We start from the raw sequence: 69,460 nt of genomic DNA on the forward strand, positions 1-69,460 counted from the left end.
AATCCCCTCAGACCATCTCCGTTTCTCTTCAACTCTTCCTGTCAGCTGAGAGTTTTCAAGAGTATATTAATTATATCATCAGATTCTCAAGAAATGCATCACAAAAGAAAAAAAAAATTGTTAGGCTATTTATGAAAGTGATGCACTGCTATGGGAAAATAAAATCTGCATAATATTGAAAACAAAATGAAATCTCAAAATATTACCTCATTGATAATTAAAGCCTTCCCATCTCGGACTATGTACTCTACATCTCGTCGATAGAACTCTTTAGCTTTTAAAGCGTTCATCACAAACCTGGGGTAACTCAGCACTCATTACTCGTGTAAGGAACAATCCAATTCCAATTTGTTAGTCAGAATTATCCCAGAATCCAGTTAATATTCAATTAGTATGGCAATTATGATGGTAATGGTGATGATCGGTTTAAATTATCATCAAAAGATGAAACATGGATCTCACACCTAAACCCTAAACACTCCCCACCTTTGTTTTACTACAGGGATTTCATAAAAAGTTAGTACAACCAAAGTGAAATGAATATATTTCAAATTCAATATTAAAGCATGTGAATATTACCTAGCCCAGGGATCATTTTCATCCCAAAGGTCATTGGTTTCAAGAGCCATTTCAGCAAGAGCAATTCCTTCCTCAGTCAACTCCACTGACTCATTTTTAAGCTCCACGTTATAATGCTGTTAAGAAAATAAAATCTCTTTATAGAACTATTTTGTTGAATAGTCCAACTTAATTCCTTAGAATGGCGAAAAAGAGAAAAACTAAGATAAGGATTAATGATACAATAAATTACATAATGAACTCACAGTGCCCTGCACAAGCAGTTCAGCTACTTTTGCAGCAACAGGATATCGTGCAGCATCCTTACTAGCCTGCAATATAGGAGGAGGACCAAGTGATCTGTCATTGAGCTCGTTCAGTTTAAATGATCATTCAACCTGGATAACGAAGGAGATCATGACAAGGAATAATAAAAATGGAAGATTAAGCTTACCTCACCGCTTATTAACAAAGGATTTCTTCCTTCATCTATCAGGACAGAATCCACTTCATCAACAATTGCAAAATGAAATGGTTTTGGCCTGATTTCATTTAGAATAGTAACTAGTAACAATCCCATCATATTCCCACAAAAATAAATAAACAAATAAACTTTTAAGTTCTGTTTAAGTAATATATTCTACCATCTCATCACAAGGTCTTCCCTATTTCCAGCAAGATTATCTCGTAAATAATCAAAGCCAAGTTCCTAAGGCAAGAAGGTGATAGAAGGAACAGATTAAGCAAGCACTGTAAATAAATGTAAGTATAAAAACAAAAAGAATAAATAATAACAATTTGAATAACTTAGAAGTGTAGTTACAGAGTTATTGGTATATGTTATATCACATCTATAGTTGGATCTCCGCTCTGCAGCATTCATCCCCTTCTGCACATGCAGAAAAACCAGAAAATAAATTCAACATAATCATGCTATGATTTTATGAGTTGATAAAATAAAATACCCAAATACAATCAGCATCATAAAATTAGTAACGAATCAGGCCAATTTTCTCTGGTCTAGCCTACCCCCAAGACACACATAGTACATACACAAAAAAACTTCACTACCAGCACAGGAAACTTACCTGAATAAGGCCTACAGAAAGACCTAAGAAGCGATGAACACTCCCCATCCATTCAGAATCATGCTGAGCTAAATAATCATTGACGGTTACCACTGAAAATAAATCAAAAGACCATATCAACTATTTTTCTTTTATTTTATGCAGAGCCAAATGCTAGCCTAGCCCCTGGAGAAATTGCTCAACCCATCAAAGCTTATCAATAATACATACCATGAACACCCTCACCAGTGAGGGCATTAAGATACGCTGCTAACGTGGAAACCAATGTTTTCCCCTCCCCTGTTTTCATCTCGGCAATTGACCCATCATGCAGCACTGCCCCACCAATAATCTAGCCATACAAAAACATCATAAGGAACAATTCAATCAACTACATTGAATTGATCGTGCCTGAACATCAAAATGTTCATAAATACACAATGCAATGCATGTACAAAAGAAATGACAGAGTGATCTTACCTGAACATCAAAATGGCGCATCCCAAGCTTCCTCCATGCAGCTTCACGAACAACAGCAAACGCCTCTGAAAAAAGAAAAACCGATACAATCACATCAAAGGACACATTTTAAAGACCAATAAACAATGGGAACATATTTTAAAAAAAGAGATTGAACCAGCTTGAATATCTCCAAGGGTCTCGCCACGTCCGAGCCTCCTGCGAAACTCCTCCGTCTTGGCCGTTAACTGTTCGTCGGAGAGTTTCTGAATGTGGGCCTCGAAGGAGTTAACAGAGCTAACAAGGCGGTAGTAATCACGAACAACCCAGTAGTTCAAGCTCATGAAATCGTTGAGACTCTTTCTAATACTACCTAGCGTCCCCTAGAAACCAAACAAGTCACACACACAAAAAGGAAGAGTTAGTTAATTGTTTTCACTTTACACAGGCATTTCGTCGAACAGGTAACGAGCACAGAGCGAGTGGACCTTGGAAGGGGCAAGGGCGGCAACAACGGGGGCGCGTGTGAAACGACGTCGTCTGAGGGGAGAGAAGGAGGAAGGATGAGAAAGAGAAGAGGGTGGAATAAAGGAGGAGGCATTGGCGTCGGTGTGTGGAGGTTTGATAGCGAAGGAAGGCGCATATGAGAACGCCGGCACGGTGGTGGCCATAACCGATATGCAGCTGACCGGCTTAGACTGTCATAAACCGAATAATGAAAAGGAAATTAACTGAAAATAAATAATCGAAGTTATCTTTCACCTATGAAACATGCACACTTCCTTCAATTCAAGATATTGAACACATTTTGACACGACACTCTCGTTAACATTATGTGTGTTTAAACTTTAAATTATGTCTTAAAAAAAATAAAAAAAATTTTATCAGATATTTGGACATATTTAAATCCTATCATATAATTTTATTTTTAATATATATTTTTAAAATAAATTTAGATATAATATATATTATTATTTATTAAAACAAAAAATATTTTAAATATTTGATATAATTAAAATAAGATATTAAAAATAATTAAAAAATTAATTTATATTTTAATATTAATAAAATATTAAAATATTATTATAATTTATCTAAAAATACTTTATATTTTATATATACACGTGTATTCATATCTTATAAAATTTTAAAATTTATCTATGAATATATTCTATATCTTAGACTGTCATCGTAATCTTTCACTTTTGTTGGTGGATAAGTGGATTTTTTTTCCTTATAAAAAATCTACTAATCAACTGCTCAAAAGAATATCTTAAAATTTAAAAATATTAGTTAAGAAATTAAGAGAACTTTGGCTCGAATCAAGCTTCAAGAATTTTTAGTTGAGTATTTTAATCTTTTAATCAACAAATCTGTTTTTAACATTTTTATTTTATTGGAATAATCAATAATTATGTTAAATTTTAATAAATATTAATTTTTATCGTTATTTAAAAAATACATAATATTTTTTAAAAATTCTTAGATAAAGCATAAAAATAACAATTTAATATAAGAATTGATTTAGTAATTAAAATTTGTTAAAAACTATGAAGTATAGATATTTTACTGCGTTGTCGTATCCGCGTGTCGGATACATTTTGTATACGACACTCACCAACACTCGTCTGGCACGCGTGTCTTTATATCCAACTGTGTATTGATAAAAAATAAATAATTTTTCTTCGAATACACTTGGACACACCTAAATACCATCACATGTCAGCGTGTCCAGTCTTATTCTTAACATATATTCTTGAAATAAATTTAGATATAATATATATTATTATTTATTAAAACAAAAAATATTTTAAATACTTAATATAATTAAAAAAATTAATTTATATTTTAATATCAAAAAAAATATCAAAATATAATTATGATTTATCTAAAAAATATTTTATATTTTATATGTATGTATGTTATCGTATCTTATAAGATTTTAAAATTCGCGTGACAATCTAATAAATAAGAAGCCCAAGACTCCTGCAGTAGCTGCAATGATAAGTGGAGATAAGTCTTACTTTTATAAAGTTTGGTTCTTTGAGTTGCAAGACATTTTATGAGACAATAAAAAAAAGACATTAATACAAGTTTTGTACCATTTAAAGTGCCTGTTACTTGATATTTATTCCATTAATTAGAATTTGTTAATATAAACTATTATTTCTCTTTGTATAGAAAGTTGTTAGTAGTAGGTTTGATTGCACATGCTGAGTTGTATAGTTAGTTAGAGCAGCTATAACATTCTGTTAGAAGTAGTGTTTGTATAAATAGCAAATTATAGTTTTGTATTCTTTGACTCTCATCATTATACAAGTTCAATTCTCAATTCCTTCTTGACTTCTCTGTTCTTGTTCTTCTCCATGCTCACATGCAAATTTTACATGGTGCAGTGAGCGTGGATGGAGGAACGTTTAGATCCTGATTGAAAGATGAGAAACTTGCTCTCTAATTCACAATTCGTTGACGTGATTAGAGAAGGATGATGAGTCCAGCTTCACAGTTGAAGCGCTCGTTCACTGTTCTTGGCTCGTGAATTTTTCCCCCTTTTCCTTCGTTTGATTTGAACTCATGCAATTTCTTCTCCCTTTTATTCATACCTATTTGAAATCTCAGCATCCGCTCTTCTTCTTCATCTATTTCTTTTCTTCTTCTTTCTTGAACTCACACCGTAGAGTTTGATGAGAGCTTTGTTATCTAACTGTCTTTCCGTTAAGGAGAGATAACAAGTTTCCGATCAACGAGATCAAGAGAGAAAGATTACAACCACTTCTGGTATCTTCGCAGCAATGGAAGGAAAATCAAATTCAAGTGATGGATCCACAGGAGGTGGTCCTACGATGGACATGCAGCAATTCGCAGCCTTCTTCAGTCACGTGGCACAGATCTAGAGCCATATCAACAAGACAAATTCGAATCAAGATCTCTCAAGCCCATATTACATACTTCCTTCTGAAAATTCAGGTATACCTATTATTAATAGCACTATTCTAAAACCTGAGAAAATTGATCCTAATTTCAAGGCATGGCAACGATGCAATACCTATGTAGTTGCTTGGATTAACCTTTTCCTTAGTCCAGAAATCTATCAGAGTGTTCTTTGGAATAACATAGGTTACGAATTATGGAATGACCTTAAGCATCGCTACTATCAGGGTGATAGGTTTCGAGTAGCTGAATTGAATGAGGAGATTTATGCATTAAAATAAGGAGATTTGTCTGTTACAGCTTATTTTGCCAAACTGAAAAATCTTTGGGAAGAGATTGATAATTTTAGAAGTATACCTAGTTGCGATTGTGTTAAATGTGAATGTGGCTTAGACAGAGAGTGGATCCTCTCCAGTGGAAAAAAACCTGGATGGTATCCAGTGAAAAATCTCACCCTTTATTGCTCTCTCTCTCTCATTTATTTCTAGTCCCACTTGTAGAATTAAAGGTGAAAGATTACACTTTATTCTCTACAGTGACAAAAAAATGGAGAGGATCCATTTCCGGCTTAGACATTGTTAGGCAACACAGGAAAGAGGACAGAGTCACCAAGTTTTTGCGTGGTCTTGGAGAGCAATATTCCACTGTTAAGTCACAGGTTGTGTTAATGGATGATTTGCCTAGTGTGAATAGAATTCTGTCAATGATCACTCAGCAAGAAAGGCAGCTGTTCAACTTTGATAATGCCTTGGATGCTAAGATTCTGGCAGCCTTTTCTCAGCCTGACAATAAAGGTAGAAATTCATCTAAAAAAGGGCAAAGTCGCATCAAATTGCAGTGCACTCATTGTGAAAAATCAAGACACATTGTGGATAACTGCTATAAGAAGCATGGTTATTCACCTAACTTCAAACCCCGATTTGAGAAAAAGTCTCCTGTCCTCAATTGTATAACTGCAGCAGACAATCCTGAAAATGAAAATGATAACTTTAGTGTTCCACAATTGGTTAGAGGTGAAACAACCATTAATGAATTCATTCCAGAGCAACGAGAAGCTCTTTTAGCCCTGCTCAGCAAACAAGATGTGCCTCATTCTCATAGTGTCAACCAGATTTCAGCCAAAGCAAATCCTTCTCCTTATAAAGGTAGAATGGTAAATATTTTACAATTTGATTCTCATGTCAAAGCTCTAAATATTTCAATCAATAAACACAAGCCATGTGTAATTGATACTGGAGCTACTAACCATGTATCATATACCCTGGTAGATTTTCAAAATTACTTTAAAGTTGATCCAATTATTGTCAAATTACCTAATGGAGCACTCACTACTAGCTTCATCATGGGTACCGTTATGTTCTCTGACAATCTTTTTCTCACTAATGCATTGTTTATTCCCACTTTTAACTTCAAACTCATATCAGTTTCAAAACTTACTGCATCTTTACACTGCAAAATGAGATTTATTGACAAGGCTTGTGAGATACAGGATCTGCACACTTTGAAGATAATTGGTGCAGCTAGCAATGTTGATGGTTTGTACATTCTGCACAAAGAAGTCAAAGTTCTCCCTCACATCACAGCAACTTCCCGCAGCCAATTTTCTCAGTCTTTATGGCATGTTAGATTAGGGCATCCATCTCATGATAGGCTTGTTGCATTGCAAAAGAATTTTGAGTTTATTTATTGTACAAAACGTACAAATCGTGTCATTCTTGCTATCTTGGCAAACAAAAGCGATTACCCTTTTCTGTTAGTTCTAATACTGCAACTAATGTACTTGACCTCATTCATGTTGATATTTGGGGACCTGTTTCTGTTCCCTCTTTTACTGGGAAGCGTTATTTTTTTACTATAGTGGATGATTGTTCTTGAATTACTTGGATTTTGTTCATGAAAACTAAAACTGAGGCTTCTTCATTGGTTAAAGATTTTGTCATTTTTGCTAAAACCCAATTTGATGCAGTGGTTAAAACAATTCACACAGATAATGGGCCTGAGTTTTTAATGCCTGCTTTCTACAGCTCTAATGGCATATCTCACCAAAGAACTTGTGTGGAAACTCCACAGTAGAATGGCATTGTTGAGGGCAAGCATCAACACATTCTTGCTATTGCTAGAACTCTCTTGTTTCATGCTCATTTACCAAAATCTTTTTGGAATTACAGTGTTGGACATGCGGTTTATTTAATTAATCGACTGCCAACACCCTTTTTGCAAAACAAGTCTCCATATCAAGTTCTTTATAAGACTTTTCAAATCTTTCCCTTCTCAGAGTCTTTGGTTGTTTAGCATATGCTGGCATCCTTGCACGACAACGAGCAAGCTGGATCCAAGAGCAAGAAAGTGTTTACATCTTGGATTCAGGGAGGGCACAAAGGGATACTTGCTCTTTGATTTGCAAACTCGAGAGATTTTTTTATCTCGGGATGTCCAATTTTATGAGAATTGTTTTCTTTACTGTCACTCCAATAATGCCAATAATGACAATTTTTTCAGCTTCCTCTCATTCATCTCATGTTGCATCTCATCCCTTTGATTATAAATTTTTGGAAGGGAGTCAGATACAAGTTTTAAATACTGATGATGCAGCCACTCAACCAAGCTTGCATCACCTAAATCTCAGCTAGCAAGAAGATAATGCTTCCTCTGAATTAAATGAAACTGATGAAATTCTCCCCTATCCTGAAATTCATGATCATTTGGAAATCACATCTGCATCACATGAAGGATTTTCAACTCATAATTCTGCTGCTCTGCTTGAATCCTCTATTATTCCTGAAGTTACTGATTTAAGGAGATCAACTAGGCACACTAAACCACCTACATACTTGCAGGACTATGAGTGTCAAACCATCAACACTGTTTCACCCTCATCGCAGCTTACTGCTCAAAGGTATCCTCTCGCTAATGTCTTGTCTTATACTAGGCTTTCCCCCATGCATTTTGCATTTTCTGTTGCTATTCAAAATTTAGAGCTTAAAATCTATGAGGATGCAATCACTCAAACTTGTTGGCAAGAGGCAATAAGAGCTGACTGCCTTGGAAGAAAACAAAACATGGAAGCTAACTTCTTTACCAATTGGAAAGAGAGCAATTGGATGTAAATGGGTCTTTCGTACTAAATACCACCCAAATGGTACAGTGGAGAGGCACAAGGCAAGACTTGTTGCCAAAGGATTCACACAAGTGGCTGGTGTTGACTATCGAGATATCTTCAGTCATGTAGCAAAGCTAGGGACTTTGAGAGTGGTACTTGCTGTTGCAGCAGTAAAAGGGTGGCACCTTAAACAAATTGATGTCAACACAGCATTTTTACATGGTGAACTTGATGAGGAGGTATATATGAAGGTGCCTCCAGATTTAGAAGCCTCGCCTGGTCAAGTTTGCAAGCTTGAAAATTCCTTATATGGATTGAAACAAGCGAGTAGGTAGTAGAATTGAAAGCTCAAATCTGTTTTACTCCATCTAAAATTCACTCAGCGTAAATCAGATTACAGCCTCTTCACCAAGACTACTTCACTTGGATTCATAGCAATTCTCGTGTATGTCGATGATTTAGTATTGACAGGTGATGATCTAAATGAAATTAACTCAGTTAAAGACGTTCTTCATGAGAGATTTCGGATCAAAGACATGGGAGACTTGAAGTACTTCTTTGGTCTAGAAGGGGCAAGATCCAAGGCAGGAATTGCTTTGTACCAGAGAAAATATATTCTTGATTTACTCAAGGAAACAGGATTTGAAGGGTGTAAACCTGCCACCACTCCCATCAATTATGGAGCAAAGCTCAATAAAACTGCTGGAAAATTGCTCACTGATTCTAGTTAGTATAGAAGAATTGTGGGCAAGCTCTTATATCTAGCAAATACCAGGCCTGATATAAGCTATACCATTGGGAAGCTAAGCCAGTTTTTGGACTGTGCCACTACTGAGCATTTGAAGGCGGCACATAGAGTGCTGCGTTATGTAAAAGGTTTCCCTGCTGCAGGCCTTTTCCTCTCTGCAGAATCTGATTTACAACTTACTGGTTTCTCTGACTTTGACTGGGCTGGTTGTATTGACTCTCGCAGATCCATCTCGGCATATTGTTTTTATTTGGGACCATCATTGGTTACTTGGAAGCGTAAGAAACAACTTACAGTTGCAGCCTCCTCCTCAGAAGTAGAGTATAGAGCTTTAGCTCTGGCCACCAGAGAAGCCCAATGGCTGAGCTATGTTCTTCAAGATCTTGGTGTTCCAATCACAAAGCCTATTAATTTATACTGTGATAGCAATTCAGCTATTTACATTGCAACTAATCCTGTGTTTCATGAACGTACCAAGCATATCGAAGTTGATTGCCATATAGTCCGTGACAAATTGCAAGAAAAGTTTATTCATCTTCTTCCCATTTCCACCAATAATCAAGCTGCCGATATCCTCACTAAACCTCTTGCTCTTGGGCCTTTCAATGCAGATTATTCTAAACTTGGATTGTTGGAACTCTTTTCTCCCAATGCTCCAAGCTTACGGGAGGGTGTTACTTGATATTTATTCTATTAGTTAGAATTTGTTAATATAAGCTATTATTTCTCTTTGTATAGAAAGTTGTTAGTAGTAGGTTTGATTGCACAGAAGCAGAGTATAGAACTTTAGCTCTGGCCACTAGAGAAGCCCAATGGCTGAGCTATGTTCTTCAAGATCTTGGTGTTCCAATCACAAAGCCTATTAATTTATACTGTGATAGCAATTCATCTATTTACATTGCAACTAATCCTGTGTTTCATGAATGTATCAAGCATATCGAAGCTGATTGCCATATAGTCCGTGACAAATTGCAAGAAAAGTTGATTCATCTTCTTCCCATTTCCACCAATAATCAAGCTGCCGATATCCTCACTAAACCTCTTGCTCCTGGGCCTTTCAATGCAGGTTATTCTAAGTTTGGATTGTTGGATCTCTTTTCTCCCAAATGCTCCAAGCTTACGGGAGGGTGTTACTTAATATTTATTCTATTAGTTAGAATTTGTTAATATAAGCTATTATTTCTCTTTGGATAGAAAGTTGTTAGTAGTAGGTTTGATTGCATATGCTGAGCTATATAGTTAGTTAGAGCAGCTATAGTATTTTGTTAGAAGTAGTATTTGTATAAATAGCAAATTATAGCTTTGTATTCTTTGAGTCTCATCATTATACAAGTTCAATTCTCAATTCCTTCTTGACTTCTCTGTTCTTGTTCTTCTCTATTCTCACATGCAAATTTTACAGTGCCTTTGATTTTATTTTTGGTGCTTGTTTGAGAGGTGTAGTATAAATATGATTGGAAAGACATTAGAAAAAGGAGTTTGTATGATACATAACAGCACAAGGGAGAACAAATTCAAATGATTCAAATGAATTTGTGTTCAAGAATTTAATATGGCGTGTCCCGTGTCGTGTCATCCTGTATTCATGTATTATAGATTATAAATGAAGCATCTTACTAAAAAATTTTTTGAAAACTTATTTGGAATATTACTCTTAATTTTCATTATATGTTTCAAGAATTTGAATTTTTTTTCGATTAATTAACACTTTTCACCGTGAGAAACTTGAATTAAGGTCATGTGATTATGTGCTTTTTATGGGAAAAGATTAAAACAGCAGATTCCTTCATTCCTTCTTTTACTGTGAGCAACTATACTCTCAACAAAAATAAAGAAAAAAAGAAAAAGAAGAAAACCAAAACTACAGTGGGGTGAGTCAGTAGCATATACAATGCAAAGCTATTTTTTTTCTCCCCCACATCTCCCAATTTCAGTCCAGCAGACCAAAAATTAATATGTCACAAATCAGAATTCTATTTAAAAATTTATTATTGGATAATAGATTGCTACATATACATAACGGGATTCAAACCCCAACACTTTAGTAGTTTTTCAAATCATGTTCCTTTGAAAAACCTCTTGAAACTAAGATAATATCATGTAAATTACATGGTAGCCTACTTGGTCACAAAAAATGATAACATACTAAAAAAGTAAAATTACCAATACTCTCCACTTTGCGTTCGTGACACACATGTTCGTAATATAACTCCACACTTGCAGGGTAATAATTTCCAATCAAATTTATGTACAAACCTATAAGCTGTACAGTAAGTATACAACAGCGTTCAAGAATTACTCAGATCCTGAGCATCACATCATTGATGATGCATCATTTGTGAAAATAAAAGATATTCGGCTGAAACTTGAGCTCTCCAACTTGAATAGATGCACGTGGTGGATATATTACCATTTACCACGATAAACCTGAAGGAAAGAAAACTAATGTCAAATTAAATTATCTCACTTGTTGAGAAACAAAAATGAATCTTCTCGTGTATGATTTTAACCAGAAAAATTATAATAATAATAAGTGCTACCTTGATAGACTTGTCAGCATATCCAACAAAAAGTTTTCCTTGACAGCTTAAAATAGCCGTTACAACAGAACTGCAAGAAATGGTACCGAATGCTCTGACTTCCAATTCGTCGTCTCCAGCTAATTCCTAAATTCAACAACTTTATCAATGAATTCATGTGTTCATTAAAAACAAAATAAAATATCATACTTAAATTTTGGCAAATTTAAAGCAACTAACAGTGCAAACTAGCATTACTAAGTTCATTTTTTCTCTGTGATTCCCAAAACACAGCACATTTTGCACTCTACCTGTATATTTATATTTTTGTCCCAGCCACCTGTATAAAGGCATTGCCCTTGCATGCTCATAGCAAAAATGGCACCATTATGTAATGATTTGGAACTCATGAACACATCATTTCTCCATACCTAAACAAACAAAGAGATGTTACCCAATGATGTTGGTAGCTAATATGTTGATCAAGTCCATATTTCATATCAAGTGGACTATATTTCATTATTAATCTTCAAGAAACCTTTATGCAGCCGTTCTCATACGCCGCAACAAGCAAATGTCTATCAACAGTAATAGCTAGGATAGACTTCATTTCTCCAGGCATACCTTCCCCTAGCACTGTCAATGGGCTGTGATCGCTAAGACTCCACAACCGAATGGTTCCATCCCAACTACCACTGTAAAGAACCTCATCACACACTACAAGAGTGGAAACTACAGACCTATGACCAGTCATTGTGCACATCAAAGTTCCATCCTGGTAAGAGTACAGAAAACCAAAGAATGAATTTCTCAATGACTACTTTGTTTTAGGGTTGATATAAGTAGACCAAGCAAATGCCAATCTCACCTTTAACAACCAACCTTTTATTGTTCTATCTCCACTTCCGGTGTAGAGACAACGACTTGCTGAAACAGTTAACGAATGGATACCACTGAAGCGCCAATCCTTCTGCTCATACCATTTCCTTAAGGGGTCTTGCCTGAGAGGAGCAGAAAGTCCCCAGACAAATATGCCCCCTCCATTATCACCACTTACACACAATGGTTCTTTATCATCTACATAAACTATAGCCATGACTTTATCCTCATGACCTTTAAACGTGTGTGAAACAGAAAAGTCCTACATAAAATTTATATGGATGAAATTAACAATAGAATAAATGAGAAAGAGTTTCCATCGTAATGAGATTATTCTATCTAAAATACAGCCTGTAAAAACCTATCATGTAATTGTGTTTTCAAGTCTTACCAGCAACGACCATACTTTGACAGTTTTATCAAACGAAGAGCTAAACAGATATCCCCCTGCAAAACCACACAAATGCTTATGGAATGGAATATAATTCTTCACTCATAACCAACTTCTATCCTAGCATACCCAACACCAGAAGTGAAACTCTGACTGTAACATGGGTAAAGCAACATTAATGCAGAAACTGATCAAGAGCCTAGTTTATGTCACATTACATGCCATACCAATTTAAGCATAGAATTCATGCCATACCTAGTTTATGATTGATAGAGACGTGTTTAATTTAAGCATAGAATTCATACCGCCAATTGCTAATCCAGAGATACAATCCAGATGTCCTCGCAGATCTTTAAGTTCAGCCATTCCCTTAGATAAGCTAGCAACCAAATCTGCATCGGGTTTCTCTTCCCCATCAACAACATCTGGTGGCCCATTGTCTTCTTTTTCATTCAACTCATCAAGAACCAAGCAGCAACCAGTGCTGCTCCGATTAACCATGACCTCCAAGTTTTCCAGAAAATCGAATTCAGGTTTGAGTAACATATCCTGAATGCACTTCCGCACATCCACCACACTCATGCGGTTTCCCGGATTCATGTCCAAACATTTGCAAAGTGTCCCCCTCAATGACGGATATTCAGAGCCAAGTTTGTCTTCCAAAACAGAACTAACTTTCTCCACCCAACAAACATAACTAGCTGATAAGTCAAAGCCATTCTCTTCACTCATTTCAAAGGGAATCTGAGGGAGTGCATCTCCAATGAGAAGCCACAACAGCACACAAGCCAATGACCACACATCTGAGCCATACCCGAACGGATATCTGGAATGCTCATCCTCCGGATTAACAGCAGCATCCTTCTGCAGTAATCGAAACAAAACCTCAGGGCATAAAAAAAGCTCAGTTTTTAAACAACCCTTAAACAATCCCTCGTCTTTCTGCCTAACCTTGTTGCCACCAGAAAAACTATACACAGTCTTCCTTCTCATAACCAAAACCTCATTCAAATCAACACAAACACCACCAAGCTCATCGAAAGCAAAGCACGAAGGTCCTAAACAACCAGCAGCCAAACCTTCCAAATGCAAAGCCAGCATAGAATCACACACACTCTTCCCAATCACAGCAAAGCTTAAAATCCCATCTTTTTTATCTTCCAATCCCAAACCAAGGAACCCATTCTTCAATTCACCAAACTTCTGCAAAATGCTACCACCATTGTGCCTCTCACACACCAGGTACAATGACCCATCCACTACCTCCACTTCACTCCACAACCCATAAACCCTAAAAACCCTGCCCTGCCTCACAGAAGCTTCTAGAATCAAAGCTAACTCCTCCCTCACAGCCTCCTTCATCCCCACCAAACATTCCATAATCCTCGCAGCATAACTGAACTTAAACTTCGAACAATTCAAAACACGAGGTAAAGAAAAAACAGGAACAAGGCTCAAACACTTGCTATTTCGAGAACAAACACTAACCCTACCCTTCAACGAAGAACTCGAACCAAATTGCCCTCGCAACACAAACCCGCTGGGTTCGGATTCGGGTTCAGGTCGGGACTCCACCGAAACTGCGTCGTGCGGGAGAATCCAGTCCTTCCACTTGGCATAGAACTCGTCGGACCAGAACCGATCTCGAATTACAGACCGATCATCACAACCGTCGATCGTTGACCGTTGAGTCGGTTTCACCGATCGCGAAGAAGAAGAAGATGATGAAGAGAGGCAAAGCCTGAGAAGGTCGATGTTCTTTGGAAGAGACGAAGGTCCTTGCTCTGAAGAGTACTTAACGAGCTGTGTACACGCCGGGCACCGAATCGTGTTCGGGAACCGCAGCGGAAGCTCCACGAGGCATGCTTCGCAGACGGAGTGACCGCAAGATAGGACCCTAGGGATGGAAACTTGGTTGTCGTAGCGTTCGAGGCACACCGGGCACTCCGGCACTTCCATCGCCGGCGGAGTTTTCTATCTGCACCGTCGTTTCTGGTTCTGTGCGGAATTTGGAGCGCGAAACGTAAACAGTGTTGATCTAAAACGGCGTCGTTTTCTCCAATGAGCCTTTTTTCCTTTGGACGGATTTACCCTCGTGTTTAAATCCGAATTACCTAAATTGCCCCTTTCGTCGTTGTGTTTAAGGTCTACTCGAACGACTAATGCGTGTTTTGAGAGATCTGAACTCTGAGCTGAAGTCGCTGCTTCTGATCTCAGTTGAGGTAAGCTTCTTCCATTTTTCTTTTAACCTCTTCGTTATTCTGTTTGTTTCCTTAGAAAATGCGAGATGATAAGAAATCAAAATTACTACATCCCTGAATTCAGTTTAGATCGATGTGCCCTAACAGCATTATTGGGATCCATTAAGCATTGGTTGTTGATTTTTTGTAATCTTCTTCACTTGATTGATAACTTCAGCTACTTGTTAAGTGAAACGTAAAGTTGTGCCTACGAACTGTCTGTGTTTTGAACTCATTCACACTTGTTTGAATTTTGCAATTTGAAGGCCATGGCGGGGTCTGGGAGCTCCATGCTGTATTCCTTTCTGATGTTCACTGTAATTCTCTCGCTTCAAGAAATGTACCGTGCGAAATTAGCATCGACGGAATTGTACACTATACTTGGAGGGTTTATCAGCTCTCTTCTGTTTCTTGTGCTCCTTACTGTGAGTTTTCATCATCAATCTATTGAATTCTTTCTCATGAATCAATCACATTCAGGCACATGAACAATTAGCATAGCAATATTTGATATCATTGATATGGACACACACTAGAAGGAGGGACATCTGTTTATGATGGCATTATAATGGAAGATATATCTTTCGCTCATTCCTTTTCGAATACGACTCGTTTGGGACTTTTGTTCGGTCTTTTTGGCAGAGAAAGCAATTATATTTTAAGATATGTTGTAATCTGTGCTTGTTAATGTACTAAGGTTTGCCTGAAGCAATCTAGTCGTGCACTTAATAATAATTTCTCACTGCATAATGCTTCCTATGAGAGGTGCCATTTTTTGTAATTTGATTTCAGAAGGCTTAAAATTTTTTTTTTCCTCCCATATATATATTCGTTCCTTGATCACTCATTGATATTATCCTTCTACTTTGAGAAAAGAGAAAATTTGTGGTTATTAGTATTGCCGGTAATATATGTGAATGCTTTTTTGGATCTATATAGTCTTTTTGTAATTATATACTGCTTTGTATAATTCTTTCAAGAATTCCATCAGAGCAAAATCTTCCAAGTAAATTGAAGGTATTTAACTATTTATATTTGCTTTACATCTGTGCTTTCAGTTCATTGGAAACTACCAAGAAACAGTCGGCGCAAAAACTGGTTGGGGTGCAGGTATTGTAAATTTCATAATGTTTGTCTGAATGGGTTTGGTTGCATTTGTACTTATTCATGTAACAGAAGAAACTACATGTATGATTACTGGAACTGAACATTTTGCATAAAATTTATTAAACGTTATTGGTGGTCATTCCTTTGTCAACTTAGTTTTGTCAGTAAATTTATCACCCCTTCGGAGTTTGCTAATAGCAACTTTCTTTTGGGGTACATAATAGCATTTCTTTTTATTTGATAAACTATATGCATTAAGCAATATTAACAATTCTAGAAGAAAATGAAGATGAAGTTGTCCTGTGAATTTTATGCTCTAGGTCACTCATGCTATTTATGATGAGTTGTGTGATGACTAGCACTTAATAAACGACATCTTTATACCTGCGAATTGCATGGTCCATAGGATGAGTCTTTCAACTCTTTCATTCCCCCTGGTGTTTCTGTGTATTTCCACCTCAGTTTCTCATGTTTTTTTGTGTTTACAAAATGGATGACAGTTTTTTATCTTTTAATTCACAGTCTTCATAGCAGAAGCAGTTGCCCTGATTGCTGCAAGCACAGTCCACAGGGTTTGCATTACTACATGGTATGCTCCTCCCAACTAGCAATAGACACACTACTACCTCTTCTGTGCAAATAATAGATTGCCATTTAGATATGAAATCATACTCAAGCATAGCATTAAGATGGTTCCAAATCCAAAATGTATAAATTGATATTTTGGTTTATTCGTATGGACACTTGTTGATCACCCTTCTAATGTTGGCATAATTGCAGTTTCCTGTTCTCGGCTGTATTGCTGTATGAGGTTAACAAAATCTCAGGATCAGTGCTTTCAGTTCAAACAAGCGACTCCAGAAGTAAAAAGTATAGTGGGAGAGGTTAATCTCGTGTGTTCTTATTATGTATGCTCACTGTCTAAGCATCTTCAAAGATTTTGTTTGTAGAATTAGTTAACTACCCTATTATCTTTTCTAAAGTTATCTCACTTTTCCATGTTACAACTTCAGTGCTGAATTCCGTGATGTAAGCGATGAGCAAATTACCAAACTAGGATTATCGAGGGTAAAATGAGTGTTACAACTTATAAAATGACTTTTCCAGTTTTCCTTAGTTGACCTTGTTTACTAAATTATTGAGGGTAAAATGAGTGTTACAAGGGTTCTGATTGTTCAAAACTATCACCTTCGCTGAAGTTTCTTTTTATTTTATTTTTTATTTTCTGTTTAGTATCATGGATATGCAAGACTTTTGGCAATTACGTTGTATAAGATCACTCGGTCAAATCCATAATTAACTTGTGATGGTGCAAATTAAGTAAGAGGAAATAGTAACACCTTTTCTTCAAGGTCGAGTCATTCAAATTGGACCATTAACTTGCTATGTGCACTAGCAAACTAATGATCTATCTGGCCATGATTAATCAAATACTACTTATAAATACTAAAACCGGAGAGAAATTTTGATATGTAAAACTTCAGAGGGGCAGTAATTGGATAATACACAACCGACTCTTTTTACCCCCTGAATATGCAATGCATGGAATAGAACAATCAATAAGCAAACTTATGACATTGAAGTCCTCTTACACCATCCTGGTTTTCTAGATTTTGTTCTTTTTTTACTATTTGCTTTGAACTGTCCCTAACTCCGGTTTGATTAAGAGGATTGAAGATATCTTGGACACATATATATGTTTGAATAACAAAGTATTTTACAGAGTTATTTAATCAAATTTGTGGTTAAATATTTTTTTAATAAATTTAAAAATTAATTATAATGTAATAGTATATAATTAATTATTTGTATAGAATTCTTTTATGAAAATTAAATTTTATTGTTAAATTTTTTAAAAATATTTTTACAGCTATTGTGTGTATATTTGTCTAAATATTTAGATGATATTTTTTATTTGATAGAAAATCATAATCAACTTTGATCAATCAAATGGAGAGTTGGACACCGATTAAGGAAACTCCCATGTCAATAATGAATAATCAAAATAACAATAAAAAAATAAAGCAAAAAGCGCAAAAGAATTAATAAGCAAAAACCGCGTATAATGGTGGTTGGTGGCAAACTGGCAAGTGGCAATGGAGTAAACATCTGTAAATTCCAATCCCACGAAAACGCCACCACACCGCACCACCACGGACCGGAGTGAGAGAAAGTGAGAAACAAAAGAGACGCACACAAATAGAAAGAAGCATCTCAATCTCCCAAAATTCACTTCTCTTAATCTCTCTCTATCACGCCATTCCCGCCATTTCTTCTTCGCCATCGTTCTCGCTCTCCATCCCATTTCACTTCCCCTTCCTCCTTCCCTCTGTTTTTTTTCCCCTTTATCCAGTTCCTTATCGCCACCGAACAACAATTTCGGTTTCAACGTATCCACTCGGACCAAAATTTTGATTCTTTTTCACCCTACCAATTCAATTCCTCTCATAAATTTAACAAATTATTTCGTTTCAGCTCTACCTAGCTCAACAAAAACACCTTTTTAGTCCCTTTTTTGTATACCCTAGATTTTACGTTTGATTGGTTCATTTCTAAATTCTGATTATCGTTTAGTCGCTAAAATTCTAATCTTTCCCCCCAAAATGGACGAGTTTGGCGTGTTGACCGAAAGGTTTGGCTTGAAACCGCAGGGAAAATCGGCTCCGATGGCCTCATCGAAGCGACCCACAGGTGTCGGTGGATCCCAACCTGGAATCAATTCGTTCAATCACCCCAAATCTTCTTCCCAAAACGGATCCAGATCTCACCAACACTCCGATTCTGATTTCGATGGCATTTTCAGCCCAAGCAACAATAAGAAAACACAGAATTTCGGTGGCCTCGGCGATGGCATTGACGATATCTTCGGCCCGGGCGCTAAATCTAATACCAGCAAGGGTTCTTCCTTCGATTACGATTCGATATTTGGCGGTTCGAACAGGCCGGTTTCGAAGCCTGCTTCGAACAATGATTATGTGAACGACATATTCGGTGTAATGCCTGAGAAAAAAGGCGTTGGTGTTGATGATCTGTTAGATAAGATTGGAGGGTTAAATTCTAGTACCAGCAACAAAAGCTCATCCAATGTGAAAAAAGCACCTGATTTTGATGAATTGATACCTGGGTTTGGTGGAAGCAGCTCTTCAAAGAATGGGTATGAACTATGGAAGCTTTGATTGCTTGATTATATGTCCTGTTGTTGTTTTTTTAATTGTTGAGGTAACTTGCAACATTAGTATGATTTATGCGTTTGAAAGTGTTGCACTTCCCTAGGGTCAAGCACACATGTCTTTTAGGTGCAAATTATTGTTATCTTCTAGGCTTCTAATAATTTTTATTTTGGTATATTAATTAGATTTCTTATGAAGCTACAGAATAGGACTGCTTACTAGCACGTGGTTTTAAATTGTGTGTGTGGCGGTTAACTTATCTGCATTGAGTATCATGTGCTCCCAGCAAGCTTTGGGAGGTGTTTTGAGCATCTTCATTACTCTGTTGGTAAAGTTTACTGATATGTTGAGGATCTATAATGTGTTATTTATATATGCTGGTATATTATGCTGGTGTAAAATCTTGTATTTTAGGATATTAAGTTGGAGAAAATGTGGAAAAGGACTCAGCTGAGAACTAAGTTTTACATCTTCTGTGACTTATATTTCCATGAGACATGTATTTAATAAGGTTATATGAATTTGGTTTGAGCAACATATGTGAAATGGGAGTTCTGTTTGTTACATTGTTGCTACCATATGTTTCTTCTTTTTCATCTTTTACATCTTGTAATGAATTCAGACGCATCCCCACCTGATCCTTGTAAGGGTTTCACAAGTTTGGATGAATAACTTTCTTTTCTTGGTTTGTGCATTGATTGATCCTGGACTTGAGCCTAGTCGTTGTTCCTAGTGGTGTATCAAATATTCAAATTATTGATGCAATATGGGAATTTAAAAAAAAAAAGAAAGAAAAAAGCATTCTGGCAAATTACTTGGTACTATACTGCAATCTACCATTTTACTTTTACTAGTGATTTAAGCTGCTTATCACTTAAGTAAAAAATAAATGCATGCAGATTTTGTGGCCTTCTTTGTTGGTAGGTGTGTCTCACTTATCCATCTACTCAGTCTAACAATCTCTTCATGTGTTTTTTTTTTTTCCTTATCTCTTTTATTTTGTACTTTTCAGAAGAGCAAGTAATAAGTCTCCTAAACCAACTGCCACTACAAACAAACCTGCTGCCGCCTCTCATGATGATCCATTTTTAGTGTTTGAAACCACTTCACGCGCAGCATCTTCGGAATCCTTCTTTGACTCTTTGGAACAGATTAATAAGTGGAATAATTCCAAAGGTACAAGAGACAGCTCTGGTGCTTCCCCAATATTAAGACCTCCACCTAAGGCAACAAATGTTACATACTCAAATAAAGGTTTTTCTGAATGCTTGAGCTAAAAACTACTGCTACCTATCTTTCTTTCTATCACTACTAAGCAGTTTTCTGAATTATGTTTTATGCAGTTAACAGCTCAAATGTATCATCGATAGATGAGCTTGAGGAATTTGCCATGGGTAAGATGCAGAATAATGCTACCAGAAAGGCCAATATAAATACTGGTGACACTAAACGAAACTTAGCTGCAAAAATCAACAAAAATAAAGGAGGTCCGGCTGCAAGAGTGAACCAATCAAATGGCGTGGACGATCTTGAATCCTTTTTTGGCACAGGCTCTCGGTCAAGCAGTGTACCAAAGTCAAGGGCTTCAAATATGGTATATTATTGATATAAAACGCTCAAAAGATTTGCTACATTAAAGAGGCTATGTTAATGAATTATTGCTAATGCCTTGTGTAGGATAATACGTTTGATCATCAATTGAATGATAAAGGGAGATCTGGGGTGTCACAAGGGGTGTCACATGGGGTGCCACCTGTTTCCTCTGCCAGTGCAAAGAAACCTTCAGCAGCGACATCTTTTGATGACCTATCATTAATTTTTGGTGGTAAGTTGTTTATGTTTATTATTTCTAATTTTTTTTTATAAGGAAGTGAGTTTATTCTCATCATATCTTCGACTTTTGGCTGCAAAAGGTTCCCCAACATCTGAATTCCAGGAAATTGAAGGAGAATCTGAAGAGAGACGAAAAGCAAGATTGCAACGTCATCAGAGGACCCAAGAGCGATCGGTGTGTATTGTTATCTTTTAGTTTTCTTAATTCCAAGTAATATGGAAAAAGAGGGATCATTAATTCAAATTATGTCATTCTTTAATAATTATATTAACCCCCCCCCCCCCCCCAAAATAAATAAATAAATGAGTGTGCTTTTTGGTTTTCCTCCTACAAGTATAAGAAAAGTGCATTTTTAATACAACAAATATATATATATATATATTTGGCATTAATTCCTTCTGATAATCTTACAAAATCAGAACAAGAAAATACTCAAAATAGTCAATTTATTTATTTTATTATTTTGAGGAGTTAGGATTGCTTATGTTATGATACAAGCACTTAATTTAGAAAATCAATTCTGAGTTTTTTTCTTGAAGGTAAGTTATTGAAAAACCTATCCAAATGCGCCCCTTAGGTTTCCTAAATTGATTTAATAGTCAAATCTTTTAGTTTAATGATCCATATAGACCCGTCATGTGATATTTCATATACTTATGGTACTCTGAACTTAGAACACAAATGATGTCTTCATGGTTTGTACTGGACATCGAACTTGATTTGTCCGTGCATAATAGGTTTATATTGAAATAATCTTACAAGACATACCTTTTCACTTTGCTTTCTATCGGTCTTTTCCAGTTAAAAGCATTGGCTGATATGAACCAGCGTGACCATCAAACTAAAATGGAGCAAGAAGAGAGACATGTAAGCTTTTAGTGTTTTTATTTCAACTTTGATTTATTTCCAACTATTATCATGATGCAATTCTTTTGTTTTTACCTTATATTTTCTCACACTTTCTTGGGGTGTGATTTGATTTTAATGTGGCAGAGAATCGCCGATTATACGGATGTTCAGATAAAGAGATGGGCTGCAGGAAAAGAAGCCAATATGCGGGCATTGCTATCATCATTACAAGATGTATGCTCTTTTGACATTAGTTTTGCATTGCTAATACACCATTCTCTTTAGTTACTACTCTAATGGGAAGTGTAAAGGAAATGAACACAACAAATTGTTTGGTTTTGTTTTTAACTGGGTAGTCAATTATTACCCGCTTCAGAATAGCTATAGCATGAAAGTGTAAGCAAGAATGACCAGATCCTGTCTAGAATATTATTGTTACAAGATCGAAAATTAGATAGAATGCACCATATGTGGTTGAATTTTTTAATTTTTCAATCAATTTATCTCGTTCATCAATGTTTCTGTTCACTATGGTTGTGCTAAATTATCTTCACAACTGAATTATTTATGTTGGTTATAAATGAAGTAGACTACTATTTCATCCCGTCAAATTATGTATTGTTTTAGAAGTTTTTGAGTGCTATAAAAATTTCACTTATTTTATGATTTTATTTCTTAATTGTTTATTTTATATATTATTCCGTATCAAATGCTAGAGCATATTTATTAGCTTTATTGTACAAGAAAATGATGCATTTTCCTTGTGTATATTTTCATTATTTTGTTTCCTTTTACCGAAACAATTCTATAATTTATTTCAGATCTTTATTGTTATTTTTCATTTCTCAAATCTTACCCTGAATTTCATATTCAGGTTCTTTGGTCAGAATGTGGATGGGAGCCAGTGTCTATTACAGATATGATCTCTTCCACTTCGGTGAAAAAGGTTTACAGAAAAGCAACTTTATGCATTCACCCAGATAAGGTCCAACAGAAAGGTGCCACTCTTGAACAGAAATATATTGCAGAGAAGGTTTTTGACATCCTCAAGGTACAAGTTCATACCCTTTTAACCCTCCTCAAATAATCTTTTAAGGAAAAAAAAAAACACCAAGACTATGATATTTATTTGGGTGTGGCCCTTCTCCAAACCCTGTGTTACGCGGGATGCTTGTGCATCAGGCTACTCTTTATTGCAGTATGATAAATATGTTACTTTTTTTATTTTGATGTTGTGATCCAAAACACAGGCAGCGTGGACCAAGTTCAATGCGGAAGAGCTTTCTTAGACCCCCTGCTAAATTTTCTTTGCGAATCATAGCTGTATGTCTAGGACTTGTGCGCGTCTTCAGTTTGAGAATATTCACTTGAATTGTTGGTTTTGTGCGGTTGAGGATATAACTTGGCAAGAGTTTCTTTTTCCTGATGTGTTTATGCTTGGAATGTTCATTTTAAGTTGTATTGTACAGTAATGTACTTAAATGTTCATTGAGGTCGGTGTACAAAATTTGTAGTGCTCCTTAGCAATTTAGACATGCCTACCTAAAATTCAATTCAGCTAGCCCTCAAATTAGAGGTTATCTTATATTTAGATTGTGCACGTTTGCACACCTGCATTTGATATGTTGTATGAATAATATATCATTGATTTTTTATTTATTTAGCAATATTTGTTTGTGATCTCGAATTCAATCAAGTTTCGGTTCCATTTTGTGGATAGGATGGCAATTTTAATTACAATGCGACTCGAGCCAAGTATATTGAGTCTTTGCGTCATAAATGTAACAAATTAATAGATATAAGCTTTATAAGTCATAGTGTCATACCCTATTTCAACGTCGAGATTTTGGTTGGTCAATTTAATATATAAAACAAGAACTGAATGAGAACTATATACATATATTAGTTATTTTACATTCGGAAAAATTACAATTTTAATAAAATAAATCTCAAAAAAGATGCAAATGACAAAATGAATCAAATATATATAAGTAAATTGATTATACATTTGATTTAGTTTGTTAAAGGTAACATATATTTGGAGGTAATTTTGTCATTTATGTCTTTAGGAATTTATTGTGTCAAAATTGTAATTTTTTAGAGGTCAAAATAGTTATTTGCTCGAATTTCTTATATAATGTGGGATCAATAAAAGAGTTATATATATTCACTAGTGACGAGAAATTAAAGTTAGCATGCCATTTGAGATATAAACTATCTCGGTGTAAACAGTGTAAACAAGTACTACTTGCATGTTCTATATAAGCAGAAAATTCTAGCATTCTTAAAGAGTTCTATTCAAACCTCAAATCAAGTATCCCAAAAGTATTCAATTTACCCAGATTTATTAAATCTTAGTAGGGCCAACCTATCAAAGGAAAAAGTTTCAAACATCCTTGTCAAAATACATTTCGGTAAGTTAAAACTTGGTTTAGTAAAGTTTTTATTTTTTAAAAAATATAATATTTATGTTTAATAAATCAAATTAAAAATAATTTTTAATAAATACAAGTAATATAATTCGTTTGGTAAAATAACTTTTAAAATTTAAAAGTACTATAAGAGACATAAATTTAAGAGTTAAATTTAAAAATTAATTAAAATATGAGATTATATTAAATTTTTAAATTTTTAAAAGTACAAGTCAACTTTAAAAAATTTCACTTTAGGTGCTTTTAAAAGTACTCTAATCTTTTAAAAGCTACAAATATAAACACATGATTTTTTTATTTATTAAACACAAAATGAGGAGTTTGTATTTTAAAAAATCGCACACTTCTTTAAAATATTTTACCAAATTAAACCTAAAAATACTGAGATTCAATCACATAAGATCTAAATGAATACGTATAAAGACATTGTTTTTGCTTCATTTGTAACATGTGTAACATTAACAAGGATCTCCTTTCTAATGATGATGTCCATAATATAATACAATGTCCTAACTTCTATGCCATCTTACACATTCTTACTGGCCAAGTTGTTAGTGACATGTTTTGCAATAAGTGATTAATTTGAATCAAACAATTAATTATACCCCAATTCATCACTTCATATATACATTCAATTTTTCAAATTGGATTAAACCCAAAAAAGTCTGAAAGTAACAGTACTAAATAATAATATTTATTGCTTTATTAGTAGTGGATACTACTGTCAATGAAAGCGAGGAAAGTGTATCTGCCTTTCCCATGCTCTTTGGAGATTCTTCTTTATTCCTTCATTAACATTAAATTATTAATTTTCCGTACGTTTTATATATATATAGCTTTAAGAAACATAGAGAAAACACTTTATATGTTGTGGTGAGAAACTTCCTATATCTTCCCACTTATCACCCACTAAAGGAAACCAATAGTCCACACCCTCATGAAGGAAGAGAAAAGCAAGATAGATTTCTCTTTTTAAAAAAAATCACATGATTAAGTATCGGTTTAATTTTGGTGGTGGGATAACAATTACTTAATCAATTATTAGTTTAATTTTCATACAACGAAAGTATAAAAAAAAATTTATAGAGACATTCGTGTATTATTATATTATCAAAACTAACTAATTTTAGAATTTATTACTTAAAAAATTATCTACACAAATGAATTTAATGGGATGACCATATAAAAAATTTTATAAGAAATAAACTCATTAATATTAAATTACACTAATTAAAAAAAAGTAAAAAAATTATTTTGCTCATCATAATACACTTATTTAATAACTAAATTATAGTGTAAATAATCTATTATATATTCTACTTAACATGGTAAGAAAGGTAAAGAGAGAAAAAAAAGTTAGTAAATATGACATTTAAAATATAAAAATAAAAAATATATCCAATTAAAAGTTTTTATTTTTAATGTAATTATTAATTAATAAACCAAACCAAAAAAGTTTTTAAAAATCCAAAGTATCTAGTGATATAGACAATTTTAGTTATGGCCCACCACTTCCTAACTTCCACAACTTTTTTTTTTTTGTGCCGGCGGCCGTTACCAAAAATTAAATAAAAATAAAAAATTATTTAATTTGGAGAGTCAAATTTGAAATACTCAAATAATAAAATGAAATGCACTAACAATCACTAGTAGTGTCTTTTAGCTTATACAAAGTGCAACTACTTCAAGGTGGGAATTATATTGGAAACATGCAAATCCAACTAATTTACTAGGCCTGTTTATGCCAACCATCTGAATTTTAATTTGATCTTAATATTACAAAACATGGGTTTGTTATAAAATGGACTAACAAGATTGGAATAACAAGTAATTATGTTTTCATTAACACTACTAGAGGTGTATAAAAATTGAATCTGATCAATCCAATCCACATATCTAATTCTTATCCGAAAATATCAAATTCATAAATTGTTAGATCAGGTCAAATTAGTCGAATTTAGAAGTAAAAACATGTATATCTAATTCAATTCGATTTGTGTACATTTTAAAATACCACGTTTATTATTAAGTTAACTTTGTTAAAGGACTCTAAATTTTAAGTTATATATATATTTTTTAGTTGCTCACGGTATCTTCTATTTTATTAGATCAAGAATTACTTTATTATAAATCTAAATTTTATTTAAGGGTTTACTATTATTTGCTAATGAGTTGTTGGCTTATTACATATACAAGACAGTATTATTTAAATTCCGACGCTTATTTAAATGAACAAATGAATGGTCTGACTTGGTCAAGATGGTTTAAGTTGTTACATTATTATTGTTGGAAATTATATGAATACGATCCTACATCTTTGTAAACCCTTTAAAGTGGAGTCAGCTTATTGCTTTAATGAGAAGTCTTATAAGGCAATTCTTTACAAAAAGTTTATGGACTCTCTTGTAAAGGTGACTACAATCTTATACATATATATGTATATGGAGGCCTCAAATTAAAGTTAAAACAAATACTACTTTCATTCCCACAAGATTGTAAATACTAAATTAAAATAGCCTCTTGTTCAAGCTACACACTGAGTAATGATCTAGTGTGTGCTACTCAATCTCCAAAATTCAGAGGCAGGTAGGTTGTTGGGCTATCTATTTAAAGAACAAGCAGACGTTTATAATCGTGTTCCCATTACAATAATTATGTGGACCACAATTTATAGCCCATTAATTATTCATAAGAAAAGAAAATTAATATCATTGAAATTTTCTATGCAAGGTGAGGTAGTCTTCATGACACTTTTTTAATTTTTCTTAGAATTATGTACTCATTTTTTTTAATATATATGCTTTGCACGTGCCCTCAATCCAACAGGACAGGAATTAATTCGTTACAAATCTTAGCTTTATTTAAAGGTAGAGGTGGCAACACTATCCAAACTCGTGAGTATCCATCTCGCCCCTACTCGTTCGAGGCAGGTAATTACCCATTTCCGTACTGGAACGAATTTTTAATGGGACGGATTCTTGGACAGGATGAGATCGAATTTAGATTAACCGTTCCTGCCCGTCCTGGTATATATAATATATGTAATATATATAAAATAATTAATAAAATAATTAATAATATTATATCATATTTATATTTACTTTAATTTATATTATGTATGTAATGATAGTTATATAAATTTTAAAATTTAATTTTATTTGTTGGGTTTTATTAATTATAAGGGCGGGACGAATATCCATAAAAGCGGGTTAGAGTTTAACTTTTTACTAGCAGATAAAAGTAAAACGGATTCAATGTGAGTTATTGGAAGGTGAGACAAGATCAGATAGGACAAAAATTCGTCCCATTGTCACCCCTATTTAAAGGTTTATTATTGTCTAATGAATCTATATATACAACGAAAAATTCAAACTTTCGATATTAGCTTAGATGGACTAATAAACTAACAACTTGGCTAACCTCGTTAGTTAATAAATGGTCCTAAACTTGAAGCTCAGACTGATATATATTAAATACGATTAAGGCCATTACTTTACTTTGATGGTACTTTAAAAGCAAAGCAGACCCTTGCATGTTGGAACATGCATGAAAAGATCACCACCAATTCAAAGCACATATTTGTCTCAAATATATAGCTCTGATCTTATAAGCCACTTTGTGATGATCTAATATAAGGAGCCATCACGCTCAAGTTTTGATGGTCCAGATTGAACGAGATTCTATCTTTATTTCAGTGCAATTCTATATATGGACCTTGCATTTTCCCACTTTCAGCGGTTCATGGCTAATGGTTTAAGGTACAGAATATATAACACCTTTTTTAACATAATCAAACCTAAACCATGTGTTGTCTCATCAATTTGAATTTAGAATATGTGCATGTATGGAGAAGTAAGATAAATGTGTTATATTTTTTGTATATAAAGATTTGTCTCTTACTCTATGTTTGTTGTATCAGTAATACTAGGAAAAAAAAACAGTTAGAATTTATCTTATTTAATATATATAACAGTAATATATACAATTAATAATAATACAAAATTATCTTATTTAATTTAATATTTATAGTTATATAAGCATGCAACTCTAGGCATAAAACTGTATTTTGTAATTAATGCTTTAATCATATTTTTGCAGAATGCCAAATTGAGCTCCATCATCATTGAAATCAATAAAAAATCTGAAGATTTTCAGTAAATTTATAAAGAATATGTGTATCATCTCTTGTTTTGATGGTTTTTTTTTAATTATAAAAAGAGCAATTTTTATTTTTATTAAAAAAATACAATGCGCCATAACATTATCCAAAATATTCATATACTAACAAAATTATATAATGTATATACATAAAATATAAAATAATATATTTATTCCGATTTAATTAATCACACTATCTAATTGCAATAAAAACCACTAATTTTTAATATATTATTTAAAATTACATGAACACATAAATTACATAAATCTCACTTTAATTTAGTTGTATTTTATGCAATACCAAAATGAAATAGAAGGAGAATCTAACACAATAAGTCTTTGAACTCCAAACCTCTTTTGCTTCATTTCTTCCACTTTGTATTAGAACTCAGAACAAGTTACAAAGTAAGAGAAATTAAACATTAAAAAAAAGGATTGCTAATTAATTAAGCAATAAACAACAAGATTACCATCCCAGCCAAGGCTATATAATATAAACATTAAAAAACAAGAACTTCAAAAACTTGTATTAACTTTGATATATATATATATAATATATGATTTTTTTTTGTTTCTTGTTTCTTAAACCTTCCTATATGAAAATGGTAACCAGAGTGTTATTTATTGTTCCATGGATGTTGATCAATATTCAGAACCAAACAACTTAATATCATGAAGCTGATCAACAATCCCAGCAATGGATCCAGCAGCAGCAGCAAGAGAAATGACAAGGCATGCAAGACTAAGAACTTGAAGACACACCCATTTGGTGCTCCATTTCGGTATTCTCTTCTGAATAATATACATTTGAACCGGAAAATAAACCGTTAGAGGCCAGAATCCAAGAGCACCAAGAAGTCCAACAATGTTGTTGAAGAAAGGAAGCAACATGGATATCAATGTTGTTAAGATCACAAATCCTGTTCTCCATGTTAGCCTGAAGAGATTGAGCTTGTATGGTTTGGAACAACCTGGGACACAGATCTCGCTGTCTTTGTTAATGAAATCACTGTCTGGGAACTTCTTGCTTGCATACTTTTCGATGAAGGCGAAGAGGGGTTGGCAATACACTTGGTATGCTCCTACAAGGTGGATTACTATGGCAATGTTGGCTATGTCTAGCAGCCAGAAAGGGTTCGAGAATCCGGCGTCGGTTAGCAGGTTTCCGGGGGCCTTGTCCCCGAACGCCGCGTAGCCGAAGCAGCCACATAGCATGTAGAAGAAGGTGGTTACTGCCACACTGATGAATGTTGCTTTCTTCATTGTTTTTGCCTCTGATGGTGGGGATTTTATTGTGTCCTGTTTCACATACCATTGTTATTTCTCTCAAACCTTCAATTTTGCTTTCTTTTTTTTTGAATAAATAATCTTTTCGGTCCCTAACTATTTGTCTAAAATAATTGGTTTAACTGACTGCTGATACGTTAATGGTCGTTTAAACCAATTACTTAAATAGTTGGAGACCAAATAGAGATTTTCGAATGGTGAAAAATTGATTTATCGTTTAAAAAAGTATTATGCGAATTTGTTTAGTTCATTCTAAATAACTAAATTAATAGTATTTCAATATTGGGAGATTTATTAATTACCTGAATTTCAATAAGAATCATGGAGTATGAGTAGGCAAAGGCTATGTCACCAAGAGCTTCAAAGGTGTTCCAAACTTTTTCAGTTTCAGTGACAGAAGGACCAACTGTCACCCCTGTTAGGCTTCCCTTAATCACTTTGTTTTCTGTTACATAAAACCATTGTTGTAGTGAGAGACATTTCTTTCTTTCTTTCTTTCTTTCTTTCTAGTACTTCAATTTCAATTTAATCACAAAATTTAAAGAAATTATGATCATAGATTGATACCTATAACTTTAACAACTCCAAGGCCAAGACCAATTGTTGAGTATGTGAAGGACATAACAGCAGCTAGAATTGAAAGCCACCATAACTGATCAAAATCTGGGATTTGAGAGAGAAAAAGTTCAGCTATTCCAAATGCAATTGTGTAAACATTGCCATTGGTATGGCATGGATTCCTTCCTCTGCTTGCATGAACACAGATAGATTTTCTTACAGCCCTGTTTGATTCAGAAACCAAAATTACATCATTTTCTTCTCAAAGTTATTATTATTACTAAAAAGGATCTTAAAATGAAATTAAACTCACCCCATGCTCTTAGCAGAAGCTATGGTGTAACCAATGGCTACTCCAAAAAGGTTAGTATACTGAACTAGCCCACAAAGCTTGACCTTCAAGCCACCTAAAACAATCACCAAAGTTTGAACCTTTTTAGAATTTTAATCACAACCCAGAATTTATTTTCTTCATTTTTTTGGTTAAATGGACTGAATATATAATTTTATTTATCATCATCATTATTATTATTATTACCAAGGTTTGCATGAACCGCATCCATGTAAGTGTAGTTTCTTTTTCCGGTGACAGGGTCGCCGGAACGGTAACAAGCGGCGAGGAGTGAAGAGGTATAGTAAGTGACCAAGGAGAACAAAATCATGACGGCCGGTCCGGCGATCCATCCGAGCTGAGCTATGGCCCAAGCCAGGGACAACACCCCTGACCCTATCACAGCGGTTATTATGTGGGCGCTCGCCGTCCACATCGTACCTGAGGCGATCAAGAATGAGTACATAAAAAATTAACAGGTAAAGATTTGAAAACTCAAGTGCAGTTAACTTTACGATGAAGATATAAAGCTAATTACATCTGAGTTTCCACCAAAGAAAAAATGAGTACATGAGATGTTACTACTTACCGGATCTTTTGAGGCGGCCATCGTCGTCGAACAACTTGGAGCCTCCTTGTTGATGCATGTCAATGGAGAGATCAAATGATTGGTGGTGGTTCTTGGCGGTGGGGGTGGCGGTGGCGACAACCTTCTCAACCATGTTTCTTAATTATTATGAAAAACAAGACCAACACAACAATAAATAAGGCTTTGTTTATTTATTTATTGTTTGTGCATGCACTTTGCAAGATGAATATGAATGTATAGAGGTAAGGTTTGAAGAAGTTAAGGGTAGTTATGATGAGAAACCAAGGTTTTATGTTTTATGTTTTAACTCCCCCCAATGACACAACTTCCCAGAAAATTAAATCTTGTTGCAACCTTAAACCATGTGTTAGGAGGTTCAGGCGAAAATGGTGTTCTTGAAAGTCAAAGGAGGGAATTGAAGAAGAAGAAGAAGAAAAACAACACGAGAGAAGTGCCTCTTGTGTTTGTTTTTGGACACAACTCCAATTCTCACAAGTCTGTGGAGTTATGCAATGAACAAAGGATAGGTTTGGGAGCATATAAATAATGGTGCCATGGCAGAGAAGAGTTAATATTTGAGTGAGAGAGAGAGAGAGAAAAAACAAATATTGTTAGATTCCAAAGTTTTTTTTATTTTAAATTAAATAAATATATGTTTATTTGTTGATAAATAGTGAAGAAGTTGTGAGAGTATGAAAGGTGGTATATGTGTTTATGATAATTTATTTATTTATTTGAATTTATTTAATTTAATCTATTGACTTGTCTTAATCGTTGGTAAACAATTTGGCATTTTGTTTTCTTTTTTAAGAATGTAAGAAAATGAGTTTGGCTTAATTTAATGAGGCATGCAATGTGAATGCAATCAAGGAAGTGAGACGCACGTGATGTTAATGACCAGGTGTCAACTATTTCCACGTCAGCATCTAATAACTTATTTAATCTTTAAAATTAGGTGCCATCATACAAACACAAATTAATACAAACACAAATTAAATTAACGTGTTTTAAAAAAATATTGTTATCAATTTATGAATTAGATTCGAGTAAAAAGGGAAATAGGTTTGTTAGGTTATGGGTCAGTGTTGGTGTGTTAATGTGGTATTTAATAAGTTGAAAGTTGAAACACTGGTTTGACTAGAAATCCCGTGTAAGAGGGCATACACTAGTTTGTGTGTGTCTCAATCAAATTGATTTTCATTCACAAACCGCTTGATTTGTGTGTGTGTTTCGTGTGGTTACTGCTTAGTAGTTATGATCCCACTTTCCTATCAAATCAAATAAGCTTCCTTCCCCTTTCCTTTCTTTATTTTGTCTTCTTCTTGGATTTTTCTTTTCCTTTCCTCCCTAAATCCTAAATCAGAATTCTAACCTTAACCTAATTTTGCTATCTAGTGCGGATAAAATTAATTTGAGTTAGTCGAGTAATCAATTTATTCATTTATATAAATAAGTATCAAAAATTTAAATTTTGTCTTACATATATAATAATACTTTTTTAATATATTTTTAGTATATAATATAAAGATAGATAAATTTATAAAGTAAAAATTTAGATGTAGTCAACTTCACATAAAGTTGATAGCTGAGAATTGTTAGATAAAAATTTAGTCAAATAATCTAACGGCTCTCAATTATTAACTTCACGTGAAGTTCACTGCACCTGAGTTTTATCAATTTATAATTATGTTTGATAGCTGAAATTGTAATAATTAGAAGTTCGATTTAATTTTCAATTTTTTAATTATAAATTTAAATAATTCAATTAATTTTATAAAATTTTCGTTAAATCAAATAATTTTATAATTTAAATTTCTTTACGTTTTATATTTTATTATTTTTAATTTTACGTAAACTTTAGATTTTTTTTATTTCTCATGTTTCTTATAAAAAAAATAAAAAATTAAAAACACCTACATCTGAATAGCTAAGTCAGATAACAATAATGCTATGTTGTTTGCTGTGTCTAATTTACCATGCAATCAATGTTCCTTCCTAAAATTTTTAGAACATGTTTAAGATTGTTTTCCTCACAACAGTCCCTTGTTTTATGAAACTAACTAATCACATCATTGCCTAAAACTAATTAAAGTGACTATACTATTACTATATATAATTATTTCATATGTTTAACTTTACCAAACTACAATTAATGAAGTTATATATGGTTAAAAACTTCAAATATAAATTCAAATTAATTTTATTAGGACTATAGTAGTCTCTTATAAAAGTGTTATTAGTATATAATTATGTAGCAGCATAATTATAGATACTACTACATCTATAACCCTCTTATTATTTTTTATATTTTCAACAACACATTTTAAATATGAATTAACAAACAGTGATGATAGTATGCCAATACATTATGCCTAAATTAGAAATTAATTAATTAATTAATTAAAGCTTAATGATTCTCATACATACCTTGATCTTATTAATGCAATGGAAATAGCACAGCAACACACCACCAACAGAAGCTCTAGTGATACTAATAATAATAATAATAATGAAAAATGTTGGAATAATAATATAATAAAAAAGGGATATGATTTAAAATTAATACTAAGGTAGATAGCTAGGTATATATTGTGCCTATAGTGTATTAACCTCTCTACCTTATATAGTGGAATTAATAGAGTTATAAATGTGAAATATTATTTATTATTGTATATATCTCTTTAAAGGACCACCCTAGAATAAAAAATTCTAATATGCAACGCCTCTCATCCACCCTTACTGAAAGAGAGAATAAGGTTCCATTTCTAAATATTCATTCATTCTTAGAAAAAATGAATGAATAAGCAAAGTGCCACATTACAAGCATATTTAGGATCAATTATTTCGGTCAAAATTTGTTTTCTTTATCTTGATGACCATCTTAAAATACTCTACAAAATTTAGCCACCAACAATTAAAAAAAATTAATTTAATTATTCCCATAAAACTCTTACAATTGGTTGGACAAGTTGCATCTTAATGATTCTTATCTTTTTGTCCCCAATAACTGAGGAAAAATTAATTATGTAATTAGCCAAGTCTCTTGACCTATCTTTGAAGATTTTATTATTAATTAATAAGTAATAAATATTTCTAATTTAATTTTACTTAGTCATAATAAATTAATTTGATTTTCTCCTACATGTAGGTACAAAATTTTAATTTGTAGGGATATTTTCTTGTGAATAAGGAAATTGGAACATAGAATCTCGACCCAATAAAAAAACAAAAATGAAACTTATAGAAATGCAATGTACCTTTAATTAGTGACACATATGGCAATGAATCATTTTCCCCCTCCTACTATATATTATTATATCTTTAGCTTATTCTGAATTTCTCATCAATAATTTCCTTTTATTTTTTCTTTTTTTTTTGGTAATTTAATTGTGAATTGTTTGACTTTACTAACGTGTGGAAAATTTAAAAAAATTGAGTAATGTGTATGTGAGTAATTATTAAATATTGGGTACATATCATAAACTACTTATATACGTACCTAACAAATTAATTAAAGATATTATATATGGATGGAACCAAAAAAGGCCATACACGTATTAATATGGTCATGGGTGCACGCAATCACATTGCCACTTATTATTATTCACTAAATTCTAAAACTCAATAATTGGAGGGATCGTAATTCTTTTATAATTAATTAGTGAACATTTGACAATTAATTAATCTACATTATTTTTATTTTTATATATATATTTTTTAATTTATATTTTAAATTTAAAAAATAGACTTGTGTTTGAATTTTAAGAGATAACTACTTAAAAGTTATTATCATGCATCAGATAGGATAAACTAGTATCACAAACAAACAAAGAATATATATTTAACAATATTTTTTATTATTTAATAATATTTTTTTTGAAGTTACTAAAAAATTACTAAAATAAAAAATATATAATTTTAATTTTAACAATAATTATATAATTACTGTAACCACCATAAATATAAACATACTAGAATTTATTAAGAATTTATTAATAATATATATAAGTTTATTTAATTTGTGGCAAATGCTTATTTTTATTACTCGCAAATGTTGGAAAAAATTTAGAAAAATATTCTTTCATTCAACTAAAATTGCAAAAAATAAAATTTAAATAGTATATATAAAATTAAAATCTAACCAAATTAAATTTATCGAGTGATTAACTTATTTATCTCCATATTAATCTTTAGCTTAATAAGTTAGAGGATTCTCCCAAAAATAGAAAAATCTAACAAACTTCATTGCATGACAAAATAAAAAAAAAATACTTATATCGGAGCAATAAAAAGAAGAAAATGAGACTGAACATAATTTGATGATGGTAAATTGGTAATGTTTGTTAGGAGGAAGAAATTCTTTCTTTCTTCTGAGAGAGGAAATAATATCTCTGAAATTGCACATGACCGATGAACATGACACATCTTAATCACAAGATTCGAAGATATTATTATATTTTTTGCATTTGGTATAATATATATACTTTGCGGAGAAAATTAAATTATTTGGAATAAATTAAAAGATGTTCAATTATTATAGCTAGCTAATCGATTCTTATTACCCAAATCTTTTTACATACTATGTAAAAGAAAAAGAGATATTACGTATTTAATTTTTTTTCCATAATATGTACTTTAAATTTGATTTAACATTGACCAATATTTTTTTTCATTAAAAATGTTAACCTCCTAATAATATTTTCATAACAAAAAAATAGGAAATATAGTAATATTATGATTATTATCTCTTTTGAAATGTCCTAAATTATTAAAGGTCAGAATGTTTGACCAGAACTTAATCACGTAATTAATTAAACGATTGCCAAAATTTGATACTCTTCCTAATCAAATAATTAAGACTTTTTAAACAAATTAATATAAACTATGATCACATATTCCTATAATAGAAATTTGGTGATGAACCAAAAAATTAAGCTTTTAAAACTAAACATATATTTTTTTTTCTTCGATTTTTAGTTGGCTTGTTCGATTACAAACAAAGAACAAAATATAAAATCTCAACAAAATAGATATGTTGAGCTAATTATCAAAATAATAAGGGCTTATTTTGTGCGGCTTTAAATCGACAAAAAAATTTTTTTAATGAATAATGTTTCGTTCATCTAGTATTATATAATTGTTTCACTTTAATAACGTATTCGATTCATTATGAAGAAAGCTGTTTTGAATTTGATTTTATATAATGGATAATGTTCCATCCATTTAGTACTATACAATTGTTTCATCGTAATAACGTGTTCGGTTCATTATGTAGGAAGCTGATGATATAATGAATAATGTTCCATTCATTTAGTACTATACAATTGTTTCACAATAATAACGTGTTCGATTCATTATGCAGAAATTCATTTTGAATTTGATTTTATATAATGGATAATATTTCATTCATTTAGTACTATACAATTGTTTCACCTTAATAACATGTTCGGTTCATTATGAATTGAATTGAATTGTTTTGAATTGAATGGATGTAGGTGTTCTGAATTGAATTGAATTGAATTGAATTGATTAAGAGAAGAAGAAGAAAGAAAGAAGAAAATCTGCGTATGCAAATTTGAAAAGAAGGAGGAGGAGAAGGAGAAGAAGGAGGAGAAGAAGGGAAGAAGAAGAACCTGCTTAAATTTGGAAGAAGAAGAAAAAGAAATACGAAGAGGAGGAGGAAAGGGAGAATGAGAAGGAGAAGAGCGCATGATTTAAAAAGTTGTTACAACAACTTGGATAAATCTAAATAAGAATTTTGCTTAAATATAAAATTTTATTCTTAAAAAAATATCTTTTTGAGAAAGACACCAAATAGTTACTAAGCCCTGTTCTTAAAAAAATACGCTAAAACACTGAACCCACGTAAAAATCAAATAAAAAATATACTTCTTACTCGATGAAAATATAAAAGACCAAAACCCAACCATTAATAAAAAACATAAACAAAACACCAAAAAAATGCTAACATTTAAAAAGTAATAAAGGCATAATCCATTTAATTCCGGTTTTTTTTTACTCATATTATAAAATTTACGTCTTTCATAAATAAAATCTTTAAGTTAATAAATATGAGATACTTTTATCATCTTATAATTAAGCTAGTTTTTAAAATTAAGTTAAATTCACTTAACATCAATTCTGAATCTATCCGATACAATATTACTAAATCACTCACCTATAAATATTTACGCTTTAAATAATCATTTCTAGGCATAAAAAAATATATTAAAAATTTTACATCACTAAAAAATGAAATTTCTAAATAATTTATAAAATAATCTTTATCATTTAAGTTAGTTTTTGAAAAATTAAATTAGGTGTATTTAATCTCAATTCTAATAACCGAAAATAAAATCTCTTTACCATCCTACCTAAAAAAACCATACTTTTTTGAACAATATCAAATTATTTTATTTTATTTAATCCGAGTAGCATCGAATCAAATAGAATCTTTTAAATTAAAGTAGAAGAAATGAAACTGGGAGAGGGGGAAGCCGAAAAAGGAGACACTTGACACTACTTCTTGTGCTTTTTTGTTAAAAATAATCAAAACTTTCATACAGTTGCACAAAAAAAATAGTAACAATAATAGTAATTAAATTAAAAGTTTCATCAGTGAAATTGAAGTTTCCACTAGCTACTTTAATTTCATAGATTAATATTTCATGATGATGAGAGAGACAAGAATCAAACCCACCAGATATATCTATCTCTCTATATATTATTGGTCAAACTTAAAGGTCTAAGGTTAGAATTTAGAAGCACGCAGCTGAATTCTTTGAAACTTTGAATCACTATTTGCATGGTGGTGGTGGGTAAAAAATTAAGCATATGATAATTAATCTCTTCCCCTTTTTTCTTTCTCTTTTTTTTTTCTATTCAAAATTATTATATTATTAAAATTAAAATATAATCGCTAAAATTTTGATTTAATTTTTAAAATTTTTTAATATTATAATTTTAAATAAATTAATTAATTTATAAAATTTATATTAAATTTTATAATTTTATAATTTAAATTCTGTTAAAATTTTATATTTTACATACTTTATTAGTTTATTTATTTTTGTGATATTACGTAAAATTTCGATTTTCTCTTGCATAAACGAAAAGAATATATAAGTGATTATCATTACTCTCCTTGAAAACGATTGTGATATTGGTAGCTTAGTACGTCATGAACAATTTTTTTTCTTTAAGGAAAAAGGGTTAACTATATGTTGCATACAATTATGCAAACTGTGTAGTCCTACCTCCATTTGCCGTTTAATTTATTGAATAATACTACTACTAATAATAAAAAAATTATAAAGTTTTAAAAGCTCAGTGCTGTCGGGTTTTAAAAGAGATATCATATATGAATGTTAATGCATTCACACAAACTGTTGGCGTATAAAATATTTTTATTTCTTATATTAAAAATTTATCACAAATTTATTGAATCTATTATGTAAAATACTACAGTTGTATATTGGCTCGTTAGATCAATTAGATTTTTAGAATTAGTTAGTCAAGTATAACTAATTCACAGATGCTACACGTTCATGTGACTATGTAATTAAGTTGGCTCAAACTTAAAACAACTCATGCGCTTCTAATTTTATTAAATAAACGTGACTTTCATGCGCTTTATACACACTAAACTACTATCTTTATTTGCGCTTCATTATGAAAAAAATGTTCCTTCTTCTTCAAAATGCACGAAACCGCTCATTCTATTCGAATTTCTCTCAAAATCACTCAAACTTCAGTCAGGTTCTTTACGGAAACCACTACTGCAGAAGAATCGCGAGAAGATTTGGCAAGGAACAACCACAAACGAATGAAAATAGCAATAGAGACTACTAAAAGTATGAGAAAAATTACTGTTCATTTGAAATCTTGCAATGTCGCGTTTCTCCTAGTTGTATTTTAGGTTTAATAGATTGATTTGTTTCGTTTAGTAGATCGAACTATTGTGAATGCATTTTTACAGTATAACTAGGGCTTGGAATGAAATTTGTTATTATTTTCATTCAGTTCAGTGGATAGTATAACTAGGGCTTTGAAATTGGTTGTTACTCTGTTCAGTACTTCTTTTGCATGGAGAAATACTATTTTTGATGATTAAAAGTTGAAAACGATTTATTCTTCACATGAACATTGTTCAGTTCAGTGGCATTCTTTTTCTTTGTTCAGGGTTTAAGATTACTGTGATTGAATTTCTACAATATAACTAGGGTTTTGAATGAAATTGGTTGTTACTTTATTCAGTACTTCTTTTGCATGGAGAAATACTATTCTTGTTGATTGAAAGTTGATTACCATTTATTCACCACATGAACGTTGTTCGGTTCGGTAGCCTTTGTGATTTTTATTCACCAAATGAATGTTGTTCGGTTCGGTGGCCTCATTTTACTTTGTTCAGTGTGTAACATTATTGTGATAGCATGCAAGAATCATTTCCTAGTATTTTTATTATTTATGATGTTTGATTCTGTGCATGAATGAGTTTCGGTTTGGTGGCCTGTGGCATTTTAATAGATTTGATTAAGATATACATGCTTGTGCTTATCGGTGTATTGAGTGAAGTATTGACCAAATTTTTTCAGTGTTTAAGATTATTGTGATAGCATGCAACAATCATTTCCTAGCTGTTTCATTATTTATCATGTTTCATTCTGTGCATGAATGAGTTTCAGTTCGGTGGCCTGTGACATTTTAATTGACTTGATTAAGATATACATGCTTGTGCTTATCGGTGTATTAAGTAGTGAAGTATTGACCAATTTTTTTCATTACAGAAAAACAGAACAAGACAATGGTGACAATGAAGGAGAAGCCACACTATAACGTAAGCACATTAACTGATCGGAAATCTGAAGCAATAAGACTTCCGAAGCCATCTGTTGCCCTCTCCAGCCCTTATTGTAAATTCTCATCTGGAGATTTAGATAGTAAATAGGACATACTATGATTAACTGGTTGTAATTAACAATGTTTTGTTTAACTTGTTTAAAAAAACAAACAATGTTTCTTTCAAATGTATATATGTCAATATTAATGTAAATGTTAATGTATATCTATTCTTAATATCAATGTATATATCAAATGTTAATATTTATATTTGATTTAAGATGAATTACTCCTTGTCCTGTCTGTTGGAACTGTCTGGCTGCTGTTTTGTTCCAAGTTCTCCAGCGATTGGAATCAGTGTATTTACTAATATATTAAGAACACCAAAAAATACAGTGAACCGAAATTAATATACTGGCCGAACCAAAAATTGCAAACACACTGTACAGAAATTCAAAGAGCTAATTATAAAAAAATGTTTCTATCAGTATTCAGTTTCACAAACACCTAAACTCTATGACATAGTACAATAAAAAAAATGACTTTTGGAATAAAGAATTTCACAAAAAAGTGACTATTCATTAAAGACTAACAACAGTCAGAAATTAACCCACCTATAACCTCGGTGAACCGAAATTAATACACTTGTCGAATCGAAATGTGCTCATGGGTGAACAGAAATATCTATTAATAAAAACTAAAACTTGTATAACCATCTCTTAGATAATTCATATCTGGTGCATTGTAAAGACTGGAGCTTGACTAAATCGATGATCCAGCGTCTAAAAAGTTCAACTACAAAAAAAGACATAATTAATTGTATATTAGCAAAATGCACAACTAAATTTTTACCTAATCGAAAGCAAGTCAATTTTACCTCGCTTGGAGCTGTCTTTTTCTTTTTCTTCATGGCATTTGAGATCTTTTTTCCAAGTTTGATCCAAGGCTGTTCTTGGGTTGGCCTCTTGTTTTGACGCGTGGCGGGCTTTGAAGGTCGTTCACATTGCTCAACGTCGCTTCTTTGTGGGATAACAAACTTTTTCCTCTAATTTTTTTACAGACTCCTTTCTGCATACCGAACCAAACACATGCTCATGGTGAAACAACTCTATAATACTTATTGAATCGAAAAGTTACTCACAGTGAACGAAATATAATCCATTATACAAAACAAAATTCGAAACAACTCTGTCTACAATTTAGATATTATCAATTCAATTCAGATTCAGATCACATCCATCCATTCAATTCAATTTAAATAAAATTAGCAATTGAATTCCATTGAATATTTCCAAATCGCACTCATTCAACTGATTTGAAGTTGATTCATTCATTGTTTCAATTCAGAAGTCCAGATCGAAGAAGAAGAAGAAGAAGAAGAAGAAGAAGAAGAAGAAGAACGACGAAGCTAATTACATCAAACTCAATCCAGATCCATAATGCAGAGAAGAAAAACGCGAACAGAGGAGAGCAAGGAATTTTATTAGGTTGAAGAAGAAAAAGAAGAAGAACAAAAACGCGAGAAGAGAACAAGGTTTATGTTGAGAAAGGTTTTTCACGGAACAGAATGTTTACGTTATATGAGGCGCATGTATAACAAACGACTATGAGGTGGGGGAAACGCACGTGTGGAGAAAGTTATTTGGATAACATTCATGTATTTTTTACATGGATGTAGAGCTTTTCTATATATGTATATATATATATATATATATATATATATATATATATATATATATATATATATATATAGTTACTGAGATCTTTCATTCAATACAAAATTTACTTTACTCTTTTCATTCATTTAGTTTATGACAACTGAGTTCTCTATTTTCTAAAATCATGATTTATAATTTAGAACCAATTTAAATATAGTGTAGTGAGTGTGAAAGTGCTGCAAATTGATGAATGCATAGAAAATAAAAAATTTTGTCTCTTCCTTCTGCATCAACAATGACAGATCGTAGGAAAAGAGTGGTAGATCTAGAGAATCAACAAAATAAAAAAATTTTAACATTAAATTTACAAACAGTAGAAAGATTGATAAATCAACTTGCATCATTTCAATCACAAATAGAAAGAACAACCATCAATGCAATTCAAGATCTGACAAACCATACTACTTGCATCCAAATGAAACACCAGGTTTAATGCTCACCCACACTTCACTAACAATCCGCAATTATCATTTTTGGGCGCAATCTGTCTTGTTGTCTATCAAATCCAAGAGCAAATTGGGATTTATTGATGGAACTCTTCAAAAACTCGAAAGAAACTATCCAAATTTTTAACTCTGGGACAGATGCAACACCTTTGTTCTATCATGGTTACGCTCCTCCTTAGGCAACAAAATCTTGCAGAGCGTTCTGTTGTGTAATACAGCTTCACAACTTTGGAACAATCTCAAGCATCAGTTTTATGAAGGAGATCTTTTTCAAATTGCATAAATTTAAAAAGAAATGTTTTCAATGAAACAAGAACACTACTATCATCACTGCTCATGACAGTGATATATTATCTCACACACAATTTGTCACTGATGAAACTGCTGTTCTGAGAAGATCCACACGAAAAAGGCATAAACCAAGTTATTTGAAAGATTATCAATGTATGCCCACCACCATCTCCCAACCTCACGTCCAATCATCCCCTCCAAAGTATCCAATGTCAGATTACATGTCCTATGACTCACCTCTCAGTCACACAAGGCTCTATCTATTACTATCTCAACAAATTCTGAACCAACATCTTATGAATAAACAAGCATACACAATTGTTAGAGGCAAGCAATCAAATCTGAGTTAATAGCTTTAGAAGACGGTAACACCTGAAAGCTCACCTTTCTCCCCAAAGACAAAAAGGTAATTGGGTGCAAATGAATTTTTAAAACAAAATATAAATCAGATGGAAGCATTAAAAGACACAAAACAAGACTAGTGGCGAAAGGATTCACACAAACTCAAGGCTATGATTATTTTGACACTTTCAATCCAGTTATCAAGATGACAACACTACGTGTTCTTCTGGCTATTACTACATGTAAAAACGGGTACCTTCATCAATTAGACATCAACACAGCCTTCTTACACGGTGATCTCCCAAAAGAAGTCTACATGAAGGTGCCTCTTGGTCTAAGCACTCCACCAAAAATAGTTTGCAAACTCTAACAATCCTTTTACGGCTTCAAACAAGCAAGTTGCTAATGAAGTTTAAAGCTCTGTTCAGTTCTACTTCAATTGGGTTATACTTAATCGAAGGCAGACCATTCCTTATTCACCAAATCTACTACAACAGAATTCATCTCAATTATCATCTATATAAATAATTTAATGCTAGCAGGGGACAACATCAATGAAATTCAAACCATTAAAAGAAAGCTTGATGACCTCTTCAGGATCAAAGACTTAGAAGAACTTAAATTCTTCCTAGGATTGGAAGTAGCTCTTAGGAAATAGGGCATAGCACTATATCAACGAAAATACACCTTAGATTTACTACAACAATATGGACTGCTACTTTGCTAACGTGCTAGCACTCCAATGAACTACTTTGTGCAACTATCGAAGACTTTTGGGACATTTTTAGAAGATGTATGTTAAATCTTATAGAAGACTTATAGAAAGACTGATCTAACAAACACAAGATCTGACATATGCTATGCTGTCAGCAAACTAAGTCAATTCTTAGATTGTGCTACTGATGAACATTTTAAAGTTGCCCTACACATTCTGCAATACCTAAAATAAGTCCCTTTTAAAGGACTATTATTTGACTACAGCTATGATTTATTTCTAAGAGGCTTCATTGATTATGATTGGAAAACTTGTCCTGACACTCGAAGATCAATTTCAGGGTATTGCTTCTTCATAGAAAAATTTTTAGTCTCTTGAAAAAGTAAAAAATAACCGACGGTAGCTCGTTCCTCATCCGAAGTTGAATATCGAGTCATGGCACTAGCCACTTGTGAAGGCATTTGGCTCGCTTATATCCTGAGTAGCTTTGGAATTAAGTTGGACAGGCTAATAATTTTATTCTGTGATAGTCAATCAATAAGATATATTAGCACTAATTCAATATTTTATAAAAAAATAAAACACATAAAAATTAATTGTCACAAGGTACGAAAAAAATACAAAATAGAAGTCTCAAGTTAATGCCAATCCCTTCAAAAAAATAAATAGCAGATATTTTGATTAAATTTCTATCTTCAAGACCTTCTGAAACTTTGTGTGGTAATCTAGGCCTATAAAACATATATGGTCCTAACTTAAGGAGAGTTATTGGTGTATAAAATATTTTGACTTCTTACATTAAAAGTTTATCACAAATTTATTAAATTTGCTATATAAATATCACAGTTGTATATTAGTTAAACCAATTAATAGTAGATTCTAAAATTAGTTAGTCATATATATATATATATATATATATATATATATATATATATATATATATATATATATATATATATATATATATATACTTATTAGTTAATTAATTGAGATCTTTCATTTAATATAAAATTTACTTTACCTTTTTTTATTTATTTAATTCATCACAATTCTCTATTTTCTGAAATTATAATCTGTATTTCAGAACCAATTTGAATAATATATAATTATATTTGACTAGTTAATTCTAGAATTTATCACTAATTAATCTAACTAATATACATCGGTCATATTTACATAATACATTCAATAAATTTGTAATAAACTTTTAATATAAGAAATAAAAATACGTTATATACCAACGCAAATCTCTCATCTAGCGCATATATATATATATATATATATATATATATATATATATATAATATAGTATCATAATTATTAATTAGGGCAATTGACTTATATAAAATAAAGCTGAAAAACGTCTACCTGATTACAATAATTGAAAAATGGTTACGTGCATGTCTTGTTTCAATTTTTATATAATCCGTAGGAGTTAATCACGGTTTTTAGATTACACATAAATCGTGCCTGGCAGTAAAGGTTTATATGCAAGAAGAGCTCAACGTAAATTGTGGTAGACAGTCACTGTTTATTCTTGGTAAATGCAAGATAGAAATCGTTGGAAGCAGCTACGGTTTATGAATACAAATGTGCATAAAACATGGCTAGCAGCAATAGTTTATGAAGAGTTTCGAATGGGCATAAACCATTGTTAGCTCCCACGGTGTATGAGGAGAGAAATTCTATATATATGTGAGTGAGATACAAGCTAGTGAAGAGATCATTATAGGAAGATAGTTTTCTTGTCTTAGTGCATTGCTCTGGGAAAATCAAAAGAAGCAAAAAATATGGTGTGAAGTTCACTGACAGAGAATCATTGAGTGTATTCATTAGTTCATCAAGCACTTTGTCAGATGTCAAGAACAGCATCTTGCAGACGCTTGGGGTATTTGGGAGCAAGTGGGTGAAGAAGCTATTCTACAAGATTTTCATCGCAGTAGTCTCGACCGATGTATGATACGTTTGTGCTAGCGGCTGATGAAGATATCAGGGTTCTGTTTCATTGTGTTAGGAGTTTTTCGGAGGTCAGAATACACGAGTTGTTTGCGAAGTTGGAGGTTGGCATCGATAGTTTTGGGGCATCAACTCTAGTTCATACTTCGACTACTGTGGGTGGTGCGTCTAGTTCAATGACTGCGGCCCGGCCATCTGTTTCGCAGGTTGCATCCCCTTCCTTCGCAGCTGATTTAGAACAAACGGAGGCAGTTGGTTCTGTACCGTTAGAAAATCCTGGGGTCTGGCAGCAGGCATTTAAGGGGGATACAGGTGGTGGCATAGTTCATGAAGTTCAAGGCTTCGGGGAACCTAATCGAGTAGAGAATGCAATGCGCGACGATGATTCTGACCAGGAGCCTGTAGATATCATTAGGGACAGTGATGATGACACAAGTGCTAATCCACATGCACAACACGCGCCTTTAAGTTCTGGCACACAGCAGTACCTTCCACACTTCTCCACTCTAAACTTGGAGGCTCTGGGTCAACAGGCGGACGGAGGTGCTACAATTGGGGGTTCTTCTACAGAATTTCAGATTGGGCAATCGTTCCAGAATAAAGATGAAGCTATTCTGAGTGTGAAGGATTATAGCATCCGTCGAGGTGTTGAGTACCGAGTGTTGGAATCGGATCATCTGAAGTATCATGGAAAATGCAAGGAGTTCGGCAAGGGTTGTAGTTGGTTGATTCGAATATCGCTCCGTGCACGAAAGGGAACTTGGGAGGTTAGGAGGTACAACGGTCCCCATACTTGCTTGGCCACCTCTATTTCCAGTGATCACCGTCAGCCTGATTACCCGTTATCCGTGCGAGGATTTTTTCGTTGGTTAGGGCGGATGTTGCAGTTACGATAAAGGTGTTGCAACAAGAAACAGAAGCTGATTATGGGTTCAAGCCTAGTTACCGGAAGGTTTGGATAGAAAAATAGAAGGCAGTTGCACAAATATATGGAGACTGGGAAGAGTCGTATGCCGAGTTTCCAAGTTGGATGCTAGGGGTACAGTTGACCATGGCCGGGACAGTTACTGTGTTGAAGACCTCTCCTATTCGAGTTGGGGATCAGCTTGATGAGTCTACAGTGTACTTTCATCGTCATTTTTGGACATTTCCACCCTACGTCGAGGCCTTCCGGCATTGCAAGCCGCTTGATGGTACCCACTTGTATGGCAAGTATGGAGGCACCTTACTGTTGGCAATTGCACAGGATGGGAACTCAAACATCCTCCCGATAGCATTCGCGCTTGTGGAAGGAGAAAATGTGGAGTCATGGTCATTCTTCTTGTCCAACCTACGAACGCATGTGACGCCACAGGAGGGTATCTTTGTTATCTCTGACAGGCATAATAGCATCAAGGCTGCACTTGAGAATCCCGAGAATGGTTGGTTGCCTCCACGTGCTTAACGAGCGTACTGTATCCATCATGTGGTAGCAAATTTTAGCCTTAGCTTCAAAGGTAAAGATGCAAGGAGGATGCTGGTGAATGCGACCTATGTAAAAACTGAAGCAGAGTTCTATTATTGGTTTGACATCACGCGGACTGAAAATCCCACCATGTGTGACTGGGCCAATCGGATGGAGTATGAGAAGTGGACCCAACACGAAGATAGCGGTAGATGGTTCGGGCACATGACAACCAACATTAGTGAATTTGTGAATTCCGTGTTAAAGGGAACTCGCAACCTCCCGGTCACTTCGTTGGTTAAGTCTACTTATGGGAGGCTCGCTGAGCTATTCGTGCTCTGGGGACAAATAGCAGAGGCGCAAGTTGGATCTAGCCATGAATTTTGTCAGGCGTTGGTGAAGGCTATTGATCGGAACATAAGAGACTCAAGGTGCTTCACCGTCACATTATACGATAGCCACCAGTCGGAGTACACGGTGGCTGAGACGACACCGACTGGAAACTTCTCGCTAGGTAGCTATCGAGTCTTCCTTAAGGATAACACATGCAATTGTGGCTACTTTCAGGCGCTCCATTATCCATGTTGTCACGCCATTGCATGTTGCGCCCACTCGCGCCTGAATTTGGCATTATATGTTCACGAGGTGTATCGTATGAGTGAGGTGTTCAACGTTTACAAGCACGGGTTTGTTCCGCCCATCCCAGAAGGTCTATGGCCCCCATATGCCAGACCAACTGTCATTCCTTATCCTAACATGAGGCGTGCAAGGGAAGGTCATCCGAAGGCAACCAGGATCTGCAGTAACATGGATAAGTCTGTTGAGAACCAGCCCAAGCGTTGTGACCTCTGCCGGCAGCCTGGTCATACGTGGAGGAACTGTGTCCAGCGAAGACATACTGCTGGCGGGGATGGTTAGATGTTATGACGTTTATTATCTCGTTGTAATTGTTGTCTAAGCTGTATTAGGAAGTCTTAATTTGCGAAATGTAAGGTTATTGTCTAAGTTGTATTACGAACCCTTAATCTGAATAGTCTTAATTATGTTCTTAATTTGCGTCAACGAATGTCGTTTCTTTGTTTAGAGTATTAAGTTCGCTTATTTAACTCATTTTATTTTAGTTGTTCAATTGAAACACTTTGGTATGGTTATGAATGCACGCAAATTGTTTTGACAAACTACTTCGTATCCATACATCATAAAACATATATAATTATCACATACATTTCAGACAGCATACAACAGCAGCCAGCAAAATAAAATCCTAAACATGATTCTAATAACATAATCAAACATAGTTCCTACAAAATGTAAAAAGCACAGATAACTAATCAGAATCATCGATGGTGTCACTGTCGTCATCGTCGAAATGACCAAGCAGGTGACCTCCGGTGCCACACAAAGGAGGACGCCTAACCCTCCTCGGTCTCTGCTCCGCCCCTGGTGCCGATGGCTGTGGTGGAACGGCGCTGAATGCTGATGTTAGGGTCCCTCCTAACGCAAACCATGGGTCAGATGGAGAAGCTGCAGGCTCGTTTAGGTCAACCGGCAACTGAGGCTGAACATCGTGACTCGGTGGCTGGTACTCGGCAAACTGGGAATGAACCTCAGACATCTGTGGCCTATAATGGGTAGCATTTTCGTCCCTCAACATGTTTTCTATATCTCTAAAGAACTCTGACTGACTAATAGGATCATCAATGTCCATGCCGACGGCCGCGGTAGTAAAGTCGGCGAACACTTGTGACTCGACACTCCCGAACATCTGAGAGGTAACCCCTACATCGTAGGTGGGCTGATCCATCCCTGTGGCCACACCACCAATATGCTCACCAACAGCGTGCTGAGCACCGTTATTTTTAGTGGATGGTCCTCTACCTCGAGCCCATCCACCACCATCCCGCCCACCCTGTCGTCTGGCTCTGTGTCAAGGAACACGATAATCCACAACACCTCCATGATCAGCACCAGCTACGTCCTCATCCAAACGGTCGGCAAGCCATCGCCACTCACGATCGGTGGTACGTGTACCTATACGCTGACGCCGATCCACTCGCCGGTTATCCGGTCTGTCGACAACCTGCACCTTGGGAGGTGCTTGTGACGACCCTCTGTGACGAGCCTCCTCCGTCAACACAATCGGCCTGGGATCCTGAAATGCAACCTCAGGGGATAAGAATCTGTGGGCCACACGGCACCACCAGTCCAAGTACTCAGCTGATGGACCGGGGTCAGTGACTTGGTCGACCAGTATGACTGTATCAAGCCGGTCCTCCCAATGCTGATGCCACTCCCGATAATATCTGGGGAACCATCGGTCTCCACCCGTCCCATCCTTCGCATGGAGTCAATCTATGTTCAAAGCCAACTGAGAGAGATGTTGAACCCCGCCGAACTGCGGCATCACCTTATCCACCTGGTGCCACTCAATCGTGGCAAAATAAATCAGGCTAGTAACCGCCGTCCATAGTCTACGGTGCTCGTCAACTAGTATCTTTGGATGAACAACAGCCGCCACCTCGGGAGAGGAATAAGGCTCCCACACGAATTGTATCGGAGAATGTAACGTTATGTAAAAGTTTAACTCTATACAGGAAGAACTACTTGTAAGAACGATAACTAAATGACTCACATCATGGACACGCAATCTATCTAGACAAAGGCGTGCAGCCACCACTCTTTGATCCACTGCATCGTTTATCAGTAGATACTCAGCCCACCTACAAGTTTCATTCAAAGCATGTCATAACGGGTAACAACACATGTAATTGAACAAGTTATGGACCTAAAATAATATATCCATACCTGGATGCAAGCGGAAACCCGAAGATTTTGAAACCACTAGGCCTCAAACTCGGAAACCTCCAGACAATCCAAGACTGTAGAAGCTGAAGTGGCCCCACCAAGTTAACAACGTTTCTGTTTGTCCCACGACAAAGACATCTATACAACCAGGCCAGTGCCGCGGAGACCCAGCTATATCTACCCAAGTTATCCAACGATGCCAAATTAGGCAACCAGCGAAGGTGGACCCGGTTTGCGTTCTTGTTCGCAAACAGCTGAGACGACAACAACATCATAATATAGGCACGCGCATATATACTCACGGTCTCGTTAATAGCATCTGCTGGGAGAACCTGAAACCGCTCATGGAACCATGTGTAGCACACTGTCATCTGCTTGACTTTATTCTGCGGAGGTAACTCCCCAAACAACTTGCGGAACCACACCCATGCCAGTCTTTCATTTTTCATCAGATTCTCAAAGTCAGTCAGACACCCACTCACGGGCTCCTCATCGATCGGCAAACCCAGCTGATAGGCCACGTCTTGTAAGGTGATAGTACACTCCCCAAAGGGCTTATGAAAGGTGTGGGTCTCAGGATGCCACCTCTCAATGAATGCGCTTAGAGGCTCATCAACCTAGAACCACTGACTGTTCAGCCTAGCCAAGTGATACAAGCCCGCAGTCTCCATATATGGTATAATCCAGTCGTGTAAAGGCATATTATGTTGTCTCCTTACACCGCTAATAACCCTAGTAGGCTGCAAAAATATGGATAAGGAAATCCTCAACAGACGACCAATACTAATAACATCTAATATAATTTTAAAAAATTATTATACACCAACATTGGTTTTCTATGTACTCTAATGATGACAACAGTTCTAATAACGACAACAATAACAAAACTAACAATACCAACAGGAATCACAAAAGTAACAACAACAACAATAATAATACTAACAACTCGCAATAATAACAATAATAATAATAACCATAATAACAATAACGATAATAATAATAACAATAATACTAACAAGTCACATTACTAATAATAATAATAATAATAATAATAATAATAATAATAATAATAATAATAATAATAATTAATAATAATAATAATAATAATAATAATAATAATAATAATAATAATAATAAAGTTGTTTAACTAATCTCTTGGTCGATATATCCAGTCACATGCGCAACGCCATTTAACCGGTATATGCGAGCTTCGTCTTCCATCGGTCCACTACTCAATTGGTTCAAAATCTCAAACCGGATCCTAAACCATAAAGCTCTCCGAATTCTCTCTTAGCCATCCAACTTCACAAAATTTTGAATGCTCAAATGTGACCCGTCCTCACCAACAACGGCTTCTATATTTATAGTTGCTCATGCATAAACCGTGGCTGCTTCTAAAGTTCTATGCACACACCATCTTCTTCATAAACCGTGGCTGCCACCCACGATTTATGTGTTACATTCTCCAAGAGTAAACCGTGACTGCCTCCCATGATTTACGTTCAGCTGTCCTTGCATGTAAATCTTTGCTGTCAGGCACGATTTATATGTAATCTGAAAATCGTAGTTAGCTCCTACGGATTATATAAAAATTAAAACAAGACATACACGTAACCAATTTCTAATTGTTGTAATCAGGTAAAAATTTCTCACATTTATTTTATATAGGTAAATTGCCCTATTAATTAACTACCCTAAGCTAGCTTCGGTTAATTACCAAATATCATTTTCACATATCATTTTCAAAACTTTTATTCCTACCACGCACTCATCTATATATCATTATTTTCTCAATAATATATTGGGGTTGGATCAAGGAACTTCACATACCTTTAATTTTTTTCACCTAATTACTAGTTATTTAATTAATTTGTTTATTGATCTTATTATAATTAATTTCTCTCTTAAGCTAGCAAAGGTTGTATATATAAATAAAGAATAAAGAAAATTATTGGCTAGCTCATGGATGGGTTATTTAATTTTTATTTGATTATTAATTAATTAAGTACTGCAACTAATATATATTCTGGACACATGTTAAGATGAACTATCCTTTTCAAGAATTCAAACAGTTCTGAGCAAAAGGATTAGAAGAACTTTCTTTTAAGAAAAATCTCCCAAAAAAAAAAGAAAAAAAAATCTTCTAAGCCAGGTTCCATTTCCTCCTCTAACATATGTGAAACTCATTTTTATCTTTTTTTTTTTAAATATGGTGTCACTTTTTTTTCTTCTAAAGTTAGAAGTGAGACTCAAATTCAAAACTTTTAGGTAAAAATAAAAATATTATGTCATTTGAGTTATATTTCATTGACTTAAACATGATGTCATTTAACCTAACAAATAAGCTCCAAAAAAAATGTTACCTGATACAATTATCAATTACTTGTATCATAAAATTAAATCACTTTTTTTTTAAATTTAAATTGATAGAAGAAAGTAACATAAATAGTAATATCTTTAATATTTTTTTAATCAAATAAATTTTTTTTAATTTATTTAATTTTTATATAAATTTTTTTTATTTGTCTTATATCATTCTTTTATTTTTTTGGATTCACCAAGATTTCATACTCTAAATTAAACTTTTCAAACATAAAATTTTAATATCTATAAAATTATTTTTTTCTCAAAATTTTAAATTAATAAAAAAACAACTAATTATGAATCGCCCTATATATTGGCCCCAAATATTATATTAATAATTCAAACAACTCAATCCATACCAAATGAATAATGATTAAATGTTTCCATGTGTTTGACCATATACAAAAAAAAAAAACTAATATAAATGTTGGGGCCACTATTGACTCTTGAAGTTTGAAGTTAGCAAATTATTGAGTCGTATACAATAATGATGAATATATATATAATATAGGACAAGTAGAATGTCCTTTCTATTCTCTTGACTTTGAGATAGTCCAACAGTGTGAGTGTCCTTCATTTCAATACCAACAAGTTCATTAAAACCTATATGAAAACACAGCGTTGAATTTTTACTTGTTCAAGCTGGTTTTGATTGCTTTTTGAAAATCCAATTGTTATACTAAAGTCATGATATATAGAAATGGAAATTAGTCCAACGGGTATATGTGGTTAACTTCTTTCTTTTCTAAAATAATAATGCAATAATGCTGAATAAAATATGTTGTTATAATTTAAGAATGAACACATACACATTATTTATGGTTATCCGACCATATCAATAATTCAATATATATTTATTTAATTAGGGTTCCAAAATGTAAATAGGGATAAACTCGAATAATATTGATTGAAAGGGTTCCATCGGTACTACTTTATCTTTGAAAATTAAGTATAGGATCACTAATCAACCTCCATGGTAAGATAAATTACTATCACTCATGTTGCATCATACTATACCTTATTATTATTATTATTGTTGTTGTTGTTTAATTTTATTTAATTTTGTTTTTAATATTTTTATTAATTTAATTTAATTTTTAATATTTTTTATTTATTTTAAAATTATTCCTAAATATTTTTAACTTTGTCCTAACATTTCATATGGAGTTAATATTCAAAGATAATTTTGATACAAACAAAAAATATTAGAAATAAAATTAAATATAATTAAACATTAGGGATGTTTTTTAAAAAGATTACAGACGTTAAAGACAAAAAATATATTTATTATTATTATTATTATTATTATTATTATTATTATTATTATTATTATTATTTAACCAAAAACAAAATTAAAAAACTTATATGTTATGAAGGAATAAGTTAAGAACAAAACATTAGAATGCGATAAGACAATACTAAAAAAAGCCGTGATGCTTCTTATATTATCTTATCGCATGGAACTAAAATTTCCAAAGCTTAAAAAAATAATAAAAAAGAAAAGGATGAAAAGGACTTAGATAGATAGACAGATAGATACTAATGTACATGAACACACATATCAAAGTTATAACTACTTAGAGTGAGAGATAGCAAGAAATATACCAAAGTGTCGAATCCGATCCGAATTAAATGCATTGCAATTCTTTTTAGTATTTATTATACGAATAAAGTTTGTATAAATTAATTACTATAAAGTTTATAAGGAATTGATGGCTAACATATATTGAGAGAAAATGAGACTCTTCTTAGTGACACTACTTATTCTCTATTATTTGTAAAATCTTTATTTTTTGCTCCACGTGGTTAAAATATTTTTTATTAATAATAATTATTTGGTTGATTCAAATAACAATGATAAAATAAAAATAAAAATTATTACAATAATAATAAATATATATTACATTATTCTCTATTATTATTATTATTTAAATATAAGTAAGTCGTAGAAAAGGCACAACGCAAACTAGTTGCTTTATTTTACGCTTTTTCGGATTTTTTCCCCCCAAAAAATCTTCATATAGGGTTTACTTTAGTATCTTCCATTAAATAAGTATTACTTTTCCTCTTAATGCCACAACTTATGAAAAATACTAAACAGATTTTAAATTTGAGAAATATTGGAGTATATTTTGCCATCAAAACCACTGTACTAATACTCTTATCATTTGATGATTTTCTGTCTATCTAAATTAAGTGAGTTAATATATTTCTTTTTAATTTGCCCACCCATTCACGTCTCTTATTTATAAGAAAAAATATTAATATTTTTAAAAAATAAGATTTAATTATACTTTATTAATTTTTATAATTTTATTAAATTTTTAATTAAATTTTTATTTTTTTTTATACTACAATCTTTTTTTTATCTATTACAACATGTTTAAGACAACACTTTAAAAAAATTGCCTAAAATATATATAGACAACTTTATACTAGTGACAAAAAATAGAGCTATAACAACACACTATAATAATATTTTTGATAAATTAAAAAACACTTATCAAGTGTTGCCCTATCAAATACACATAAGCAACTATTATCAAGTTAATATATTATTTTTTTTAAAACTTTATCTTTAAATTTATTTTAAACTTTACTTTCTAAGTGTTGTCTAAAATTTTAAATACCTCCCTCAAAAAATAACAATTCGTATATATTTTAACTTTGATTTTTAATTTTTACCAATTTTAAAATAAAATAACAAGTATAAAATGTTGCTTAAAATATACTTTAAAAAATGTTATCTGTTTTAAAGAATAGGCAACACTTCTAAAAGATTGATTTAAGAAATGTTGTTTTTGAAGCAAAAAAGGCGTTGCCTCAAATCCAAAAACGTTGCTATAGATCAAAAGCAATTTTTTTTCAATCTTTAGACAACATTTTTTAAAAAATATCTCAGCCCTAAAATATTATAGTGTTAATTGGATATCTATATTGCTTTTAATTTTGTAAGGTTCTTTTTATATCAAAAACGTTAAAATTAATCGAAGATTTTTTTTCAAAATATTTGCGTTCAAAGATCTAGTTAGATTGTCAATTATGAATACCTTTAATTTGTATAGAAATATTCAGTTAATTCTAATATTTTTTATACTAAAAATAATCTAATTATAAAATTAAAAATAGTGTAAAAATTCAATTAAAAACATATAAAAATTTAATTAAAAATTTGGTAAAACTATAAAAAATAACAGAATAATTAAATTTAAAAATAATAACGACAATAAAAATACAATAAAAATAATACTACTAGCTAATTTACTCCATGATATTAATTAAAAAAATTTTATTTTTTACAATATTTTTTAATCAAACAAATTAATAATTAATTCGTTACAAATTATAGCTTTATTTAAAAATTTAAACCCAACTTACTTATCATATTAATTGAGACTACTCAGTAGCATAAAGTGGCAATTGATTCTAAAAGATAATATAGTGGGACCAATAGCACTTACATATATAGTCCATAGGACATTAATTTATATAATAAAATAATAAAATATATCAAATCCAATGAAACTGATCCAGTCAACCATGGTGTCTTAGCACATTTCATTTTTTCCGCATTATGTTTCTTATCCTAAGAAGCATATGAATTACGTATTAGCTAGGTATATAATTTTATACATAAATTCAAAAAACTATATATATGTGTGAGATGTTCTTATTCCCATATGCAATTCTTTGATGATAGCAACTTCTCACTGCTTCTTTATATGTTATTTTTTTACGGCCATCCCCTAATAATAGGTCATTCCTCTAATGCGAAAAATAAAAAAAGTTCAAAATATATCGCACGCATGTTGACATGTTGTTCACAAAAATGCCTTTTTCACGTCTCTTGCTTTTTATTATTCCATTCGGAAAAAAAAAAGAGAGAGAGAACTAGAGATATAATATTAACAATGAAAAACTCTAATTATATTTGTTCTTTTTTATAATTATTTATGTGATAATTAAAAAAATTATTTTTATTAATATAATAATATATTATTAAATAATTTATGCATTTTTTTGCATTAAGAGTATATATATCGATTAAGTAGTTCATTTGTTATTTAAATAAGTATCAAAAGTTCAAATTTCGTATTGTACATACAATAATTTATTAACTAACGATAAATTTTTAAATAAAACGTCTATTTGTGATAGAATAATTTTTTACCTACTGAACTGAGAGATAATAAACATAATCAAAGGATATCAAAAATATTATTTATACACTAAAATTAATCATTATGTATTTATATATAAATATATATATTATTTAATTTATTTTAATATATATTTTATATTATTAACTGATTTTCGTGTACATGTCATATGTCGAAAAGATATATATGGTGTGGTTCTATTGGAATAATTATGGAAACATGTTCAAAACTATCTAGAAGGAGAATAGTTAATACAGATAGATAAGCATCAAACAATCCTTCATATCTTAAGAGAACATGTTCAATCATTCTGTTTTTGTATATAGTAATATTAGTAATTTAAAAAAAAAAATAGTACCATTGCATATAATACAACCTAACTAACTATTGACGTGAAATACTATTCTAGACACATATATAGATGGATACTTTTAAAATGCCTTTATATGTGTCTGATATCAGAACTTATATTATTGGGGGTACTTATAAATGTGTACTAATGAATTTTAATTTATTGACTAATAATAATTTTTTAAATGAGATTTTAATTGGTAACAAATTAATACTTAATTTATTAAATTAAAAAATATCGTTTATATATATATTAGTCTTCTAATGAATACTTAATTTATTACTAATAACTGGACATATATTATTAGTCTTCTAATGTTATTTTTTTAAACTCCATAAGCCCATATAACTTATCTATATATATTTGGTACTAAGTATATATATTGCGACCCTTAAGTATAAACATCAACTTTTTTGTTTATATAATATTGTTAGTGATATTAACTAATTTGTAGCAACAATATCTTTTGCTTTATTGGCAACTCAAAAAGAATCGTGATGAGAATAGTAATGCTTTGATGAAAAATTTTCAGTAGTGCTTGACTAGCAAATAAATAAAAGACCCATGATGACAATAAGATTTGTGAATGACTACTACCAATTTAGAATATTTGCACATTATATTTTGTCACAATGTCCTATTTACCGTAGTACCCCAACACGTGTTTCTACCTCTCATGCTAAATGACCAAGTTGACTTCATGACAATGAGGCAAATAAAAAATGATCAAATTCAAACGCATTTTTTCTACTAGAGTATGATTGTTCTATAAGATATAAAATCCTGATCGTATTCTATTAAATTTGTAAAGAATTTTGTAAAAATCTCTCTTGTATTTAACAAAATACATCATATATATATATATATATATATATATATATATATATATATAGAAACATTCATAAAAAAACGTTATTTACCCTAATTATTATACATTTTAGCTTTGACAACAACTTAATTAATTGTCAAAATTCTTTGCAGGTATCATTTTTTATTAGGTTAAAAAATTGCAGTTGATTGAAAGTTTTATCTAAAAAGGATAGTCTCTTCAAGTTTATCCGACATCTTTAAAGAGGTCGGATACGGTAAAAAAATCAACTTGCACTTATCTAAATGAGTAATTGTTTCTCCGAATCTCTCATACTATTTCTAACCTCGCTAAAAGACGGATCCTAAGAAACTCCCAAGATAAAGGGAATAGTTATTCATCAATAAAGGTGGAATTACTTCAACAAAGTGGTTATCAACTCTACTATAAATATACTGATACTCCTCAGGTATACACATGTTCTATTCTACTAAAACCTGTTTAAAGTCCTTTGTTAACTTAAGTATCAGAATCTTTTACAGGACACTGCCTTATAAAGAGTCTAGACCTTACGCTCAGACACACATCAGCGTTTCAGCTAACTCTAAGAATATTACTGAACACATATATATCGTTCTAGCAAAAATATCTAAGATTTTAAATTTTATTTGTTTGTTTATTTATTTGAAGTAATTAAGTAGTAGGGTCATAGTAGCATTAATGGAGCAAAGAAGATGCATGGTGAAGAGATAGAGTGAGCTGTGTGAAACAAGACAGCACCAACACTAAAAATGGCCATGTGCATTGGTTTATAGTTAGTGCATTAGGTTATATATTGACTGTGTTTTCCGTGTGGATAATTAAAGAATAAAGATTAAAATTAAATTTTTATGTAACAAGGATAGATAAAATTTTAATGTTAAATTTTATTTTATAAAATAGTTTTTATTATGTATTACCCATAAAAAAATTAATTATTAAAACTTGTCTTAAACCTTTTATTAAATCATAAATTATTTAATTATCATTTTGATTAATAATCTCATATTTATTATTATTAATAATATACATTTAATTTATAAAAAAATAAATTGATAATAAGTATGTTTGTACTTATGACTAATTGAATTTTTCTGTATGTGTTTAATTTGAATTGTGTGAACAAGAAGCTAAGTGATCTAATCAATAAGTATATTCAACTATTAGTGTAGGTTTCTCTTGGGGTAAACTTTAATTATTCGATACATCTAATATCAGTTCTTTAAGTAGAATGTTTATCGTCTATTTCTAAGAATGCAAAAATATCTTTACAAGAATTTTTATATCAGAAAGAAAAATAAAATAAACAATAATTAAAAATATTAAATAAAATAATTTTAAGCTATTTTAGACTGATTTTTTTTATTATCTTTCAAACATTTTTATTAGCTAAAAGTCTAAAACCCAATGTCATCAAACGTTCAAATTAACACATTGAAGTCCTATAAATAATTAGCTACCATAAGTCTTAAATTGTTCAATGTGATTGATAAACTCTCGTGACTTTAAGAGTTTATTAGGTTTACTATTCTTGTTCCCTAAATTCATCATGAATGCCAACGAGCTATAATTCAGGCAATTATTTTTGGAACATATAATGTATTAAGTATGTTAAGGATAACCAAGATTTTTCAACGTGAAGTTGAAACTTAGTAGCATAAACCTGTCTAGAAGAGTACAGAATAGATAACCAAACAATGCAGTAGTTATACGCCTACGGTTAGCTACGATTTAGGAATTCAAGACCACCTAATTAAAAAGTTATTTATTTATAGTCCTTTTATATGAACATACATTGATACATATACTAATGTCTTATAATGGTACATTCAAGTCCAAATCATTGAAAATAATTCAACTAATATAATGTTTTAAACTTGCTACTTCATTGAAAAATTCTTATCATATTCATATACTATTTATTCACAAGTTTTCACGATATAGTTCCGTGTTATTGAGGCAATTTTGTTATAGTAGAAACTCCACTTCATATAAAATTATTTAAAAATTATTAAATAATTTAATAAATTTAATCTACACCTTTTCTTATTATAATGATATATTTTTGTCGTTTTTTTTTATCTATTATGATGGTGGTATGTTTTACACGGAGTAGGTGTTTTGGATTCGATTTCTTAAATATCGTCACAAAATGCCAAGTAAAAATTCTTGTTTATAAGAATTTAATATTACTAAACTACAGTACAAGAAATTGCATAAATATTTTTTTTTCCTTTTTACCAAATACGATCACATGATCTTGTACTCAAAATTATATATAGGAAATTTAACTGCTAAATTGTGAAGTCAAGTGTGGATAAATAATATCTATGATTTTATTAGGAAATTAATTTTTTGTAACCAATAATGATCTGTAATAAATTAGTGGATGGACAAATATTAAAGGAAAAAAAAATTCAGAGTCTTTCTCTTTAGAATTAAACCTTTGTGAGTTCATTTACCATAAGATAATAGTCTAAACTCCAATTAACAAACTTTCTGTAATGAAATAATTTTTATAATGACTATCATATTCGATAATATGCTTCGAATCAGCATCAAGACAAAGGTTAATGTTAGTCTATGTCTTTAACTAGACATTTGAGGAGGAGCACAACATCGTACACTCAAAAAAGCACATCTTAAAGCATTATTCATTTATTATTCCAATCATAATTATTGAAGCAATTTTTGGCAAGATATTTTTGTGGCTATTTCTAAGAGATAAGAGTAAGATGTGGTAGTGGATGGTGCAAAAACAAGGTAGTGCAATCTTGTTTTTCCTTCCTTCATTGGAATTGCATGTTACTAACTTTTCAAAGCGTGAAACATTAGAGGAGCCAATTAACGGAAAATGACACCACTAACCAAAATTTGCACAAGTAGATAGAATTGGTTTTGATAAATTCTTCCCTTTATCGAACAACAAAGACATATTTATATTCCAAGCAATCCAAATCCGACCATAGATAAAAAGTTAAAAGGATTTTTTTTTTTTGGCAGCAAAGTCATTCAAGTAAAAAAGAACATGACACTATAACAACTAACAAGTATCTTTCACTTATGCCATAGTTTTGAGCAAGATTCAAATAATTCAATACTCCTTTCCACACTTTTCTTTTTCTTTCAATGCATATAAACAAATTTATTATGGATAATACAAAAGAAATCAGATTCCTATAAACAATCAGCAATGCCATGCTCAAACAACAATGAACCAAGCAGGAATCACATGAAATATTTTTTGTTTGTTTTTGTGATATTGAAAGAGATTTGGATGTAAATGGTTCGGATATGAATGTGATTCCTGTTAGAACACTATGGTGTTGTCTAATACGTGTGGCCGACTTTACCTAGTGAGACAAGACTTAATTGTTTCATCCAAAGGAAGAACAGAAGAATGAAGTCTCACTAGGGGTATTTGAGTATCCAAATGGCAGTTAGAGTTAGCAAATAATATGATTCAATAACTCGGATATAACTCTTCATGGAAATCACATGGAGGTAGAACTCTATTTCCTGCAATACATCTCCAATTGATAATGATATGTGCGTCAAATGTTTCTTGGTCTGTGCCAAGACATGACATATCTTCCGATAATATTTTTCACAGGAAGTGGTCCCCTGTTCATTATTAAGGAAAATAAGATTCATGTTACAAAGAAGAAAAAGATAATGATAATAGGAGAAATTGTTTAACATTAAGAGATCCATCATTTGTCCTAACAGAACAGAGATTAAGGGAAATGATTCATATATTGTTAAGTACAACAATAGCTTCTGTAAAACCATGTTTCCTCAAACATTAAACAAGATACTGATGTAACTATACATCAAGAGAACATATCAAATTGTGCTTCAAATAAACGACTTAAGAAAATGAGGTGAAAACTTCCATAGATAACTTGGCGAGTATTTATACAAAGAGCTTTATCCATCAAACCTCAAACAAAACATAATCTTAATGTAAAATATATAACAAAAGGGCAATAACTAGTAGCAGGAGTTACTCACCACATATGGGAATCATTGCTGATGTTCCGATTATCCCCCAAAACATAAACATGGCCTTTAGGCACACGCTGCGAGGATAGAAATAAAGTGAGGAAAAGGAAAATATGAATCAACAAAGAAACAAGGGGAAATGATATCCAGCCACAAAGCAAACATAAAAGGGAAAGCGAGAACACATGATTCTCCATAACAGAACATTGTTAATCCGGAAGCTACTAAGCAGACATTTGTTGAACTTGTGAAAGAAGCATAGTTTGAGATTTTGTGCAACGACTCTACCTCATAATGTTCACGAATATGAATTGTGGTCACAGCATAATTCTTGAATGAAGGTTAAAAGTAAAAAGGACCATAGCATTAATTAGGGCCTCACAGTTAACTCCAGTGTGTATGATGGTGGACCTGCTATGAAATCTTCATCCCGTGCAACACCATTGACATAGAGTTCCCCATTACGAATCTGCAAATTTTGCGATTCAGGATAGGAAGACTTGATGTGTTAGTTATATTTCTCTCTGCTCGTGATTTATTTTACCAAAAAAAGAAAATTGAAGCACATTTATACCTCAACTGTGTCTCCGGCTTTTGCAACAATTCTCTTAATGAAAACACCATCCATTTTGTCTCTAGATAGCTGTACAGAATACCAGCACAATCATATAATTGAATTGTGTCATGAGTTGCGTCCTAGGAATATGCAAGTAAGTCGCAACTTGTCCCATGATAACATACCTTTGTTGGATCCCGGAACGTTACAATATCATTTACAGCAGGACTCCTGAGGTAAAATGAAGCCTGACAAAGTTTGCAAAAATAAATCAAAATTCAAATATTAAAAAGATGATAGAAGTAGAAAAACAGAAATTTATCAGAAAATATTTGTTGACCTTATTTTTGAGTGTGTTTCTCACCACAACACAAACAGTCAGTATGCAGAAACAAAAATGAAAAGAGTGTAAGACAAAATATAAAAAATGACCCCACTTTTAAAATTGCATCATAATGAAGCAGAATTTCAACGAAGCTAAAGTTTATTTCCATCAACAAAAATCAACACGAACTACAGCAACGGAAAGAATCATTAACCAAACAATATCTGCTATTTATACAAATTATTCATAAAGCCAATTGACATACTCTTTCTGCATCCTCTCTTTCATTACATATCAGTTATTGCTACATCTCCCACGACCTAAAACTAAGATCCCTTTGACCTAGATTATTATTCTCTATCTTTCTCCCTTTTATAGTCATTTACCCTTATGCTGTATTAATGTTTGTGCCATTTTCAAACATTGTTTAGATGGTCTTGCTAAATTGAGTTGATAGGAGGGCAATGTCTAAGAACTCGTACATTTCTTGTTAGTCAAATTTCCACTTCTTACTTTCCAGACGACTCATGTCACCCCGTCCCCCCCAAAACCACCACTAGGGCTGGCAATACATACCCTACCTGCAGGTATTTAACTTGGCCCAACCCGTTCGAGTAGGGTAGGCTACTCAACCCTAGGGGTGTACATGGCCCGGCCCGGCCCGAAGACCCGATCCGGCCCCGAACACTTTAGGGGGCTAATTTAGTGTGATTTCATTGGGTCTAGGACCGGATAAAAGTCTCAAAAATAGATCCTGTTATTATTTCGAGTCGACGGGTCGGGTCCGTGCCACAGCTCGGGTCATCCGAACTCGGTCCGGTGACAAGGTCATCATACACAATTAATATTTTGTGTTATTAGCGATAGATGATAGCTATTCTTATGTGGAATTTAAATATTGTAAACCTTAATATTTTTTGTTATTAGTCATTATAAGATTATAAGTTAATATTTTATGTTTAAAATGCATAAGACTTTAGACTAATGCATAATATTGTGTTATTTGTAATGATTTAAATATTTGGTGTTATTAGACAATATTAGTATTGATTATGGTTATGCTTTAATTTTAGAAAAGGAATGGTTCTTATTATATTTTTTTAAGTGAATTTTATTATGTGAATTATGAAATAATAGTTGGAGATTAGGTGATTTTTACATGATAAAGACTCGGTTTTCACCCGGTTTTTACCTGGCCCGAAGGTAGGTTTCATCAGGTCTAAGATCGGGTTAGGGTCTAAAAATTAGGCCCAGCCTATATTTCGGACCGGATCTGGGTTAAGCCAAAGCCGGTGTAATTTAGAGCATTTGTATATTTATAATATGTATGTTTGTAATTTTATGTTAAGTTTCTTTAAGATTTTATTGTTTTTAATTTTAATTTGAATTTAGTTTTATATTTTTTATTTTATTAATATGTGTAAAATTTGGAATGATTGAATTTTTATATTTGCTTTGAAAAAGTTTGATATTTCTACAGGTAGAGTAGGATAGGATAGGGTTTAGAACTTTAGGATGCAAGTAGGGTTAAGGTCGAGAGATTCTCAACCCGCGAATAGGATAGGATAGAGTTTTAATGAAATTCTCAACGGGCGGATAGGGTTAGGGTAAGATCCAAACCCTACCCTACCCTACCCTACCCTATCCATTGCCAGCCCTAACCACCACCCAACCAAAAAATTTACTACCAAAACTAGCAGAATTCATTGAGTATATCAAGTAGAATTCACTTAATCACTTCAAAGATAAGTGGTTAAACAACTTTGTTATCACCAAACGTAGCTTATTCATACAATACTGAAAACTATATCTAGATGTCTTGACCAATTTACACCCTCTTTTACCAAACATACATTTTCTGACTTTCACCACCCGATGGTAAAACACGAAGTACAACTTAAAATGTCAAATCAACTTGCCATTTGTAGAACTTGTAGTTTCGGACAGACTTCGGATTTCAGAGTATATCACTTCTAAGGAGGGTATTTATTTAAGGGTATATACTCCAATGGAACGATTGCCATGATAAAAACTAATCAATACATACAAGAACACCAACTCCTAAAAAGAAATATCAATGGGATCTAACTAGAGCTAGCTACAACCTAAACAGCAGAAAAAATTGTATTACGAGTAAATTAAATCTACACACAACCATCAATTGGAAGGTTCTGCCAACATAGAACAGGAATATGCTAAAACATAGAAGTTAGATAGATAAAAAGAAAAAGAAAAAGAAAAGGGGCACAGATTTAAGAGAAAAGAATGAAGTTAGGAGGTACCTTTTCGACGAGAATTCGATCACCAACACGAAGGGTAGGGTACATAGAAGAAGAGGGTATGTAGTGAAGTTCAGAGAACATGGTCCAGAGAAGCGCAAGCAGAAGGAGCCTCATGAACCCATCAAGACCAGGCCATCGGAAGAAGCCTCCACTCTGACATGGCATCCATCGCATTGAAGGAGAAGCCACAAGGAAGTAGTACAATGCACTGGGCCTCAAGAAACTCATGGTTACTCCAACTAAACCAAACAAACAACAGAATTCAGTTAACCTAATTAAGAATTTAGAACAAATGAGAGAGTGGATCGATTATCATGAATCATGCATGATCAGGGTTTTGTACCAGGATTCGTGAAGAGATCGGAGTTTTGACTTTTAATTTGAAATCGGACAATGAATCCAGAGAAAGAGTCAAAATTGAGAGAAGTGTAACAAGCGATGAATGAATGTGAGAGAAGCCAGAGCTTCAGACATGAAAGTTGAAACTTGAAAGAGAGAGAATGAAAATGAGGAAGAAGTGTATCTGTATTAGTAAATGGTGAAGTTAGGTGAGACTTACTGATTAAGTTTCTGCATCCAACGCGGTTTTCTGACACGTGAGTGTTTGTTTGTCTACGGTTACGTCACACTGCAAAGCCGTTACTGTAACTAACAAAACATAAGAAACAGTTGTGTTTTTTTCTTTTTACAATTAGAGCCCAATTCATCTAGAGCCCAATTTTCAAATCCTTCACCAGGCCCAGTATTACCTACAACACCAAAAATATCGTACTCGTAAGTTCGTATCAAATTTCCATTTTTCCAACCCCAAGGCCCTGAAGTGAAAGCTCTTCGACTTCCCCTTATTTTCCAGCCACAATAAAATAAATAGAAAAGGTAACTTGAAAGGGAAATATGCAGCAGACGTCATTGCTCACGAAATTCTGAAGAACATTAATATATATATATATAGAATTTTTTTTATTTACAGATGTTGCTGCCATGAAGAGAAGGGGTTTCTGGATTCTGGATACTTATGGTGATAAAATGACTAATGATAATAAGAGTTGAGGCATTTTGGGCCAAGAAAAAAGTCCAACAAGCCCATGCATAAAGCAGTAAACGACAAATTAGGGTGTTATCGTATCACATCGCCACACGTACACAAATTTTGGACCTCACCTCGTTATCTTCTATTCCTCTTCAATTAATTTATCACACTGCTCACACTCGCACGCACGCACTCACTCAAACACTTGACAGTGAAGAAGAAGAAACAGAAACAGAAACGATGAAACTTCGGCAGTACTTACCTTTTGTATGGCTTCTACTGTCATGGAGATGGTCACTATTACCGTTATCTTATGCATCTGATGAAGAACAAGGTTCCACAAGCATAATCTTCACCACACTTGGTCGACCCGATTACGCCTTCGACATCTACTCCGTCCCAGTTAATAATATTCCACTCACTCCCAATTCTGAACTTCGACTCACCGATGGCCACTCCGTCAATTTTAACGGCCAATTCGCTCCCCCCACCCTCCTTCTCCCTACAGACCCACCACCGCCCCTTCAACTCGTCTACGTCACTGAACGGAATGACGGCCTTTCCACCATCTTCTATGACGCACTCTACCTCCAACAACAACCCCAAACCTCATCAAGAAGATCCACTCTCGAATCCCAAACCATCACCAAAAGAATCCAACTCCCTCTGCTACCCAATCACTCGCAAAACGATAACAAAGTCTCCATGAAGGATAAACCAACCCTCACGGGAGAATATCTTATCTACGTCTCCACACACGAGAACCCCGGCGTGCCACGTGTCAGCTGGGCAGCCGTGTACTCTACCCACCTCAAATCTGGTAACACTCGAAGGCTAACCCCTTACGGCGTCGCTGACTTTAGCCCCGCCGTGTCTCCTTCCGGGGAGTTCACGGCCGTCGCCTCCTACGGCGAATCTGGATGGAACGGCGAGGTGGAGGATCTTACTACTGACATCTATGTGTTCTTGACTCGGGATGGGACTCAACGAGTCAAGGTTGTTGAACACGGTGGCTGGCCAAGCTGGGTGAACGATCGCACCATCTATTTCCACCGGAGGGGCGACGACCAGTGGTGGAGTGTTTACCGTGCTATCCTCCCCGCCGGGAAGGGATCCATATCCGTTGACTCGGTCCGAGTCGAGCGAGTCACCCCGCCGGGTCTCCACGCGTTCACACCCGCAACCTCGCCGGCAAACCACGAATTCATCGCCGTCGCGACAAGGAGGCCGGGTTCCACCTATCGCCAAATCGAATTATTCAACCTGGTCAAGAACGAATTCACCGAGTTGACTCGTTTCGTCTCACCCAATTCTCACCACCTTAACCCGTTCCTCTCGCCCGATTCAACCCGGGTCGGATACCACAAGTGCAGGGGCGAGCCAAACTCAAACGAATCCCCTCAGCTATTACTCGAGAACGTTAAAAGCCCGGTTCCCGGTCTATCCATCTTCCGGTTCACTGGTTCGTTCTCGGTTTTTTCTCCCTCGGGTGACCGAATCGCTTACGTCGACATGCCAGGGATCTACGTAGTGAACAGTGATGGTTCGAACCTTCGAAAGGTTTCTGACGCGATGACATTTTCAACCGCATGGGACCCGGTTCGACCGGGTATAATCTACACTGCACTCGGAGAAGGATTCTCCTCAGAGAGCACGCGTATTGATATCATTTCCATCAACGTTGACCAAAAGAGTAACAACATCAAGCGGTTGACACTCGGCGGAGGCAACAACGCATTTCCCTCGGTTTCGCCTGATGGGAAATGGATCGTGTTCCGGTCAGCTCGGACGGGTTACAAGAACCTCTATGTGATGGACGCGGCCGAAGGCGAAAGCAACGGGCTGAGACGGTTGACGGAGGGGCCCTGGACAGACACAATGTGTAACTGGTCACCGGATGGAGAATGGATCGCTTTTGCTTCGGACCGGCACGCACCCGGTAATGGAAGTTTTGAGTTGTACTTGATCCACCCCAACGGAACCGGGTTAAGGAAACTTATTCAAAGCGGGTCGGGTGGGAGAACAAACCACCCGTACTTTAGCCCCGATGGAAAGAAGATTGTGTTTACTTCGGATTTTGCTGGCATTTCTGCTGAGCCAATATCTAACCCTCATCAGTACCAGCCGTATGGTGAGATATTCACCATTGGGTTGGACGGGTCGGGTTTGACAAGATTGACCCATAATTCGTATGAGGATGGTACACCTGCTTGGGCCCCCAAGTTTCTGAAGCCCGTTAGTATTGAGAAGCCCAAGGGTGGCCCGTACTGTGCCTTTGAGGATTTGCATTGGCTTAGCAATATGCCTAATGGTAATGGAAGTGTTGTGTCAAATGCTCAGTGTGGTTTATAAGGTCTTAATGGCATTTTATATTGCAATTTTTATCTTTTGGTAAATGCCTTTATCATTTGGCAGATGCATAATAAGATGCTTGCTACTGTAAAGTGTGAACTTTGGGTTATATGTATTATATATACTTTATAATTATTATGGGTTATGATTGGCGTTGCTTTCTCATGATACTTGTAGAGCAAACTCAAATTCATTGGAAATGATACTTTGTAACTATTGATTAGATTAAAAGGCCATAGTAAAAAAGGTTCAACAAATTAATCATGTGCTAATGTGCTATTTCTGTTTTACTGCTTACTACATATTTAAAATTGGGCAGTTATGTGGTAGCCATAAAAATGATGGAGATGCAGTAGTAGCCAATGATTCAAGTAGATTCTTTGAAGCTTGATTTTTTTTGTCAATTTATGGCCGAACCCCCACAGAGCATGCCACATCAAATGAAAAGCAGATACAACAAGAACTCTTCTAATCAAGGTGGGAAAAATGGTAACTACATATACAATGATAAGAGAAGAATGGCCTTCTCTCTTGAGTAACGGCAATTCAACTGTATTTTTCCTCAATTCTGAAAATATTCTGAAGGTATTGAGGAAGGGCAACACTTCTTGGCCACATTTTTGTACTGAAAACACAAATTCAACATATCTATGTTAAGAGGAAAATATTATACAAGGGAACAACAAATCATAGCAGCAACCACTCAAGAGGCAAAGATGTTTATGTTTATACCTTGTGCTGACTATACTTTTCCCTAATTGCAGGCAAATTGGAGTTAGGATTGTTGCAACAAAGTCGATGGAGATCCCTTACACAACTACACAAATCAGAAGGCTGGTATTGTGTATAGTGCTTCAATGTAGCATTCTGTTTAAGGAGAAAAAATAATATCAAGCACAAGCATATATACCCTTAAAATGAATACATTAAGAATCTTAAAATGATCATAGGCTTTGTTGATAGTACTGTACCCATGGTTTGGTTGAGGGGGAGAGTATAAACTTGGCTAGAAAAATTGCAGAAGCAGCTATTAGTGACGGAGCATAACAAAGCATACTGTACTCCAACAAAGACAATTCGGCAATGTAGTTTGTCAAGCACTCTAGTTGCAACGAAGGGGTCTGAAAAAATAAAGACATGGAATCATTTTTCTGTTAGAAGTGGAGTTTAATTATAAAGAAACAATACAATTAAATGCAGTACAAGAACTACAAATAGAAATAACCAGCTTAAGAGAGGAAGATACCTCACTGACTCCTTGAGCTGCACGAACGAACCGTCTGATATCACATGAAAAATAAAAGAGGTGTTGAATTAGGCCATTGAGAAACCATAGAACTTCAAATGATCAGTATAAGATAGCAATCACTTTAATCACTACCTTAAGAAACACTTAATTGTTGGAGCTGTCATTTCAAACTTCAG

The 69,460-nt window shown here is 33.3% G+C and overlaps 11 protein-coding genes across 22 annotated transcripts in view; 5 read left to right on the plus strand and 6 right to left on the minus strand.

The window, feature by feature from the left end:
• Nucleotides 1–2,955, minus strand: part of LOC112706027 (protein translocase subunit SECA2, chloroplastic) — a 9,841-nt gene extending 6,886 nt beyond the window's left edge. For all 7 annotated transcript variants that reach the window (XR_003155635.3, XR_003155634.3, XR_011864527.1 and 4 more), the window contains exons 1-12: nucleotides 2,573–2,955; nucleotides 2,263–2,467; nucleotides 2,106–2,170; nucleotides 1,857–1,977; nucleotides 1,647–1,738; nucleotides 1,382–1,447; nucleotides 1,203–1,267; nucleotides 1,013–1,100; nucleotides 825–890; nucleotides 580–695; nucleotides 207–297; nucleotides 1–45 (exon numbers count right to left, since the gene is read on the minus strand). The exon at nucleotides 1–45 is cut by the window's left edge and continues 39 nt beyond it. Coding sequence is in view for 4 of the 7 variants with exons in the window: in XM_072200570.1 (XP_072056671.1) it covers nucleotides 1–45; nucleotides 207–297; nucleotides 580–695; nucleotides 825–890; nucleotides 1,013–1,100; nucleotides 1,203–1,267; nucleotides 1,382–1,447; nucleotides 1,647–1,738; nucleotides 1,857–1,977; nucleotides 2,106–2,170; nucleotides 2,263–2,467; nucleotides 2,573–2,755 (1,203 nt within the window). In the remaining 3 variants the exon portion in view is untranslated. The remainder of the gene's footprint in view (nucleotides 46–206; nucleotides 298–579; nucleotides 696–824; nucleotides 891–1,012; nucleotides 1,101–1,202; nucleotides 1,268–1,381; nucleotides 1,448–1,646; nucleotides 1,739–1,856; nucleotides 1,978–2,105; nucleotides 2,171–2,262; nucleotides 2,468–2,572) is intronic.
• Nucleotides 2,956–4,876: 1,921 nt separating this feature from the next.
• LOC140174654 (uncharacterized) lies at nucleotides 4,877–9,545 on the plus strand. Its single transcript, XM_072200142.1, has 7 exons — nucleotides 4,877–4,958; nucleotides 5,052–5,243; nucleotides 5,552–6,712; nucleotides 7,746–8,027; nucleotides 8,161–8,399; nucleotides 8,499–8,766; nucleotides 8,881–9,545. Exons 1-7 carry the CDS (start codon nucleotides 4,877–4,879, stop codon nucleotides 9,543–9,545), a joined length of 2,889 nt encoding a protein of 962 aa, XP_072056243.1.
• Nucleotides 9,546–10,834: 1,289 nt separating this feature from the next.
• Nucleotides 10,835–14,611, minus strand: LOC112706028 (uncharacterized). Of its 4 annotated transcripts, none has more exons than XR_011864528.1 (7): nucleotides 12,958–14,611; nucleotides 12,653–12,708; nucleotides 12,265–12,523; nucleotides 12,007–12,157; nucleotides 11,694–11,813; nucleotides 11,404–11,529; nucleotides 10,835–11,290 (listed from the first exon to the last, which is right to left on the minus strand). XR_011864528.1 is itself a non-coding variant. In XM_025757109.2 (7 exons), the coding sequence occupies exons 1-7, from the start codon at nucleotides 14,609–14,611 to the stop codon at nucleotides 11,270–11,272; spliced, it is 2,487 nt and encodes an 828-aa protein (XP_025612894.1). In that variant the 3' UTR covers nucleotides 10,835–11,269. The 4 variants fall into 4 exon arrangements, 1 of the variants encoding a protein (XP_025612894.1); XR_003811354.2 differs by having other exon boundaries at nucleotides 11,921–12,157; XR_003155636.2 differs by having other exon boundaries at nucleotides 12,251–12,523.
• LOC112706029 (uncharacterized) lies at nucleotides 13,446–17,115 on the plus strand. The gene is made up of 5 exons (XM_025757111.3): nucleotides 13,446–14,874; nucleotides 15,159–15,317; nucleotides 15,951–16,002; nucleotides 16,522–16,588; nucleotides 16,780–17,115. The coding sequence occupies exons 1-5, from the start codon at nucleotides 14,815–14,817 to the stop codon at nucleotides 16,886–16,888; spliced, it is 447 nt and encodes a 148-aa protein (XP_025612896.1). The 5' UTR covers nucleotides 13,446–14,814; the 3' UTR covers nucleotides 16,889–17,115.
• An 812-nt stretch (nucleotides 17,116–17,927) lies between these two features.
• Nucleotides 17,928–23,544, plus strand: LOC112706030 (uncharacterized). The gene is made up of 9 exons (XM_025757112.3): nucleotides 17,928–19,153; nucleotides 20,182–20,423; nucleotides 20,513–20,763; nucleotides 20,847–20,994; nucleotides 21,083–21,177; nucleotides 21,805–21,870; nucleotides 21,997–22,086; nucleotides 22,727–22,903; nucleotides 23,103–23,544. The coding sequence occupies exons 1-9, from the start codon at nucleotides 18,603–18,605 to the stop codon at nucleotides 23,139–23,141; spliced, it is 1,659 nt and encodes a 552-aa protein (XP_025612897.1). The 5' UTR covers nucleotides 17,928–18,602; the 3' UTR covers nucleotides 23,142–23,544.
• A 5,099-nt stretch (nucleotides 23,545–28,643) lies between these two features.
• Nucleotides 28,644–33,824, minus strand: LOC112706031 (amino acid permease 3). 2 transcript variants are annotated; one of them, XM_072200572.1, is made up of 7 exons: nucleotides 33,635–33,824; nucleotides 31,208–31,344; nucleotides 30,826–31,059; nucleotides 30,601–30,694; nucleotides 30,297–30,511; nucleotides 30,032–30,174; nucleotides 28,644–29,741 (listed from the first exon to the last, which is right to left on the minus strand). In XM_072200572.1, the coding sequence occupies exons 2-7, from the start codon at nucleotides 31,338–31,340 to the stop codon at nucleotides 29,085–29,087; spliced, it is 1,476 nt and encodes a 491-aa protein (XP_072056673.1). In that variant the 5' UTR covers nucleotides 31,341–31,344; nucleotides 33,635–33,824; the 3' UTR covers nucleotides 28,644–29,084. The 2 variants fall into 2 exon arrangements, with proteins under 2 accessions (XP_072056673.1, XP_025612898.1); XM_025757113.3 differs by lacking the exon at nucleotides 33,635–33,824 and having other exon boundaries at nucleotides 31,208–32,055.
• A 13,202-nt stretch (nucleotides 33,825–47,026) lies between these two features.
• On the plus strand, nucleotides 47,027–47,875 carry LOC114924342 (uncharacterized). Its single transcript, XM_029288704.1, has one exon. It carries the CDS (start codon nucleotides 47,027–47,029, stop codon nucleotides 47,873–47,875), a length of 849 nt encoding a protein of 282 aa, XP_029144537.1.
• Nucleotides 47,876–48,884: 1,009 nt separating this feature from the next.
• LOC140174655 (serine/threonine-protein phosphatase 7 long form homolog) lies at nucleotides 48,885–50,983 on the minus strand. Its single transcript, XM_072200143.1, has 4 exons — nucleotides 50,939–50,983; nucleotides 49,763–50,379; nucleotides 49,365–49,677; nucleotides 48,885–49,292 (listed from the first exon to the last, which is right to left on the minus strand). The coding sequence occupies exons 1-4, from the start codon at nucleotides 50,981–50,983 to the stop codon at nucleotides 48,885–48,887; spliced, it is 1,383 nt and encodes a 460-aa protein (XP_072056244.1).
• Nucleotides 50,984–60,522: 9,539 nt separating this feature from the next.
• On the minus strand, nucleotides 60,523–65,218 carry LOC112706035 (chloroplast processing peptidase). Its single transcript, XM_025757117.3, has 7 exons — nucleotides 64,997–65,218; nucleotides 64,654–64,892; nucleotides 62,232–62,294; nucleotides 62,065–62,133; nucleotides 61,873–61,959; nucleotides 61,500–61,567; nucleotides 60,523–61,109 (listed from the first exon to the last, which is right to left on the minus strand). Exons 2-7 carry the CDS (start codon nucleotides 64,879–64,881, stop codon nucleotides 61,040–61,042), a joined length of 585 nt encoding a protein of 194 aa, XP_025612902.1. The 5' UTR covers nucleotides 64,882–64,892; nucleotides 64,997–65,218; the 3' UTR covers nucleotides 60,523–61,039.
• Nucleotides 65,219–65,333: 115 nt separating this feature from the next.
• LOC112706033 (uncharacterized) lies at nucleotides 65,334–68,180 on the plus strand. Its single transcript, XM_025757114.3, has one exon. The coding sequence runs from the start codon at nucleotides 65,924–65,926 to the stop codon at nucleotides 68,033–68,035; it is 2,112 nt and encodes a 703-aa protein (XP_025612899.1). The 5' UTR covers nucleotides 65,334–65,923; the 3' UTR covers nucleotides 68,036–68,180.
• Nucleotides 68,181–68,235: 55 nt separating this feature from the next.
• LOC112706034 (cyclin-A1-1) overlaps nucleotides 68,236–69,460 on the minus strand; it is a 3,755-nt gene continuing 2,530 nt past the window's right edge. For both annotated transcript variants that reach the window (XM_025757116.3, XM_025757115.3), the window contains 5 exons: nucleotides 69,417–69,460; nucleotides 69,282–69,315; nucleotides 69,007–69,156; nucleotides 68,768–68,902; nucleotides 68,236–68,660 (listed from right to left, as the gene is read on the minus strand). The exon at nucleotides 69,417–69,460 is cut by the window's right edge and continues 33 nt beyond it. In XM_025757116.3, the coding sequence (XP_025612901.1) occupies nucleotides 68,598–68,660; nucleotides 68,768–68,902; nucleotides 69,007–69,156; nucleotides 69,282–69,315; nucleotides 69,417–69,460 (426 nt within the window). In that variant the 3' untranslated portion in view covers nucleotides 68,236–68,597. The remainder of the gene's footprint in view (nucleotides 68,661–68,767; nucleotides 68,903–69,006; nucleotides 69,157–69,281; nucleotides 69,316–69,416) is intronic.

This window comes from Arachis hypogaea, chromosome 8 (genome assembly GCF_003086295.3).
Source record: "Arachis hypogaea cultivar Tifrunner chromosome 8, arahy.Tifrunner.gnm2.J5K5, whole genome shotgun sequence".
NCBI lineage: Eukaryota > Viridiplantae > Streptophyta > Magnoliopsida > Fabales > Fabaceae > Arachis > Arachis hypogaea.

Bases quoted from the DNA above. Each gene is read 5' to 3' on its own strand.
- LOC140174654 (XM_072200142.1), top strand. From the start codon at position 4,877: ATGGAAGGAAAATCAAATTCAAGTGATGGATCCACAGGAGGTGGTCCT. The intron at 4,959-5,051 runs GTCACGTGGCAC...CTGAAAATTCAG, and splicing joins GCAATTCGCAGCCTTCTTCA to GTATACCTATTATTAATAGC. The intron at 6,713-7,745 runs GTACAAATCGTG...CATCACATGAAG, and splicing joins GTTTATTTATTGTACAAAAC to GATTTTCAACTCATAATTCT.
- LOC112706028 (XM_025757109.2), bottom strand. From the start codon at position 14,611: ATGGAAGTGCCGGAGTGCCCGGTGTGCCTCGAACGCTACGACAACCAA. The intron at 12,524-12,652 runs GTAAGACTTGAA...AATTTTATGTAG, and splicing joins TCAAAGTATGGTCGTTGCTG to GACTTTTCTGTTTCACACAC. The intron at 12,158-12,250 runs GTGAGATTGGCA...TACTCTTACCAG, and splicing joins TAAAAGGTTGGTTGTTAAAG to GATGGAACTTTGATGTGCAC.
- LOC112706029 (XM_025757111.3), top strand. From the start codon at position 14,815: ATGCGTGTTTTGAGAGATCTGAACTCTGAGCTGAAGTCGCTGCTTCTG. The intron at 14,875-15,158 runs GTAAGCTTCTTC...TGCAATTTGAAG, and splicing joins TGCTTCTGATCTCAGTTGAG to GCCATGGCGGGGTCTGGGAG. The intron at 16,589-16,779 runs GTATGCTCCTCC...GCATAATTGCAG, and splicing joins AGGGTTTGCATTACTACATG to TTTCCTGTTCTCGGCTGTAT.
- LOC112706030 (XM_025757112.3), top strand. From the start codon at position 18,603: ATGGACGAGTTTGGCGTGTTGACCGAAAGGTTTGGCTTGAAACCGCAG. The intron at 20,764-20,846 runs GTATATTATTGA...TGCCTTGTGTAG, and splicing joins AGTCAAGGGCTTCAAATATG to GATAATACGTTTGATCATCA. The intron at 20,995-21,082 runs GTAAGTTGTTTA...TGGCTGCAAAAG, and splicing joins CCTATCATTAATTTTTGGTG to GTTCCCCAACATCTGAATTC.
- LOC112706031 (XM_072200572.1), bottom strand. From the start codon at position 31,340: ATGGTTGAGAAGGTTGTCGCCACCGCCACCCCCACCGCCAAGAACCAC. The intron at 31,060-31,207 runs GTAAGTAGTAAC...TGATCGCCTCAG, and splicing joins TGGCCGCCTCAAAAGATCCG to GTACGATGTGGACGGCGAGC. The intron at 30,175-30,296 runs GTATCAATCTAT...TTTATGTAACAG, and splicing joins TGGAGTTGTTAAAGTTATAG to AAAACAAAGTGATTAAGGGA.
- LOC114924342 (XM_029288704.1), top strand. From the start codon at position 47,027: ATGCTGGTGAATGCGACCTATGTAAAAACTGAAGCAGAGTTCTATTAT.
- LOC140174655 (XM_072200143.1), bottom strand. From the start codon at position 50,983: ATGGAAGACGAAGCTCGCATATACCGGTTAAATGGCGTTGCGCAT. The intron at 50,380-50,938 runs GTGACTGGATAT...CAGTGGTTCTAG, and splicing joins GGTTAAATGGCGTTGCGCAT to GTTGATGAGCCTCTAAGCGC. The intron at 49,678-49,762 runs GTATGGATATAT...TGAAACTTGTAG, and splicing joins GGGTTTCCGCTTGCATCCAG to GTGGGCTGAGTATCTACTGA.
- LOC112706035 (XM_025757117.3), bottom strand. From the start codon at position 64,881: ATGAGTTTCTTGAGGCCCAGTGCATTGTACTACTTCCTTGTGGCTTCT. The intron at 61,960-62,064 runs GTATAAATGTGC...CAAAATTTGCAG, and splicing joins AAGCCGGAGACACAGTTGAG to ATTCGTAATGGGGAACTCTA. The intron at 61,568-61,872 runs GTGAGGCCCTAA...CTATCCTCGCAG, and splicing joins CATACACACTGGAGTTAACT to CGTGTGCCTAAAGGCCATGT.
- LOC112706033 (XM_025757114.3), top strand. From the start codon at position 65,924: ATGAAACTTCGGCAGTACTTACCTTTTGTATGGCTTCTACTGTCATGG.